The 69,673-nt window shown below is 33.3% G+C and overlaps 5 protein-coding genes across 6 annotated transcripts; 2 read left to right on the forward strand and 3 right to left on the reverse strand.

Moving 5' to 3' along the window:
- Positions 1–10,953: 10,953 nt before the first annotated feature.
- On the reverse strand, positions 10,954–12,427 carry LOC132048110 (glutathione S-transferase U10-like). Its single transcript, XM_059439040.1, has 2 exons — positions 11,990–12,427; positions 10,954–11,604 (listed from the first exon to the last, which is right to left on the reverse strand). The coding sequence occupies exons 1-2, from the start codon at positions 12,305–12,307 to the stop codon at positions 11,239–11,241; spliced, it is 684 nt and encodes a 227-aa protein (XP_059295023.1). The 5' UTR covers positions 12,308–12,427; the 3' UTR covers positions 10,954–11,238.
- An 8,600-nt stretch (positions 12,428–21,027) lies between these two features.
- LOC132039900 (uncharacterized) lies at positions 21,028–22,406 on the forward strand. The gene has a single exon (XM_059430455.1). It carries the CDS (start codon positions 21,090–21,092, stop codon positions 22,143–22,145), a length of 1,056 nt encoding a protein of 351 aa, XP_059286438.1. The 5' UTR covers positions 21,028–21,089; the 3' UTR covers positions 22,146–22,406.
- Positions 22,407–22,931: 525 nt separating this feature from the next.
- Positions 22,932–28,946, reverse strand: LOC132039909 (protein GET1). The gene is made up of 7 exons (XM_059430468.1): positions 28,739–28,946; positions 28,191–28,270; positions 27,388–27,458; positions 24,346–24,416; positions 24,188–24,269; positions 23,900–23,949; positions 22,932–23,250 (listed from the first exon to the last, which is right to left on the reverse strand). The coding sequence occupies exons 1-7, from the start codon at positions 28,844–28,846 to the stop codon at positions 23,179–23,181; spliced, it is 534 nt and encodes a 177-aa protein (XP_059286451.1). The 5' UTR covers positions 28,847–28,946; the 3' UTR covers positions 22,932–23,178.
- Positions 28,947–41,996: 13,050 nt separating this feature from the next.
- LOC132039917 (HMG1/2-like protein) lies at positions 41,997–43,904 on the forward strand. Its single transcript, XM_059430478.1, has 8 exons — positions 41,997–42,112; positions 42,299–42,344; positions 42,770–42,871; positions 42,964–43,021; positions 43,107–43,151; positions 43,250–43,330; positions 43,430–43,516; positions 43,634–43,904. Exons 2-8 carry the CDS (start codon positions 42,307–42,309, stop codon positions 43,646–43,648), a joined length of 426 nt encoding a protein of 141 aa, XP_059286461.1. The 5' UTR covers positions 41,997–42,112; positions 42,299–42,306; the 3' UTR covers positions 43,649–43,904.
- Positions 43,905–45,174: 1,270 nt separating this feature from the next.
- On the reverse strand, positions 45,175–58,760 carry LOC132039925 (uncharacterized). Of its 2 annotated transcripts, none has more exons than XM_059430492.1 (24): positions 58,716–58,760; positions 54,051–54,181; positions 53,522–53,606; positions 53,312–53,365; positions 53,021–53,112; positions 52,833–52,936; positions 52,330–52,402; positions 51,122–51,524; positions 50,422–50,745; positions 50,135–50,329; positions 49,959–50,054; positions 49,818–49,881; positions 49,447–49,568; positions 48,719–48,965; positions 48,454–48,605; positions 48,245–48,366; positions 47,677–47,800; positions 47,527–47,585; positions 47,233–47,326; positions 46,972–47,161; positions 46,516–46,617; positions 46,120–46,238; positions 45,773–45,832; positions 45,175–45,573 (listed from the first exon to the last, which is right to left on the reverse strand). In XM_059430492.1, exons 1-24 carry the CDS (start codon positions 58,755–58,757, stop codon positions 45,472–45,474), a joined length of 3,156 nt encoding a protein of 1,051 aa, XP_059286475.1. In that variant the 5' UTR covers positions 58,758–58,760; the 3' UTR covers positions 45,175–45,471. The 2 variants fall into 2 exon arrangements, with proteins under 2 accessions (XP_059286475.1, XP_059286470.1); XM_059430487.1 differs by having other exon boundaries at positions 49,447–49,571.
- Between the last annotated feature and the right edge of the window lie 10,913 nt (positions 58,761–69,673).

A 69,673-nucleotide genomic window follows, 5' to 3' on the forward strand; every position in this document is an offset into this window, starting at 1 on the left:
TAGACATGTTTCTGATAACCCTAAGCTCATGTACCATGATATACCATGTTTGTATGATTACTTCGTTCTATGTGTCCTTAATATTCCCTTTTGGTTATTGAGAATCTGTCCGTAATCCATGAAAACCTATACTTTACATTCCATGGGTTCATACGTGCAAGATATGTACTATTATGCTTATATTCATGAAAATCCTACATGTCTCCATGTTTTCGTACAAGCTATATTATATACTCTCTTCAAATACAAGCAAGAATCATTTTTACAAGCAAGTTATATAATTCATCGGCTACTAAGCCAACTATAGCCATGTTCATGTTTTGGGAGTTGCACAGATTACTGAGAAGGCTCAGACAGCCTGAAATTACGTATGTCAGTGTAGGATAAGGATCGCTCCTCCCAGTTAGGACGATACCTTCATGTTTACCCATTGTGGTTATTGGATCCATTCATGTTCATGTTCATGTCTTGTACCCCGGCAAGGTACAGGATGGCTTAGCTGGTCGGCAGAGACCAGACGTCATATTCTTACGTGGTACTTACATGTCGGTTCTACTAATGCTCTCCTACGTATATCTTTACGTGCTTAAAATATTTTACTCATGTTACACATACATATTCATGTCAAATGATATTCATGTCCATGTTCAGTTCACAGTTCAGTTGCAGTTCTATTACTTCATGCGGCATGCTTTACTTCATTCAGTTGCTTTACATACCCTTGCAATTCAAGTGTACTGACGTCCCCTTTATTTTCCTCGGGGCTTGTATTTCACGATGCAGATTTACAGGACGACGGATCAGCACGTATCAGCTTTTTGGTGAGCCCGATTCTATTCGGGGTTTTAGCTTTAGTTATGTTTATTTCAGTCGTGCAGTTAAGGTATGCCAGGGGCTTTATCCCGGTAAAAAGTTTTAGTAGACAGATTCATGTCAGAGATTTCATAGACTGGTCAGTTATGTTATGATAGATATTCAGAGTCGTCTAGCCATTTTGGCTCATTAATATATTATGTTTATTCAGAATATTTCCGCATTATGATATTATGATATTTTCAGACTTACGATTTATGGTCCCGCGCTTTACTTAAATTATGCATGTTCATAGTTTATTCCGCTTCATGCCCATGTTGAGTCAGCAAGCCATGTGGTTCACTCGGTCACATACAGTCAGACATTGAGTGTCGTGTTACGCCCAGGCCATGGTTCGGGGTGTGACAATATAGTTGTCCAAGCTGTAAGGAGTGTCTTGTTGAATGTTGAGTGACATAAAGTCCTTCATCCGTATTGGAGGTTTTTTCCCTCTAGATGACTGTCTTTGTGTGATGACATGAGTTGGCTGTAGTTGCTCCTCTTGAGTAACATGCATTTCTTGAGGAATCTGAGGCATGTATGCATTCTACAGTTGTTCAAATTCTGGTGCTAGTTGTTATGATGTAGGTAATTGTGGTTGATTTTGTGTAGCACTTCTATTGAGGTGTGTATCTGTATCAGTAACCCATCAGTCCCAAAGATCAGTGTTGCTTGTTAATGTAGAAGTATCTACAAAGACATGTGTATTGTCAGTAGGTTGTTCAGAAGAAGGAAAAATAGTTGCATTGAATGTGATATCTTTGATAACAAAGAATGACTGAGTAGCAAAATCCAACAATATATACCCCTTTTGTAACTCAAAATAACCCATATGTATAGCAGTTTTGTTCTTGACATTAGTTTATCATGCTGAGTGGTAAGGCCGACTCAAGGCCAAAGCTACTAAGGCAATGGCCTTAGGCCCCCAAATTTTTGGAGCCCCATTTTTTTATTAAGTTTATGGCTAATTTGTTTCAAAATTATTGTGACTAGTAGTATTTTTATGTAGTTTCTAAATATGTAAATTGGTTTTTTAAATAATTTAAAGGTTGTATGTGTGAATTCACGATAAAAATAAAGAAGTTTGACTCTCGAAATCTAAATTATGTACATAAATTGAGACAAACAAGGTACACAATTTGTATTTAAAAAAAAAGAAGAAGAAGTTTTAGTCACGTGATGGATTAGCTATTTGTCAGTTGAATTATTTTTAGAATAAACTGATTTAAAAAAATTGTTAACAACTTTGCATTATTCTTGACGATTATCAAACAATAATTAATGATTTTGTATCTAAAACAACTAGAAAAGTAGACTTTAAACAAAAATATAGGTAACGATCTTTTCCTTAAAAAAAAAAAAAAGTGTAATTAGGGCCCCTCTCTGAAGTTTAGCTTTAGGACCCCAATCTTGTTGAGTGGAGTCTCTAGCACGACACAAGCATCTTAATATCCTTAGATGATTTAGTGATGGTTTCCTGTTGTACAGTTTCTCATAAGGTGTATGATATTGCAGTATTGAACTAGGCAGTCTATTGATCAAGTATACAACTGCTAACACACAATGCCCCAGAACTTGATAGGAATATGTGCTTGATATCTCAATGCTCTAGTAACCTCAAGAATATGTCTATGTTTTCTTTCAGCCACTCCATAACAGTACACACATGTAGGTTAGTTATCTCAATTGTTTGAACATATTGTCACACACAGAATTTAGGAATTCAATTCCAATATCAGTTCTGATGATCTTTATTGTTTTATTAAACTGATTTCTGGTTTAATTCATGAAGTGTTGTAGGGACACACAAACATCAGACTTCTGTTTAAGTAGAAAAATCCAAGTAAGTCTTGTAAGATCATCAACTATAGTCAAGAAGAATTTATTTCCATCGAAGGTAGGTACTCTATATATCCCCAAAGATCAACATGAATTAGTTCAAACTGACTAGTACACTTTATACTACTTGATTGGAAAGGTAATCTAGTATGTTTGGCACATGGGCACACTGTACAATTTGTTATTTTCTCCTTGATAGTTTGTATACTAATAGGAAAAAATTGCTTAAGTACTAAAGAGGATGTGCGTCCCTGTCTTCTATGCCATAGAACCAGGTCCACTGAAGAATTAGAACTTTGAGTTGCTAAACTGAGATTTCTTCCTTTCTGATTCAGCAGCATGTACAATCCATTGATTTCTTTACCAATATCCTTCACCCTCCCAGTAAAGGGACCCTAAAAAATGAAAAAGTCAGGAAAGAAAGAGGCAAAACATTTCAATTCCTTAGTAAGTTTTGAGACTGATAATAAGTCGTACTTATACTGTGGTACATGAAATCTGTTCTCTCAGAAATATTACTTGACCCTGTGTGAGTTACCAGAGATACATTGCCATTTGGTAGATGTACCTTCTTAGGAACAATAGTTTTAGTTATGGTATTTTTATTTAGTAACTCAAGATTAGAAATCATATGATTAGTTGCTCCTGTATCCACAATCTATTCAGGACCATGAGGAGTCAACATAGCCATTATTTTGGGTTTGATATCAATACCTGCTACATTACTTGCCAGATTCACAAATGTGTTCTCAGTAGTGGTGGTTTGACCTTGATTTACTTGTCCTTGGTTCAGCATTTGCACTATTTGATCATACTGAGCCCTGATAAATGGAACAACACCTACTTGTACTTGACCAGTTTGTCCATAACCGCCAGTATCAGACCCTGAAGAACCAACATTCTCACCATAGATTGCATTAGAGTTCTGAGCCCCTATACTTGTGTTTTGCCCATAGTTGAAGACTGGTTGTGAACTCGCACTTTGAGTTTGAGCAATTCCATTTCCACCTTCTTCAGCTATTACGTTATATGTGGCACCTCCACTAGAACCATTTTTTTATTTTCCTGAACTTTAAGTCTGCATGGTAGCCTACAAGCTTGTAACACACATCTCTAGTGTGTCCCTTCATTTTACAGAAGTCACAGAACAAATTCCCATTATAAGTTCTTTTATTTTTCTGATTTCCATAATACCTTGCCTGCTCATAGTTTTCATTGTTTCTTGTGAACATAGCAGTATCATAATTTGCAGAGTTTGATCCTGGTACTACACCCAGAATCCTAGAATTTGCGATAATTTGTTGCAACTGACTTTTGTCCTTCATCACTTATAACCATTGAGTAGGCTTGCTTTATAGATGGTGCAGGGTTCATTAACAAGATTTGACTCCTAGCTTGACTATAAGACTCATTCAACCCCATCAAGAATTGGTGTCATTTCAGTTTTTGCAAATGAGTCCTAAAATCTTTTGATTTTTCATAGTTAAACCATGTAAAAGGTGCCAATGCATCAAACTCTTCCCATAGGTTTTTCAATCTTGAAAAATAAACTAACACAGAATTTGTTCCTTGAGTGAGGGTTGCAATTTCTCTGTGAATGTTAAATGTTCTTGAACCTTATTAAACCTCTCGTTTAGTTCAACCCATACAGATTGAGAACTAGTGGCATACATAATACCATCTAGCAAAGTTTTTGACACAACATTCATAATCCACGAAAGAATAGTAGCATCTAATAGTAGAATCTACTCTATCCCAGTGATTCCATAGAGTCTCAGGATATTACTCTTTAGTACAAGTACTGTAGACACGTGATTTTTGACCCTCGCGGGACGTTTTCGCTGTCTTATTGATTAATTTTCCTTTTTAGTCTAATCTTAGACATTTTTAACTTTCATTTCTTTTTTAGTAGGTTTTTATTAGAGAATTTGAAAACCGCAAAAAAGGAGTCTCATTTTTAGAATATAAGTTTTGTTTTCAGTTGTTACAAAAGACAGAAAATTTCCCAAAAAATACATTTTTTATCTATTTTAGTTAATTTCCAAGTTAAATATTGTAATAAAAGAGTATCGAGTAATTGAGTATTTTTAATCTTGCTTTTTTAATTAGGATTAGTATTTTTATCAATTAAATAAAAAATAGAACCAATAGTGTATTGCCACTTGGCAAAATTCCACTCTATCCACACAAAAAACACATTTCATTTTGGAAAGGAATATTTCATTTTTCCTTCCCATATATTTTTAACCACAAGGGACATTTTAGGAAAAGGAGAAAAAAGAAAACACCCTCAAACCCCACGTCTAGACACACTATAAATAGCTAAAGATAGAAACCTAAAGAGCCTGGATCTTACACATCATCATGATCAGCCGCAATTCCTAATGAGAACATACACACATCATAACAATCAGTCGTAATTTCCATTAACACAAGCAGCTAAGACCAAGAAGACGAATTATCCTTAAGATAAAAAATACATAGCAGTCGCAACTAGAGAATGCGGACCATTTTCCATGGCCAAACCACTGTGAAACTCCATTGATAACACAGCCAGAAAAAATCCAAGACACCTCCGTTCCTCCTTCAACAATCAGTCACTAACCACCACCATTAAATAGGCATGAAAATATCACCTTTATCAGGCATGGACGCCTTTATCCAAATTCCATAGAACCACCTTCAAAACTTCATTGTTGGAGCTCTAAAAACAGTTGAGTGGTCCATTCGAGGTTTGCCGTTGGGGTCTGTGGTTGTTGGATCCATTCCAGGTCACTGGTGAGTTTTCCGATCGAGTCTAGTCGTTGAGTCGTTGTAAACTAAGCCCAGGTTCATTTATACAAAGGTCCATTTCTTATCTTTGCTTTTCATTTTTTCATGTCACTGCTATTGTTTATTAAGTCAATATCTATTGTCTCTGTTTATCTTAACTAATTACCTTGATACATAGTTTAATTTGCTTGTTGAAATTCTGACGAGATTGTGCCTTACGTACCTATATATAATTACATGAAAAATTTATGTTCAGGCATAATTTCTTCACTTTCATATGGGCTAAGGTAATATTCTTATTGAATTGTGGTCAAAACATGAGTTTTTCCACTAAGTGATGATGATTATAAATGCTTAAAGTCTCATTGATGCATTCTGGACGTATTTGGTTAATTACAGCAATATTCATTTTATAAGAGCCATTGTTACTAGTAGTCTTCTTTGTTATAGACGTTTAACATTGTTTATATATATGGTGGATGCTTTCATTAAATTTCTCCCATTCAGTAAAAGCATGCTTTCAGTTCCTTTCGTTGTTTTTTTGTTAATTTTGTAGTTTGAGTTTTCTATTACAAATGTCGACTAATCCATCGTTCATAAAATCTTTTGGGTCTAGACTAATGTTTAAAGCCCGATTAATTGATTATTAATTGTGAGTTGAGCGAGCTGAGATGCGAATTTATTTCAAATCTCGTTGTCAAAGGCAAAGAAAATAGTGGAAAAACCAATTATAAGAGAGCGAGATGAGTTGCGAAGTTATTCAAAACCCGTTGTCAAAAGAGTGAAAATTAACCAAATATTAAGTCTCAGATTTTAGAGATAAATAATTGCTTTTAACGCTAGATGAGCTTTAGGCACGTTTCAAAATGTTTGTTTCGATTAAGAATGCGGTTACGCATCTTATTTCGAGGCGCTTTAAACAACTCAAGGATGCGATTACGCACCTTGGCCAATCTCGTTTTAATAATTAATTTTGTTTCGATTGAGAATGCGATTATGCATCTCATTTTGAGATAGTTAAAACATCCGGAATGCGGTTACGCACCCGGGTTAAGACTAGTAAAAGTTCAACAATAAAAAGCACGAGCAAATCAAGGCTTGTAACATAATATATCAAAAAATAGATTAAGCTAAGTATAAATTGATAAAGCGACCGTGCTAGAACCACCGGATTCAGGGAAAATGCCTAACACCTTCTCCCGACCAATGCACCTCACCCGCCTTCTCTCGTTCGCACCATAATAAAAGAGCTCATTTTTTTTGATTAGTGATTCATAAGCGTGACTTGGAACACTAAAACTCAATTTCAAGTGACGACTCTATAAAATAAAATAATCCCTTTTCAAAACCGTTACTTCAATTGGAAAAACCCTTTAATAATAAAAATCCGTGTGTGTTTATATCGGGGGTTGGAAAAAGGAGTGCGACAAGTACCATTGACTAAACCCGTTTTATTTCTTCCTAATAGAGCAAGTCACATTGACCTAAGCCAAACAGTGTAGTTTTCTATACCAATTAGTTGGAAAGATATGATTTAAATTCCACAGATGTTAGATGGATGCAAGAAAAGAGGACGATTGTAGTCAACACCAGAAGCCTGATTTGAACTGGAATTCGCTGGAGCTACAGTCTCCGGAACTGCACTATTTGACCGAGGATTTGGTTCATTGGTTATTGTTATTTTTCTTTGATTTCAACGAATTGATAATTTTGACACAGATTGAAGTGGAAGAAAACTGTGAATTTCACAAACAAGAAGAATGCGAATACTAATTGTGAGTTCTTCAGATTATGAACTCTACAACAAGCAAATCAGGAAAATTGAATCCAGACTTTAATTGAGACTCAAATCTCTGATACCATGTGAATAACAAGAAATGTATAACTGTCATTCATAAAGAAAGAAGAAGAAGAAGAAGCTTTCATTGAAGAAGATGACTTTGTAATACAAGTCTTGACCTTCACACTTAACCATGTGAGTATATATAGACTCAGCTATCTTAATAACTAACTAATGACTCTTAATAACCTAACTACTTGATAACTAGCTTGAGAAAAGACTATAATACTCTTAATGATTATATTTAGATAATAACAGCTAACGTATGAACATGTGCAAACATCAAAGAACTAGTTCTTTTTTTTTAATACTCAATTCTCACAAAGGATATACTCCCTCTGTCCCAATTTATGGGCACTTTTAGTTTTTCGAAAGTCAATTTGACTAAATTTTGAAGCTAAATCAAATTAGATTAACTCAATATTTTAACATTAAAATTTATATATTTGAAAACTAGATGAAAAGTAGTATAACGTTGCAACTTTACTCATATCAATTTGGTGAAAAAATACATCCCAAAATATTGGTTAAACTTCATGCAATTTGAATTTCGGTAAGCGAAAAGTGTCACATAAAATTGGAACAAAGGGAGTAATAAATCAGGATAACTTAGTAAACTATATGTTGCATCTACTAATTTTCTAAATGAGCTAAAATGACTGTTAAAATGGAACAAGTGGGGTATCTGTTATCTCTAAGTCTTCAAATCCCAGAATTTATTGAAACTAGTAATTTACCAAAACTTTACTAAAACCATTAACTTTCTGGTCATTTAAAAAAATTAGTTTCATTTTTCAAAACCAAAAACTTTAAAGACAGAAATTAGCTGAAATAGAAAAATTTTGAGCCCACAAGTTTCTTATATATCCTTAAGAAATCTAATCCCCTCACAGTTGCCAAGGTTAATGGATTAATTTCTCCCAGAATTGAATGAAAAACTATTCTGCAATAGCGGTAATGCAAATTACAGAACTTCAGCGAACTCAAAGGGTGGCAGCAAATCACACTGGACGCTTACGCTTTGCTTTTGAAAGAAATGCAAAATGCAAGAGTGAAGAGGGGATATTAAGTTCAATTTTTTCCAGTGATTTCAATGTATCAAAATGAAGCGAAGCATCTGAAAATTTGTAGCCATTGAAAAGGTGCAAAGGTACCTGTTCGAGGAGAAGGTGACTGTCTGGTCATTAGTTAAGACAGTTGTGAACATAATATTAATTTATTTCGCGAATTAATATTAGGAAAGGAAAAGAAAACAATGAAAATGGAAAATAAATTAGGTCCAAAAAGATTATCAATCAATCAGATCATTTGACGAAATCCGAATTCGAAGCCGAGCCGAGCGACAACGACAGCCCAAGGGGAGGTCCTCTTCTTAACTCTTTATGAGCTAGAGGATGTGCTTCTAAATATAAGCACACGCATATCACTTTCTACCACCAATGTGGGAGAATGCTCACTTCGAAAAGTTACATTTCCAAAATTTCACTTTCCCCCAATTTTGTTTCCCTCTATTTCCCAATTCACACTTCATCTTTAAAGCTCACTACTTAGTGACTTTAAATCCCAAAAATCCGCCACATGAATGGGGAATGGCTATATTATGAAAACATGCATGAAAAAACTTGTGTGATTCGCAAGCAAGGATTAATCGCATCTGGATAAGTAGGTTTCCCTTTGAACTTTCCCTAGTGAACGCAAGTCTAATATACTTGATCAATCAGTAGATTTGATATCTTTGAACCGTCAAACTTTGATGTATACCTAAACAACCACATGTCACAAAATTAACCCTTTAACCGTCTTTGGTTCTCATTGTTGTGTTCGTTTCAGCTATGAACCGTGCCTGGTCTAGGAAATGCGTAGAGAATTAGCCTTACAGAATTCTCCTTGAAGCGACTTACACTTCACACTTATATAGGTGATTCCTAAACGTGTAATTCTATAGAAACTTTATTTGATGAACCTTATAGCAAACTTAGAAACCATTAAAAAGGCTTAATGCTTTATTCGTGGTACTGAACAGTGTCTTCATCATGAGAATGAACCAAAAGTTTGTTTGACAATGTTTAACCGTTAATCATAACTTTGTTTGATCTCATTGAACCTAGATCTTGAGATCTCCAGTCTTCTAGTTAGAGTTACCACCATGTTAACTTGTCCTCGGCCATAGCCCCATTCCCTTTTGATGATATCTCAACCGTCTCTCTAGCTAGGCCTTTTGTAAGTGGATCCGACACATTATCCTTTGATCTTATATATTCAATTATGATAATTTCACTAGAGAGTAGTTATCTAACGGTATTATATCTTCGTTATATGTGACGAGATTTGCCATTATACCTAACGCTCCCAGCCCCTTGTATTGCTGCTTGACTATCGCAATGTATGCAAATAGGTGCCAAAGGTTTGGGCCAAAAATGAAATATCTTCCAAGAAATTTTGGAACCATTCAGCTTCTTCACCGGCTTTGTCTAAAGCTATGAACTCAAACTCCATTGTAGAGCCATCAATACATGTTTGTTTAGATGACTTCTAAGACACTGCTCCTCCACCAATGGTGGACTTAGTTTCTGCTGATCTGGCGATCCAATTTGCATCACAATATCCCTCTATTACTACGAGATACGAATTGTAGTGCAAAGCCAAGTCTTGTGTGTATTGTAAATACCCCAAAACTCGTTTCATTGCCATCCAATGAGTTTGGTCGGGATTACTTGTGTATCGGCTTAATTTACTCACGTGATTTTAGTTTTTGCAACAAAATAAATTACTCATGTGATTTGAGAGTTAATTAGAATGAGAAGCCATAATCACATTCTTTGGATGTGACGTATTCTTATATACTTTGTCCCTATAATTATGAGTTAATGATGTGGAAAATACGCTCATTCACTCCGGAGCATTGCCTTCTTTATTTTATTAGAATTGATACATTTCATCGTGTATGAACTTAAATGACAATGGAGGATATCATTATAATCAGAACATTGAGATATATTAGCCGATTTATGCTGTTTGATGCAATTTGTTGATTTTATACTGTTCTCTCCATAAAACTTGCAGATTGACATTTTTTCAAACATCTGAAATATGCATCAAAAATCAAAATATAACTGCAAAATTCTTCAGTGTGTGGAATCCTATATGCTTATTCTCATATCCGGTGCATAATTTTTTTAATAATGAAATAAGCTAAAAGATAAATAATAATAATAATAATAATAATAATAATAATAATAATAATAATAATATAAATTTTATTTTACTGGATAAATAATAATAATAATAATAACCATATATAAAAATTATGATAAATAATACTCATGTTATTGATTCTTTTTCTACCATTCTTAACATAACAGACACGTTAGTTATTGTTGGTTTATACATTTTTCAATTATTTCGAGTGATACTGGATCATTTGAAATAGTATGGATCGATATTGTATTTTAGACATTCTAACTTTGAATCCTAAATATAAATTTTAAATACCTAAATTACTAATTGTGTCTTAACAAATATTTTTAGAAGATGTATATCATTGTATTTTTATTTTTTATATTACTTTTTTAATAACTTACACGTGTCCAGAAACTAGTTTGTTGCAATTGATGATGAGATAGAAGTTGAAAGATGTCATGGACTCATGCTTGCACAAATTTTAAATATGATTTTTCACAGGCGATTACTACTTGATCTCAAGCATGGTCATAGACCTTATTACAAGAAGAACTCACACGGCTCTATGACGGGGATATATGAAAATTGAATTAAACCACGATGACCATCACCACTTATAACCTAGTGGTATTATGGGAGTTTTCCATACCATAAGTGTGGGTTCAATTCTCACTGTCCTCTAATAAAAAGTGAAAAAAGAAACACGATACATATGTTCGCAAACTCACAAGCATTACTTTCACAAAATCAGCAGCTCAGTTGGTGGTGGATTTCAAGGCATTTTGTCTATAGATGTTGAGTAAAGCAACCAGCATATCATGAGGAGGACAAATTTCTTTCACCACTGGCAACTCATTTAAACTTGTCACACATGAATAAAGTAGTGGTGTGTTTTCTTGAACCAAAACCTTCACACCAAGGACCTCTTCATATGCTTTAAAAGATCCAAATGTTGAAAGTAGCAAGATTTGTAAGAGCCCCAAATCATTTGCACAGATTTCAAGATTTGTGCTCTTCATTCCCTCTTCCAGAATTCTCATTTTTTCTAATACTTCCTCTTGAGCCTTCTCTTGTTCTTCCCCAGTTGACTTCCAGATCTTAGCCACGCTAAGTAAAACATGCTGTATTTGAGCAAAGTAATGTTAAACTATATTTAAAACAGGATTGATCCAAACAAATTAAAAATGCTTTAACTGTCATAGACTTGGAAATAAATATTCTCTATGTGCCAATTTGTTGTTTTAATTTGACCAGGCATCGGATTTAAGAAAGTAAAAGAAAAAAACTTTGAATTTTATGATCTTAAACTAAAGATATGTATAATGTATCAAAATGTCATTTAATCTTGTGGTCTTAGACATAATGTGTGGAATGTTGAAATTAAAGTGTTGTCAAATTATGAAAGAGACATTTTTCATTAAAGAGACTAAAAAGGAAAGTAAGTCAAGAGAAGAAAATAAAAATTCCCTCTGACAGTATGAGATGGTCACACAATTCAATACTAACTTGATCAATGAAATTGGCCCAGAAACGAACTCTGGCTCTCTCGTGTGGATCCTCCGGCAAGATTAGAGATCCGATTTTCCAGATTTCATCGATGTATTCAAGAATGACGAGTGACTCGGAAACAGGTTTACCATTGTGGACAAGTACAGGTACTTTCTTATGAATGGGATTGTATTTTAGCAGCAATGGACTTTTGTTGCTCAAATCTTCCTCAACATACTCATAAGGTATTCCTTTGACTTTGAGAGCCAGCTCTACTCTTTTAGAAAACAGGCTAGCCCATGTTCCATGTAGAATTATTTTATTTTCCTCTCCCATTTTCCTTATCACTATTGTTTTGCTCTCTGTTATTGTTAATAGTCTTCTACCAGGTCCTATGAGTAGAGTACCTAGCAAACTTTATGTTTAGACTTTTCTTGCATTAGCAGAAGTCAGAAACTGAAAATTATATAGAGTTTTCAAAACTCTCCATCCCCTACTTATGTTGTATTATTATATTAGATTAGTCAATTCGACTGTACAACTACAATGAAATTTAAATCCAAAAATGAGTAGTGGGTGGAACATTGTTTATGCCATTACTTGCGGCCCAAGATCCCTTTACTTTTTTTTAGTTCCTGTGCGCACATCAAGCCATTACAGTCAACATATTTACAAATTTTAAAGGGAAATCTACATGGTGTGACAAACTAGTGTAGATAATTATATTTAGTAGCTATAGTTTATATTAATTACTCCTCATAGCTAAAAGTTGTATGTTAATGACACTTATTAGCTACCTCCTCCTCTCTCCTTCTCCTCCTCTCTCTAACGTACTCCTCCACCCTCTCTCTCTCTCTCTAACGTCGTCTGCTCTCTCTCTAACAACAGTCTGTGTCTTCTACACAGTTTGGTCAAACAGAGATGGATTCTAAGAAGCTAACGTCAAACAAAAGGGCAATGACATCTGGTTTCGGCATGCATCAAGATGCCCCTGAATCACGATTGGGAGAGAGGCCCAATTTATCAAGCCAGTGAAAATCTGAACAGCAAGACTGGCCTACCACTGCTACTTTAAGTTGCATTTACAGTTTGATTTGAAGATCTTATTCTCGGATTTGTATGGATCTGTGTTGATTTTTTGGATCTGTGTTGATTTTTGTATCTTCAATGGCCAATCTACGCTAACTTTGTTGTTGTTGAGTTCTGTGTTGTTGCTGTTGGCCGTGGTTGTTGTTGTTGTTCGCCGTCTCTCTCTCTTCTGACGGCGACGGCGACGGCTTACAACTCCGCAGCGGTCATATCTGGATGGAAATAACCAGATCTGGCCAGAATTTGGCCGGAATTTTATTTCTTGTATTCAGTTTTGAGTGTATTCGTTAATTTTATTTTCTTGTATACAAATGAATACAATGAATTTTGAAGCGTATACAAATGAATAGAGTGAAATTTATTTCATGTATTCGATTTTTAGTGTATTACTTACTGCCTTCACTAAAAAAAATTTGTATGCAACAAGTTGAATACAATATTTTTTGTATTTATGTTGTTTGAATACCACTGATTTTTAAATACAATAAAGTGAATACAATGTAAAAGTAGCTATAGATGAATACAACTGAGTTGAATGCATTTGACATGAATACAGCTGAGTTGAATACATATGACTTGAATACAGTGAAAAGAATTTTTGAAATTTTTTTATTCGCTGTATTCATGAATACAATAGGCCGTTTTATGAATACGATAAATATTTTTTGAATACGTATGGAAGCCGTAGCTACGCAATGTAAATATTGAAACTGTAGCTATGGCATATTTTAAACCCCCAAAGTGTAGTCATTTATGTAAAATTCCCAATTTTAAAATGGAGTACAAACTCAACAACATTGGATTAGTAGATAATTGTTTAGGCTTTCTTGGAGATTAAATAAATTTTTAGTCGGTCTAACATAAGTTTTTTAGGTAGATGAATCAACTTCTAATATTCTAAATAGTTTCATTGACAAGAAGTTGGTCAGCTGTCAAGTAGCTAAAATGATAAATGCAAACTTTGGGAACTAAGATCGGAATTCGAGTTGAAGAATCATTAGGTGATTTTTTTAATCATCTAACCCTTGACGAACAAAGCTGTAGTTTATTGCTAATTTTCATCTTCTAAGCTCTTTCTGTGTTAATTGCCTTAACGAAGACTTGGTAGTTTGCAACTTCTGAGAAGTTTCTAATCATTTTCAACATTCTTTTCTTTATGCTTTCCGTAGTGTAATTAAAATATTTGGACCAACTAACAAAAGCCATAAAAGAATGAACTTATAAATGTAAAAAAAAAAAATAAATTGTGGATTGGGCTCCTCTCCATTTCTCATCTCTCCATTTTCCTCAAGTTCTACATTAGATTAGAGACATATGACATAGGTTAGAAATAATGGCTAAGATTTAATTGACTAAAGCAAGGCTATCTAACCATGGTTTATATAATTAATAAGTTATCCATAAATATATTAAAATATTTTCTCTCTCTTCCTATTTTAATATTTCATTTTTTTCAATTATGACAACTCTTTAATGGTGATATTTTTCCGAATATAAACAACTCTTTCAGAAATATACAATTACCAATTGAATAATGGGGTCTATATTATGTGAATTAGTAAGCATCATAATTGAAAAAAATGAAAAATATCATCAATTGAATAATGGGGTCTATTTCTGCGTAGGGAAAAAAATTAAGTAGGAAAAATAATTGGGTAAAGGAGAAATATATTTTACTGCGTAAAATAGGAAGAGGGAGAAAATAATTTTAATACATTTATGGACAAGTTATTAATTATGTAAACTATGGTTAGAGACACATGGCTAAGATATGTAAACTATACTATGGCTCTCTCCGTTTTCTTTCTCTCCATTTTTCCCAAGTTCGACCTTAGATTAGAGACACATGGCATAAATTAAAATTAATGGCTAAGATTTAATTGACTAAACCAAGGAGATACTAACACCGCAATATCTTATTATACCAAAAGTTTTATAAATTATACACATAAATATTTGTACCAAAAGCTATATAACTTGTACGCTTTGCCCAACTATCTTTTTTATTTCCTGTGGACATATGTCATAGTACTTAATATTTATTCCCTTCTCATGTATAGAGGCATGCATTTCAATTTTAATTCTCCGACATATTTATTTCCTCCGTGCACTTTTAATTTTTCACTTTTGACTTTTCACGTTCTTGATGAACATTTATTCTCTTCTCATATAGAGACATATGCAGTTCCATTTTAATTCTCTTACATAAATATATTTCCTCCGTGCACTTTTACTTGTTCACTTTTGACTTTTCACGTTCTTTAAGAATTGATAAATCCCACGTAGACATATGTCATCGTACTGAATATTTATTCTCTTCTCATGTATACACGTATGTACTTCAATTTTAATTCTCCGACATATATTTATTTTCTCCGTGCACTTTTACTTGTTCACTTTTGACTTTTCACGTTCTTGCTGAATATTTATTCTCTTCTCATTTATACATGTATACACTTTAATTTTAATTCGCCGACATATATTTATTTCCTCCGTGCATTTTACTTGTTCACTTTTGACTTTTCACATTCTTATTTATTCTTAATAACATTTAATTTTAATTCACCCATATATTTATTTCTCGCATTTTACTTGTTCACTTTTGACTTTTCACATTAAGAATTAATAAATGACTTTTCACGTTACTTGGACTTTAAAGAATTAATAAATGAAGTCTTTCCGTCCCATATTACGGCCACATTACTATACTTGACTTTTCACGTTCTTTAAGAATTAATAAATGAAGTACTCCTTCGTCGCATATTACTTGGCCATATTACTATATTTGACTTTTCATTCTTTAAGATAATTACTGACATTTTACTTGACTTTTCACGTTCTTTAAGAATTAATAAATGAAGTACTCCCTTCGTCCCATATTACTTGGCCACATTACTAAAAATATATGTTTATTTTTCTATTCTATATTTTTCTTATTGATTATTTATCTGTTATATATAAATGTGAAGATAGGACTAACACAGCAATACAAATTTGTACCACAAGCTATATAAATTGTACAGTTTAACTAACTACATTTTTATCCCACGTGGACATATGTCATAGTATTGAATATTTGTCTCTTCTCATGTATACAGGTATGCACTTTAATTTTAATTCTCTGACACATTTATTTCCTCTACGTACTTATACTTGTTGACTTTTGACTTTTCAAGTTCTTTAAGAATTAATAAATGAAGTACTCCATCCGTCCCATATTACTTGGCCACATTACTAAACTACCTTTTTATCCCACGTGGACATATGTCATAGTACTGAATATTTATTCTCTTATCATGTATACACGTATGCACTTCAATTTTAATTCTCCGACACATATTTATTTCCTCCGTTCTAAATAAAGTAGGGACTTCAAAGCTTGACTAAGAAGGGAGAAAGTTGACTTTGAGAAAGAAAAGGGGCGCCCTAGCTGCAATCAAAAAACGGCGCTAACGAGCAAGAAAGGGCCCTTACTATAGATAGGGCCTTAGCGCTTTACTAATAACAAACATATATAGGGCTGACTTTTTTTTCGACTTGATCGGAATCGATTCTATGATTGAATAGCAGAAGTGCTACTTAGTAGTAGAAACTCGGAGAGAACGGAGAGAGAGGGGCTGCACTTTTACTTGTTCACTTTTGACTTTTTACGTTCTTTAAGAATTAATAAATGAAGTACTCAACATTACTAAAAATATATATTCAAATTACTTGTTCATTTACAAAACCAAGATAAAATTAATTAAATCTTTCCCATTTACCGTCTCCGTCCCATAATATTTGGCCACATTACTAAAAGTGGACTTATGTCATAGTAGTGAATATTTATCTTTTCTCATGTATACACGTATCCACTTCAATTTTAATTCTCCGATACATTTATTTCCTCCGTATACTTATATTTGTTGACTTTGACTTTTCAAGTTCTTTAAGAATTAATAAATGAAGTACTCCCTCCATCCCATATTATTTGGCCATATTACTAAATTACTTTTTTATCCCACGTGAACATATGTCATAGTACTGAATATTTATTCTCTTCTCATGTATACGCATATGCACTTCAATTTTAATTTTCCGACACATATTAATTTTCTCCGTGAACTTTACTTGTTCACTTTTGACTTTTCACGTTCTTTAAGAATAAATAAATGAAGTACTCAACATTACTAAAAATATATGTCCAAATTACTTGTTCATTTACAAAACCAAGATAAAACTAATTAAATCTTTCTCATCTTACCCTTAGTAATAAATGTTCTTAAAAATAGTCAATTTTTATTAGAATGTATTTATTGGATAGAGATAGGGGTAAGATAGTAAAATAAATCTTTTATTTATGATTTCTTAAGGGGTGTGCAAAAGGGAAAGTGACAAGTAATATGGGATGGAGGGAGTACATATTTTATCATAATAGGTGTAAGTCTCAATAGCGTTGGAAAATGATCTGAAAATGAGTAATCAATGTGAAAGGTAAAATTAATAATAAGAACAAAAATTTCTTTCTCTTGATATGTTAACGTGGACAAATAAAAGTAAACGGAGGGAGTGACCTTTATCCCCATTTTCGTTCTTTGTCAATACTTTAAATGTGAAGAGAGGACGAACAATAGCAATGCAAATTTGTACCAAAAGTTATATAAATTGTACACTTTAACCAACTACTTTTTTATCCCACTTGGACAGATGTCATGGTACTGAGTATTCATTCTCTTCTCATGTATACACATATGCACTTCAATTTTAATTCTCCTACACATATTTATTCCCTCCGTGCACTTTTACTGAGTTTTGGATTAAAATTGTCCCTTATCGATGGGAGTAGGTTCATTTTGATCCCTCAAATATTACCTTGAGCATATTTGATCCCTTATCTATGGGAGTAGGTTCATTTTGTTCCCTCAAATATAACGTTAAGCATATTTGATCCCTTAACTATGCTAAACTGGGGCACTTTTGGTTCCCCTAATAGAACCCGTTTAAAAAGTAACGGTGCTAAACCCATGTGACACTCATGTGACTTGTAAAAAGCTAAACCCATCGGACAAAATATTACTTGTTAATTCTATTTGTGTTTGTCAACAGAAATGAGAAACCAAACTCCAATCTAAATATTACTGCTGCACTATAAAAATTTAGCTGCGAAACATTAATATGAAGATTGGTAGACTTAGTGATAACAAAATAGGCACAATATCATTAGGGAAAATGACTAAAAACACATCTAAAAAATATCCGAATTTACTATAACACACATAAGTGCTGATGTGGCATAAATGACCAAGCAGACATCAAAAAATATTTTACACACGCCTCTCTCTCTCTTTTTTCCTTTCTTTTATATCATTTAAAACTTTTTTTGTCCTTTCTTTCAATTTCAATGGCCTGCCTCTTCCATTCGTTTTTCTTTCTTTCTCAAGCCTATGATTCATTTACTTTTTTGCCAACTTCTTCTATTTTTGTTCTCCTTGGCTGTACCTCTCGATTGAAGATGGTTACAGTCTGCTCTTCGGTTAGCTCTTAAAGAAATGGACCACAAGAAATTGTTGTCCATACTCAATGAACTATGAGAGGATCCTCAAGGTGATTAGAATGGTGAACTTACTGCTTCGAACACAAGATCCGGTGACTACGCAAATCTTGTAAACGCATCAAAAAGTGATTACATTAGCCACCAACATTCGAAAATTAATCAAGATTAAGACTAAACTGAAATGGGTTTCGAGTATTTACCTTGCAATTTGAAATTATCAGGAAAACTAGCTTTTTTGTATCTCTTTTTACCAGATTTTGTGCCAATCTAAGGCGTATTGTAGATATTGGAACAAAAAACTACGGCGAATCCCTTATTATCTAAATTTGTGAAAGAAGAATTAGTAGTTTGAGGAAAACGTTATGGTAGCAGTGGTTGAACATAGTATGATGTGGAAGGGAATAAGAGTAAAATTAGTATTATAAAAAAGAAAGGAAATAAAGCCTTCTGTCGGTGCCGGAAATATTTCCGGCAAGGTTCTTAAATTTCTGTAATTTTGAGGTGGTCAATGGAAGGAAAGTATAAAACACAAGCAAAAAAGGAGAAACTGATGAGAAAATAAAAACTTAAGAAAATATTGTAAACTTAAAAAAATTTAACTTTTTTCTTACTTTTCATGCTCTTTAGGAAAGTGCATGCACTCTTTTAGGCAGGTGGCATTTTAAGGTTGTTTTAATTCTACTTAAAAAATGTTCGGGGGGAGGTACATGACCCATGAGCAGTAAAAGAGTGTGTTATAAAAGAAATTCGATATAGTTTAGGTGTGTTTGTAGACATTTTACCGTATAATTATCTAGAAGCCTGACAATAGTTTTGATAGACCATCTTTTGATTTTTTTGTGATATCCTATTATAATAGTGAAATTACTATTCTTTGTATCATTTGAATTTTATCGAAATCATCGAATGGACATCTTCATGAAAAATTATCAATTCCTAAAGCCAAATAAATCTTCAATTTTAATGTTCTAGTGACTTATTTCATTGTGTTAGTAAAAGATTCAATTGCAAGTTTATCAAAGTCATAAGAACGAATATTCTAATTACCTATGCGTAGGTGGTACTTTGCTTTTCTATAACAAGGAAAGTTGTAAATTTGTAATTTTTTAAAGTTCTTTAGTTATTTATTTTGAATTTTTATTAGCTCAAAATGAATCTTGTAAGGTCAACTAATTGTTAGATTTTCAAAATGGAGTTTTTTTGTTAGGTAATACATTATTGCAATTACTATTATAAAATGTTAATTATCTTAAGTACCCACTAAAAAGAATGAGAGTAGGACACCTAAAGAATAGAAATTAATCCTCTGTAGGTAAGAATATAAAACGCGCATTATCATTTTAAAATATAAATTTTCATATATTTTCTTAAAATTAGTGAAGAGAACGTATGCTTTTGCTTATCTTTTGATATTTTATTAAAAAGTTTCTCACATAAATTCTACATTATAATAATATCAAAGAACTTTATTATACTTCAAGTGCTAATCTTTTTTGGATTAAATTTTTTCAAAGTTGTTGATCAATTCTATTAAAATATAAATGAATGTTCCGGAAGATAAGTTAAAGATGTGAAGCTTGTTCACACTATAGAGTGAAGCTAGGCTCTTTTATCTTGTGAGGATTTAAGTTTGCATATATAATTATAAAAAAAAAACTAAATCTATCAAGTACATAGAGTTTTGTTTATTGTTATAGTTTAAGTAAGAAGATCATTTTTCTAGTGTTTAGATGAAATCATTTTAGGCGACCTTTTTTATTTCCAAATAAGCAATTGCAGTAATAAGTTTTACAAATTGTTTAATAAATATGTTGAATCTACTTATCTTATCAAATTAACATTCTTTGTCATGTCATGTATTTAAAATTAATCCGAGCAAATAGAGAAATTATACATTTCCAAAAGTTTTGAGCTGGATTCAAATTAAAATTAAAAGTTAACATTTATTTCCTCATCTCAATTTATGTGATACTTATAGATTCTCAAGAGTCAATGTGACTAATCTTCGATGCTAAATTGAATTAGATCAACTTATTATTTTAAATTTTGGTATTCGAAAACTATACAAAAATATTATAAGATGTGATTCTTCTCATGGTAATATGATTTTAAAAAAAATCAAAATATTGATCAAAGTTTACATAATTTAAAACTCAAAAAATAAAAAATATCTCATAAATTGAAACATGAGTACTAAAATTTTCATTTAGTATTTTACTTGAGAGTTGAAAGGGGTCCAAAATTACCCCTAATTTGCAATAGATAAACAAAGTAAACCTAAAATTGATGGAATGTGGAGGTGAAAAATCCTGTACGTGTTAGACGTTGTACTATGGCAGGACGTGGGGCCAGCATTTAAGAGGGCTGACACAACTTAAAAGTATAGCTTATTTGCCTATATAAATAAAATAATAAAACTCTAGTTAAGTAATACTCAATAGTTCTAAGGTAATTCTCATAGTCCAGAGTAGCAGTACCCTTCTTCTTGGCACCACAATGAAGAAGGGGAACATGTTGAATTACAGGAAGAAAAAAGAAACAATCAAGAAAAAAACTATGGAGCTTTCAATCCTCTGTGGCGTTAAAGCTTGCGTCGTTCTTGTTGATCCTAATGGGGAAGTTGATACATGGCCTGAAAATCCGACGGACATGAACCCCATTATTCAATCCTACAAAAAAAGTCTAATTGACGGCAAGAAAGTAGTAAAGTCAAAAAAGAATCTTGATCTGTTTTGTGATAATGATGATGATCAGTGGCTTAGTAACATGTCTAGAGAGTCGAAAGAAAGTTTGTTGGTGAAGTTGAATTCGAAATTAGCGGCTGTGGAGAAAAGGATTGAATTCTTGAAGATGGTGAATAATGGACATGGAGTTGTTGGTAATGTTACTGGTTTAAGTTCAGGAGGAAAAGAAGTAGTTGCTAATCAAGAACCCCATAATTCAGATTTTGAATTCTTGGAAAGTATTGTTGGAATTAATGGTGATCAACTGAGAAACAATAGTGCTAATTATAATCAAGGAAACGAAGTTATTATTGCTGATCAAGAATTCTGGGAAATTAGTGGTGCAATTAGTGGTGATCAATTGAGAAACAATAGTGCTTATAATCAAGAAAACGAAGTTATTATGGCTGATCAAGAATTCTGGGAAAGTGGTGGTGCAATTAGTGGTGATCAACTGAGAAACAATGGTGCTTATAATCAAGGAAACGAATTTGTTGTGGCTGATCAAGAATTATGGGGTAGTGTTGCAATTAATAATGGTGATAAACTGAGAAATTGTTCTGCTTATGATCAAGTCCAAGGAGTTGATATTTTTGGGCATGATGGACGATTAGTGGTAATACCTAATGAGATGAACATGTGGGAGACACTAAACAATCTGGAGAAGTACGATTTTGGGACTAATGATCTTTGGCCAATGGTCTCTGATCCTGAATTTGATCTATTGCCACAACAAGAGGCTACTGGTTTTGGTACATTGTTGAACAGTCTACTTGCTAATGAGCCTAATTATGATTATTCCATTCCCTTTTCCGCTAATACTTTCTAGGTTTTCTGCTAACTATTCCCCCAAGTTTTGAATTTTTTTTGGGGTGTGTGTTGAGCTTAGATATTCTTTTGTATTTTTTGGAATTTCTTTTTTAGGTAGAATACTGGTTTTACTATGTATTTGTCTGGGGGTAGTTCGGTTTGGCGTACATGCAGGTGTAGTCATTAGTTTTTGTTGGGTAAATTTACTGCTCCTTCAAAATTGTTTATTGATTGCTGTACTTAGTTGATGCAGTTTTTTTGGTAAAAATAGGTTATGTTATGACTTGCGAGTTTTTTCAATTGAAACCATTGTTCCATCTTAATTAACTTTTGCTTATTGAATATGATGATTCCAGCCATTTGACAAAGCAATTTGGTTTATTTTCCCTTCTCCTCTGTTTGCATGTTATATTGCTTGAGAACTGAGAAAATAACTCCATCAAACAAGAGCAAGATCGAAATAAACCCACACAAGAGAAGTGACACTAGAAACCAACCAAACTATAACGACTAGGTACTCCTCCAGAAGCCAAAGGTACCACCCTCACCAGCATATGCAACAAGGAAGAGGCGTTCACAACTTAACTGAGACTGTTGCAGCTGAACTAAGCCAACGTAGCTCAACCTATTGTGCAGTAGCATCAAGCACAAGGCTAATGTGATCGTGGAAATTATGTCCAGCGTTGTGACCACAAAGAATCGTCTTCACTATACCAGATGTACACGCTACAATTTCATATAAACTTCAAAAGTAGATCCAGTTCATGAACTCTAAAAAAAAATACTACAAATTTATCCCTCAAGATACCCAAGAAAACAAACTGCATTTGCTTTTCAAAGCCAAAAAGCCGTATAAAAGCACTCCTTTCAGACATGATTTCTAACTCATCGCATTTGTTCCTACTTGCGGAAGAAGAAAACGGTTACTCCTTACAAAGGGGTAGCGCATTCAATTTACAGATTCCAAATGAGTTGACAATAAAATAAATTAGATATCAAAAGGAAAAGGAAAAAATTGGTCAGTTTGTTGTTGTCGCTTTTACTTCCCGTTCCTACTTGAGTATTCTTCGACTGATAGATTTGCTGACTCTAGTAGACAGTATCAACCACGGAATAATCCCCACCTGCAAATGCATCAAACAAACTATTCAAATGTCGAGCAACTTTGGTGTTTAAGGAAAACCGCAGCTGGTGTGATATGTTGCACAAGTGCTGACTTTATGCATATCAGACTTGCCCCAGTAAGCAGGCCAAAAAGCACAAAAAGGTAGTAAATCTCTTCAAAACTTGGGATAAGATAGGGAATGTAAAGGACGGTAGATCTTAGAAGTTATATGTCATGTATGAGTTGGGTGTATGGGATAAGATTACGACGACAACATATTAAGTTAGATTTCCAAGGAAGTAAGGAATGAGAAATAGTTTGGGGGAAATAGATCCCCAAATTCTTAGGTGCAACTCTGATGAAGCACTAGCAAAATATACTTGCCCAGTCGGTTTTTGTAAAAACAAAAACATTTTCAACAGTTTTTGGCCCAAGCGCAACCAAATTTTTAAAACCCTTTTCTTTTACCCCTTTTTCTTTCAAAATTCTCAATAATAGGAAAGAATGTCACCTGCTCCCCCAACTAAATAATAAAGCAAAAAACTAAATTTTTTCTACCTTCAGAGGCAAAACCAAGACCTACCCTCACAGGGCTGCTCTATTTTCAGTCACTATTTCCCCTTAAAGAATAAATCGACAGTAAAGAAACAATTGCGACTAATCATTACCATAACATTTTCATTGGCAGGACCTCCAGCTCGCCATGACAACATCTTCCCTGCAGAAGTGGAAGAACAGCAGATCAGTATGTCACAAGCAGGAAATCTGAACAAGGATCTCCCTAAAAGCCGGTGAAATTAAAGCAATCAAATGTATATTAATCCATAAATCACAATGAAAAAACAAGTGAAATCAAATTGGTTAATGGTTAAACAATATTTTAAGCATATATCATAGTCACAAAATGTCATGTGAGTATGGCTACAGCTCAATAATTTAGGAATCAGAAGCTTTACCAAAGGGCTGTACGAGCTGCTTGGATATGGAAGCCACAGGAATACGCCAAAACCAGATAATCAATAACAAGTACGTCAAGACCTGTGTGATTAGGGTAAATAAGCATCTTACAGCTTAAACGAAGCTTGTACAAATCCCTAACAAATCCAATTCATACCTGCAAAATAGTAAGGCCTTTTGTGTATGTATCATATGACAATTTCGCCTCTTTGCTGCGAATTTCTTGATCTGCATCAGAGGATGAGAACTAATTAAATTTATCGATAAATTTCATCCAAATAGAATATGCTATGAAGAGAACACCACCAACAACAAGAAGTGCTATGTCTCAACCCCAGCTGGTTGAGGATAGTATATGATCTATCCTCACCACCAATTTCACTTGTACCCGTTTCATTCCACTTCAATACATTAAGTTTTCTAACGCTAGAAATTCTCTATGTTTTCTCCTGACACACAGTTTCTAACAAGATTAAAAGTACTTCTAGCAAAAATCGAGTAAGCTTACCAACATACCTAAGCCTCAATCTCTACTACTTCGTATTACTTATATATGCTATAAAGACGGGAGTGAAATTCAGTTAATAAGACAAAATAAATAAAGAGAAAGAGATATCAACATAAATGAGAGAAAGACGTAGCTGGAGACATCGTTTTGTCTTACAGACCACAAGATAGGGACATGATATACTTTGGAGCATAGCTCGTCGAATTACCAGCTTGAAGCCACCTTCCAGTTAGCAAAGCATGTCTGTTATATAACTGTCCTCAATTTGGCAAACCCACTCTAGTGATGTAGATCCATGCTTAACCCACACTACCAAATTTACTTTTGTGTTGCCTTCTGGTTTTCACTCTTTTGGATGTAATTTTTGGTTTCCAGCACTTTTGTGCTGATGATTTATATACAGAGTCTGTTACCTTGTCAAAAAAAAAATTACTTGCCTCTAGATTTCAAGACCACTAATATTACTATCTCAGCATTCCTATCACTGATTCCCTTCCTTGTTTGAGTTCACCATAAGACATCCCTAAAAGTTCTTTTTTTATTTATTTTTAAACAAAGAAAGAATATTCTTTTAATTTCAGTAACAAGTTATGGATATTTTCTCTCCTTTGGATCAATCCCTTTGGTAGCATTGTAGTTTCCATTGTACAACTTCCACTATGAAGGATCGCAAATTGACAGACATTTTTTCTCCTAGAAGATTCAGACTCCAAAACACAACTCCTCTCCAAGAGTTCTATCCAAATAATTTACTTCTCTGCAGGAGCTGTTTCTGCTAACTTGATGCTGGATTCAAGTATCCAGAAAGTCTGTGCTTCTTAACTTGATACTTCAGTACCTACTTTCAGTACTACAAGAATACTTACTTAAGGAGGCCCAAGCTCTCCTTAATTATATAAGCTGGTCATGGAGACTTTTTTTAGTGGAAAACAATCAGATAGCAGCTCATGTTTCTTCATCCAAGGTGCCAAACCTTGAATACCACTAACATTAGATTTGCAGAGGTTATTTATTCAGCTAGAGCTCAATAGAGACAATACCAGAAGAATGAACACAGATATAATTGATAAATTTTCAAAACTGCCTTTAGTTCATCCAATCTTGTGAAAGAGATCACCTTCCTAACATGATTGACTCAGATAAAGCACAGACTGCTTTGCTGGTAAATCAGGTCAGCATATCTACTTGGAAGGCTCTTGAAAAGAATTTGGGGTTCCTCGGATCTCTAGCAGGCAGCAAGCAGTTATACTTGACTATTGATTCAGGATTGAAAGGTGAAGTATAACCAAATGTTGAGTTAGTAGGAAGTTTCCCTAACAAGGAGAGTCAACATATTTATCTGTATTTGGTATGTGTTTCTGCTTGAACATATATGGTACTTCAACAGCCACTGATTTGCAAAAAGACAAGTACTAAACAGAACTTCGCATCAGTCTTTAACTATAAGGAGGAGACAGACTTGGTTTATATAGTCCACTTCAGGAAGAAAACTTCAACAATCAGAAAATCGTAGAAACTTGCTGCTAAAGGCGACTTTAAAGGCTAAACGGTTTAAGTTCCTCATCATAGGCATGCCCATTTGGTCCGTGATTACTCCGACATTCACAGGTACTACATTAGTCCTTTCAAAGGACTACAGCAGCCACTGAGACCTTGTCACTGAAGTTTCCACGAAATTTATCAAGTAATTTACTATCTATATCAAAACTAAATGCCTTCATGTGCTTGAAGAGGACAGGACATGGCAATACTAAGAAGAAATCATGTTGAGGTAAAAGAGTTAGTATGCTGCACCTTGTTCCTTTACAATTAAACCTCAAAAGGCATATGTTTTACTCTCACATTCAACTCAATCTAGACATTTCAATAGATAAAGTACTAAAGAAAAATTGAAAAGTTCAGAACTAGTAATACTGGTACAGCCTAATGTGCTTCCACCTAAGTTACTCGGACTCTTCAAAAGTGTTGCCGCACCCGTGTCGGATCCGACACGCACCCGACGACAATTTAGGAGAGTCCGAGTAACTTAGGCTTCCACTATTTCCAAGTCTTCATTCATCTCGTGGTTTTTTGGAAACGATAGGCTGAGTATACTGAAGAAAATTTACATTCATTTTGGAACTCCGTTGCAGAATGCTTGTCCTATGCTTTCTAATTCTATTGATAATAAGGATCATCGGCTCTTTCAAAGGTGATTTTTTCCATTATAATGTAATTTGGTGAGGTATAATGAATGTATCTTTTGTCTATATCAGAGCAGCATATATCTGGGCGCAATCTGCTAAGTTGGCCATATAATTCACAGAAGAAGAACCACTTCATTAAGTGGTGAAGAAATTGTCCCAGGCAGCAAGTTAGTAGATAGATTGTCTAGCAGATAACTATTCTCTATGGCAGGAAAGCAGATGAACGTCCATATCAGAAAACATAGAAGACAGGTCCAATATTCTTTTAAAAAATTACTATATCAAGCCATGGCAGCACAGCCAGGTTCCTATTTGAATAGTCATTAAAACCTTCAAACCTCTACTCATTTTGAGTTGAGGTTCAAACGAAAAGGTGAAAGCAGGGATCATGAATAACGTATTGCACTATGAGCCACAAGGCTATCAACTATAGTTTTAGTCACTCTAGATATGGATTACGAATATAGCAGTAACTATCCTAAAGAAGATAGAATATAAGCCATACTTTTTGCAAGTTCCTTCTCCTTGGCAGTAGCTAACCTCCTCAGTTTTGCAGCTTGTGCAAATGTTGAAGGCCTGAAATATATGTGAAGGCATAATCAATTTTTCCGTATCATACAACTTAACTAATGACATTATCAATTTTATTTACCATATGAAAAGAGAAAACCATCACGTGTCCTCTTAAAGACTCCACTTTCTATTTTAATTACTTGTTATTAACTACAGACAGACACTTATCCATCATGTATAACTACAGTAAGTAACTACAAACAAGGATAGTTTTGAAAAATCACAACAAAGAAATCAAAACAAAATCTTGATTACGATACTCTGAATAAACAAAATCTTGATTGGTAGACAAAGTTACATACGTACTTGTGCTAGTGGGAGACGAGATAGTGGGTACCTAGTCAATTAATTGAAGTGTGAGCGCAAGATGGCCCGAACACCATGTGCATCATTGTCGAAAAATCAATAAATAAATAATAAAGGAAAAGAAAACATGTTTAGAGCCCGTTTGGATTGGCTTATAAGTTGACTTATAAGCTGTTTTTAGCTTTTTTGAGTGTTTGGCTGGCCAGCTTAAAGTCATTTTGTGCTTAAAATAAGCTCAAAAAAATAATTAGGCCCATTTAACTTAGCTTATCTAAAGCAGCTTATAAGTTGAAAACAGCTTATAAGCCAAAAAAAATAAGTTAGACTACCCCAACTTATTTTTTTTAGCTTATAAGCTGCAAACAGCTTATAGACATAAGCCCATCCAAACAGGCTCTTAGTCTTATTACCAAACAAGACATCACTTACTGTGACAAGGCACTTGCCTCCTTTAACAGCTGCTTGATTTCTGCTCGTAACTGCATATCTTCAGAACTTGTAGAACCTTTCTGCAAAATTTTAAACATTTTTCATATCATAGGACGATAGGAGTAACAAAATCAATGGCAAAATAAGCTGAGTATTTAATAAAATACTATTAAGATATCCCTAATTGACGAGCCAATTTCCTCCAGCCTCGACATTGAACAAATCAATCATCGAAACAACAATAGAGATATAATTATCACAACAACTTATTCAAAGCTACTATTTTACCAAATCAAAATATAAGGCACAACCAATCCATTTTAACTGAAAAAATTTCATCAAAATCAAAGCAAAGAACGGTTTTTCTAATATTTTTATAAGGGATTAATTGAATGAACTAGAACGAATACACTGATTGATGGTCTATATCTTTGACTATAGTTAATGGATATTACTAAGAATAAAACACCTAAGCTGAAAATTATTAAATATAAGTTTAAAAGGAAGATGAGGGGATATAATAAAGAAAAGAAGAAAAGAAAAGTAACCTTTTGATTGATTTCGAAATAGCGAGAAAGGAACTGCAAAGCTATGACAATAATGAATATAATGGGTGCGGCTATCGAGCTCTCTAATTTCGCCGTTGATTCTTCCATTTTCGGTTAGAACCCCTATTTTGGATTTCTGGATCCGTATCAGTTTTCGTGTCCTCGTCACCAATATGAGCTTCGCCTTTCCAGCTTCTCTTTTTTTTTTTTTCATCCCCCTCTCCTGGTTTATCTACTCTGTTTTTTTAAAAAAAGATAAAAAATACTCGAATTATGTATACTCTTCATTTGGGTTTTGGTACAGAAGTACACTTATAACTGTCACTTTAACAAAAAGAAATTTGTCCCATATTAAATGTTGCTTTAGGAATTTTTTTTTAAAAATATATATTTTTAACTATGTCTTATGTTAAAAAAACAATTCATAATAGTGTTCAATTCTCAAGAAAATAATAAATAAGGTGACTTGGTAAATAATACCTTGTATTTGTTATTTTTCTTAATGGTGTGAAATGAGCTAAAGCACACTTATTTTAGGAAAAAGGCGGCATATCCCTCAATTATTATAAATAAAGCAATATGTCATTTATTTGTTTTTCGGCATAAAAGTACTCTTGAATCTTGACAGCCAAGTAAAGTAGATATGCCCCTTTCCACTAATAGATTTAACGTCATATGGTAAATCACTTAGGACTTGTTTGGTTTGAGGTATAAGTCAAGTTAGATTTAACGTCATATGGTAAATCACTTAGGACTTGTTTGGTTTGAGGTATAAGTCAAGTTGATTTTAATATAAAAATGAGTACGGAAAAGGGTTAAATATACCCCTGTACTATTGGAAAAGGGCCAAATATACCCCTCGTTATACATTGGGTTCAAATATACCCCTGTCGCTATACTATTGGATCAAATATACCCCTCCTGCATTAAAGTTGTCCAAGGTGGACATCATATCTTACGTGATAGTGATATTTGATGAGATGAATGCCACGTGGCATTGTCACCTCATCACCCCTAACCCATTTTACTCCTTCCCACTTCGACTACTAAAATTTCACCATCGTTCCCACCATTACCACCGTATTATCCAAAGAATGGTGACTAAATCTCAGAGAAAGCAATAATGGACTTAAAATGAACTTCAAATTTTGGGTTAATTTGTTCTTTGTTGTGAAGTGTTGGTAGTGGAGAAGCAGAGAACAAACATATGAATACAGAATGTTGTGTATACAGAGAGCGAAGAGGAAAGGAGCATTAGTAGCTGATGAGTCTACTAAAACCCTTTTTTTTCTCTCTTCTTGGAAGAAAAAAGAAAGGCTCTTTAGCTCGGTGCCATGGACATTTGATCTGTGTTGTCGTCTCGTGTTTTACCCATACTTTTTATGGCGGTTTAGTTCAAATGCAAAATTAATTATGCGAAAATTAATACTCTTTTTGTTAAATTTTTAAATTGATGTATAATTTTTAGAACACATTAAACATTTCATCAAAATTTCAAGGGACAGTTTGGTTACTGGAATTAGGGGACTATCCAAAGATAAAATGTAGGATTAAATTTTTTTACTAGTAATTAATTGTACGCATTAGCTAAGATCGAACAAAATTATTTATACCATTTGTTAGTAATTATGTTAATCCCAAAATTTGAAGTTCATTTTAAGTTCATTATTGCTCTCTCACAGATTTAGTCACCATTGATGGATAATACGGTGGTAATGGTGGCAGCGATGATGAAATTTTAGTGGTGGAAGTGGGAAGGAATAAAATGGGTTAGGGGTGATGAGGTGGTAATGCCACGTGGCATTCACCTCATCAAATATCACTGCCACGTAAGATATGATGTCCACCTTGGACAACTTTAACGGAAGAGGGGTATATTTGATCCAATAATATAACGGCAAGGGTATATTTGAATCCAAAGTATAACGAGGGGTATATTTAGCCCTTTTCCAATAGTATAAGGGTATATTAGGCCCTTTTCCGAAATGAGTATTATCTTATACCATGTTTGATTTTCGGTATAAAATTCACATAATTTATATGAATTTTAATGCCAGAAGCAAAATATTATACAATTAATACATGTATAAACTATATGAAAATTGATGTATTATTTTATAAGGGATAGAAGGTGCAATGAGTAATATGTGTATTAGCAATACGTGGATAAGAGTTAAAGACAAAAATGCTCTTACAACAGTTAATACGCTAAAAAATCTCATATTGTTTATTCACAATATAACCATCCTTGTATTATTTATTTTACGCATATCAACTCAGGTACAAATAATTTGTATAATACAATCCCCAAATCACTAATACATCAAACCAAACGACCCCTTAATGTACATTTTTTTCTTTAAAATCACTCAGTTATAGTAAATTGCATTAACTTTGTATAAATTTCGGTATGGATAAATATTTACTCATCATAACCTCATGTGATGTATGTCAATCGCTAACAATTTTGTATTAACCGATGAAACTTGTGATGATGTCGAGCTAAAAGCTTGAGTTTTAAAGTACTATAAAGTGTCCTAAGGTTATTTTTAAAAGTGATTGTCATAAAAATATTTTTGTCATAAACATTTGTGTTTGATAATCAATTCCAAAAGCACTCTTGAACGATAATTAGTGTTTGGTTAGACTTTTACAAAGTGATTTTAAGTATGTTTTCTCAAAAGTACCTTGCAAGCTACTTTTTTCAGTTTCTCAAAAACAACTTCTACTTCTATTAAGAAAAATACTTTTTCTTATCCTAAAAGCTTGGTCAAACACGTCAACTTTGAAAAAAAAAATTAAGCAAAAAAAAATACGTTTGACGCTGAACAACTTGGTCAACACAGGCTATTAATAATAAATAACTAGATGAGTAAAGTTAACACTAAATATACTTATTGCTCTAGCTTAGCCAACGTAAGAATGGTAAAGTTGAGGTAGTGTTAAATGTGATTATGATGCGTAAAGACAAATAATTTGAATATATAGATAAGATATTCTAAGAGAATGATAATGATAAACAAAAATGTCAACACATTGGAATGGATAAGTACAACCAATAGAAATTCTATTAATCTGGGTGGTTAGACTACGAAGAAATATATAACCCAAGATACACATCTCAAGCAATAATTGATACATGAACACATTGAAAGAATGACTAAACAAAGCCCAGGGTACAAAGAATAAAAAGAAAATTATCCTCGAGAATTCCAATTCTTGAAAATATGTAATACAAAGCCCAGGATACAAAGAATAAAAAGAAAATTATCCTCGAGAATTCCAATTCTTGAAAATATGTAATTTGAAATTGAACACTTTAGGCATAAATAACACTTTGAAATAATGATCAAAGTTTTGAACCTATCCTTTAGAATTGTCTTATGAAAATTATATTATGATTGAATGTGACCTGATAATGGATCTAAAATTCTTTAAGCAACAATTATTTGATAGTGCTTATGAAATTTTCAATGAAATTGTTAAGTAAAACTTTTATACCAAATTATTTTGATAAGCTTTTCAAAAGAAAAAAAAATCTCAGTTAATGCAACGTGGCAAAGTAACAGTGGTGAAAATTTAGTTAAAATGTTAAAATCTTGTTTATTTATTTCAAGGTGTATTCAATTTAACAGAAGGTAACTACGAAGTAGCACTTAGTAAAAGATAACACCATTAATTAACCCAATTTCAATAAGTTGCTAAAATTCTTTAAGGGCCTATTAAAATAGGGCTTCACTATGCAAGTGCGGAACATTCGCGTTTGCAACTCAAATTCTCGTTGCAATTAAAACATTCCTCACAGGATGTCGAATATTGACTCTTGTTCCAAACAATCTTCAAGTTTTCAAACATAATATTCCTTGCATGAATTATCAAATAGCTCTCCGAAAACCTCATAACCAATTCTTAAAGATTATGCAACTTCGTAGAATGCATTATTAAGCACTCTTGATATTAGAACGAGTCTATGATCCTGTAGACATTTTGGAACCAGCCGTAATAGGCTTCGATTATGTTGGCTATCCAAGATCATATCAAAAGGTAACTTCAATAGAATACTTGTAAGACCAATCTATATATATGCTACAGTAAATGTATGAACTCCCTAACCTGAAATTAAAGTTGAATTATATAATACCTTTAAATATTTAAAATTAACTTATTTATAAAAAGACAAAACCTTGCGCCTTGGCAGCCGTCCCAAATGAAACGACACATAACTTAGACAAAGAAGCCGACCCTTCATATTCAGACTTGCTCTTGTGAAGAGCTGTCACCTGTTAGACAAAAAAGCCAACTCTTCGTTTCATTCAGTACTTCAAAAATCAAATTCTCCAATAGTACTTTAATGCCTCCTTGCTTTTAATCTTTCTAGACTTATAAAAGTACTTGATGCTTGATTGATGCATGGAGTCCGCATAAGAATCTGATCACCTGAATCTTTATAGTGTATACATTGACAACGGTGATGATCCTGATAAATATTTATCACTGTTAGTCTTTATTAATTGTCATGGTTTTCCACACACTTTATCTTTTCTTTTAATTTTAATATTATTTAAGTCTTTTCTTTTTCCTATATACTTGGTGTGGGATACTTAAAGTTTAAGCATGTAAATTTACTTATCATCATGCATAATGTTTACCCCGAATTTCGGTAACAATTAAATTTGTAAGTGAGGTATAGAATATGTGGATGAATTCTAACCTATTTTGGTTGGTATGAAATGTATATGGATTTGCTTGTTGTAATATTTTATATATATATATATTATGAGTAAGTGTATTGAGATCGATGATTTAAGCTAAATATATATATACTAGGCAACATATTATGTTGAATGGATAAGTAAAACTAAAGAACACCACAAATCCGGACCAATATCAGAGAGAGAGAGAGCTTTTATATATTTGGCTATTACAATGTTCTAGATCTGAAGAAGCTAATCCCAAAAAGAGGGAGAATGTCCTCTATTTATAGGTTTGTCTTATGGGCCTTTAATGCAACACAAAAGCCCTTATGAATAAAGAAACTCTAAAAAAGATAAGGTAGGACCGACGTTCCCGACACCCGCACGGCCGTTTGTATAAAATAAAGCAGAACGGTTTTCGACGCGTGTCAACACCGCAACCGGTCAACCGGACCAACGGACATGATGATCTTGGACCGGCTAACCGGACCAACGGACACGATGATCTCGGACCAGCGTATTCGGACAAACGGACACGCTTTTCCTGTCTCGGGTCAATTGCTTCGGGCACGATACCTTGGTGTGAAGAAAAGACCGAACATGCTCGTGCTCATTTGGACTTACCCTTGGCTCTGGACTCACCGATCATACATTGACCCGGTTTTTACCGTATACACATAACTTAGTTAATTTTGAATCTGTGTCGGAAAAGTAAAAAAAAATTAATCAATGAAACAAAGTAGAGAGAAAAAGAAAGTAAAAATGGATGGTGGGGATTAAAATCATACCATTAGCGAAAAGACATCTGATGCAAGTTTTTCCATATATAAATCCATTTATTATTTCTATCCTAGGGTAATTAAAGAACAAAACAAATTATGTTAGACAATGCCTCTGAGTTGGTGATTAGCTGCCAAAACAAGTTATATTGGAAACCTATAAAAGTATTGTCTTTTTATTATTTTTTCTTCTCTTTTTTGGAAGAAACAAAGGAGAGCATGATGTCTGATGAGATGATGTTCAATTTGTTTGATTATAATTATAAAATGCATGAATTAATAGTTTTAAATGAATTTCAATTTCCCGCAATTTTTGTATGATTATGATTTGAGAGTTCTTAATCAAAAGAATGTATATACATACTAGGGGGGTCCCAACACAATATCATTGTTACAGACAATTGCACGAAGGAATCATTAAGCTATCCACGACCTCAGCTAAGAACACGACTTCGAGATATCTAGACAACAATATTGCAAGGCAAGTTTAGTTTTCTATTGTGGCAAAATATTTATGCTTGTTCAAATGTTATAAAAGGGAGGACTGGGTTACTATAAATGGTATTCTCTGTTCAGCCAAAAATGCTGCCGCATTGCGAACTTTTTTACAAAATTTTAAAACAACCTCTCAATAGCATAAGTATGGAATCACCGCAAGTCGTAACATACAGATGATATAGTGCAAATCAAACTATTAAACTTCAAAACAAGAAGCATATATGGTGAAAAAAAAAAAAAAAAAAAGAAGCATATATGGTGTTTAAAATATCTCCAGTCTCATGGCGCCTTTGCCCCTGCTTGATGTTTGTCCTCACGGCAAGAGTAGCAGATCCTCTAATAACTCTGATCGGTACCATGAGACACATTCCAAAACTTCAAGAATTGACATAATAATGATAATGATAATAAAAATATAAATACAACCATTGCCCTAACAATCATGATGAGTGAATGATCACATGAGTAAAATTCTTTCGCGATTAGAAATCAACTATGTTATTTTATTATTCATTACATTATACATATGCGATTGTGCTCTGTGTTCTTCTATCTAGGGCTGGGCATAAAATACCGAAAACCGAATCACCGAATCGAACCAGCTATTTCGGTATTCAGTATTTCCGTTTTTGGGAATAAAAGTAAAAAAATCGATATTTGATATTTATAAATATACTGTTCAATAATTCGGTAAATACCGAATACCGAAATAAATACCAATATAAGCCCATTGTATTAAATTACATAATTACTAGTCCAGCCCAATAGCCAATAGGCCTACCCATCAGTTCACTTCACACGAATCACACCTAAAAAAAAATCCCTAATCGTCCTAAACTCACTTCACACCTAATCCTCCAGTTTGTATTTTTGGGTCACTTTTGATTCAACTGTAAACGGGGTCTCTAAGTTTAACACTTAGTTGAAGGAATGGCTTGTATTGAAAAATTATGTCTTGTTATTTTTTTTACTTTTCAGGTTCTCTTCACTGTTATGACTAAATCTTGATGGATGTTGGTGAGAAATAAGCCTTGAATTTCTAGAGCAATGAAGAACTCACTCGAGAATGAGAATGAAGTGACTCGGCTGTCCTAAGCTTTTAATGTTAGCTTGGTTGTAAACATTAACTTATTTTTCTGTTTAAGACTGAATGTTGAATGTGGATGTTGTTGCATATTCTTTCTTCTCTTTGTTTGCTGCTTATCTTGAGGTGGTGTAATTATAATTGTGTATTCACAATGGATGTTGGACGGTTTTATGGAGTTATTGTAACTGGAAAGTTCTGTGTGCAACTTCAGTAATTATGGAAGTGCATCATGAAGACATGAACCAGTGCACCGGTTTCTTTGATAATTATAGAATTGCATCAGCAATGACGGATCTAAATATGACTGGTATCTGAGGAAAAAAGAAATTGTTGATTACAGGCCTTCTAACCTAAAGCAGAAAGCTGGTTTAGAATGTAGAGACTTGAATTTTGTGCTTGATCAGTCATCTGGTTCGATTAGTCCTTGCATAAGTCTGGTGCTTGAAAGCATTTTTGCATTTAGCTAGGTACAATGAAGTGCATTTTTGCATCAACTGTTTGGGGTATTGCTGTGGATTTCGACTTTAATATGGCATTACTGAATACCATACCCAACCGAAGTGTTGATTTACCAATTACCGAATAACCGAACCGAAGTTTAAAAGTTCGATATTTGATATCTACTTTCAATTACCGATTATCGAACCCGAACTTTGAAAATACCAAACGCCCACCCCTACTTCTATCTTACAAAAGAGTCAAAAGGTTACCAAGCTACTCAGGTGTCTAACACACGTAACGACATTAAGATTAGACAAACTAAATATCGTAAAAAGCTACTGATAAATATGCTCTATTTAAGATGTAGTGATTCTAGATAACAAGGCAACATTGCCATAAGCTGTAGGTACCATAATTGAAAAATAAAGCATTACATGCTGAAACGAGCGGTTATCAACTTTGAACTTTGATTTTTGCAAAATACTAACCTACAATCTGCTTAAAGAGAATACTTAAAACAAAGTCAAGTCAATACCTGTGGGATTCCAGATGCATGAATAATAAATCTTTGTGAGCCAGCTTTAGTTTTTGGATTGGGAGAACATTTGGACGTCAGCAGGAGGTGATGTTCCAATGCGGTCTTCTTGAACCAATCACCATAGCAAAATTCAGAATGGAAGTAATTGTTTCTTATGTAGGCCCATGTTTTTAGGTCGAAGTCTGGCACTTCTGTTGTACTGCTTTCAAACTACTACCACTACTCTTTCACTACAGTGGCATTTGCCAGAATATATTATAACTTGCCACCATGGTTAATCAGCATTCTTCCCGACTGCAACTGCAAGAACATTATATTCAATACAGCAAAGGTAAGAAGAAGCAAGAACATTATATTCTCTGAAATATTTATGCTGTTTAGAACATAACAATAAGAAATTCTCTAATCCAGAATAAAGGCTGATTCCGGGCTAATGAAAGAACCCTTACCGGAGGTGTGCCTACTGATACATCATAGAGTCGGGAGCCAAAATGGGTTATTTTTACAAAGAAAGAGCCCAAAATGGGCTGCTCTTTTTTTTTTATACCACAATGGGTATTTCGTTACTGTTCATGGAGGAATAATTTCAACCAATTTTTTTTTTTTTTTTTTTTTTTTTTTATTTCGTGATGCTATTCACGAAATAGCATTAAATTTTTTTTTTTTAATTTGGTTCATACAAAAGACCGAATTAAGAAAAAATTAAAAATTTTGTCCTATTTCGTTGGACTACCAACGAAATAGGATAAAAAATTTATATATTTCGTTTTTTGTATGAGCCAAATAAAAAAAAATATTTAATGCTATTTCGTGAATAGTATCACGAAATACAAAAAAAATAAAAAAATTATTATATTTTCCTATTTCATTTTTGTATAAACGAAATAAAAAAAAATTATTTCGTTTATACAAAAAACGAAATAATTTTTTTTTGTCCTATTTCGTTGGACTACCAACGAAATAGGACAATTTTTTTTTTTTAATTTCATTTTTTGTATGATCCAAATTAAAAAAAAAAAAATTTAATGCTATTTCGTGAATAGTATCACGAAATACAAAAAAAAAAAAAATTATTATATTTTCCTATTTCATTTTTGTATAAACGAAATAAAAAAAAATTTACAACGAAATAGGACAATTTTTTTTTTTTTTAATTTCGTTTTTTGTATGAAACAAATTAAAAATAAAAATAAAATTTAATGCTATTTCGTGAATAGCATCACGAAATACAAAAAAAAAAAAAAAAAATTGGTTGAAATTATTCCGCCATGAACAAGAATGCTGGGTATTTCGTTGGATAACCAACGAAATACCCATTGTGGTAGAGCAGCCCATTTTGGGCTCTTTGCTGTAAAAATAACCCATTTTGGCTCCGGACTCATACATCATACATGTCAAAGTCTCCGGTTTGCAAGACGTCTCTTTCCATTGGCTCCATCTATGAAAGAAAAGAGGAAAAAGGAAACACCATAAAGCTCTTAAAAATTGCAACTCTACAAAGCATTGAGATGAGAAAATTAACCACTTCAAAAGTGGTGACTTATTCCTCTAATCAATTCGTCAAAACACACTAAAATCTATCAATGGAGGGCTCATAGGGAAATGATGAACATACAACTCAAACTTCAATGTGTCAAACAATTAGGTTCCCTTTTTTCCTTCTTAAGCAAATAAATTTAAGAAGCGTCACGACAAAACCAAAAACATATACCAATTTGAATATCGTCTATAAAAAGTATTATCTGAGATGCGATTCACAATGTATAAATTTGTACCTGATAAATTAAAATAAGTCAAAAAATCAAATATATCCAACTAAACTTTAATTTGATTGTTCATCGTAGGTTCGAATCATATCTAATCAGCTTTATATCGACAAACAAGTCACTATACAACGATCCACATTGATCATTTACAGAAACTTGTACTTTATTTTTTCATGTATACTTATATACTAAGGGGTCGTTTGGTTGGAAACAAGTTATCCCAGAAAAACTTAGCTTGGGATTAGTTATTCCAGCCTCCCACAGAGATAAAGTAACACTACAATCCCGAGATAACTAATCCCGGGGTTAGTTATACCACCATTTTATCCCAACCAAACATGGGATAAATTCATCTCAAATATAATCCCGAGATTATTTATCCTTATCCCTTGTACCAACGAGCCCTAAAACTATTTTAATAACATTATTTTTATTTTATAAAATCATATATTATTAAAATCATATATTATTTAACTTAGTATACACGTGCAACACACGCGACGAGAAACTAGTACTATTGTATGCAAGTGAATGTCGAGTCTCTAAAACCAATATATTCATAAGGCGATCGTCGCGAAGAATATAAATGATTAAATGAATGTATAATCATATAATGATAAGATAAGATTAAAAAAATGATCAAATACAACACAAGGTGCATGATGAGATGCTCATGGAGATCCCAAGGCAGACCATATACCAAATAAACTGTTTACATGGTCCCAAATCAATTAGTTGCATGATCTCTAAGACAAATAAAAAAGGCAACATAATGGAGTTTTACTTAGTAGGACTAGCATTAAAATTACGCTATAATTATTGTTTTTTTGTTGACTACTATTGTTTTAATGAAAGTTAGGAGGAATTATCATACAGAACACCAAGAGAATCATACACTAAGCAAAGAGTGCTTAATCTCACAATAATATTAATGACAATGATGGTAATAATGATAATAATAGATTAGGCAGAAAATTGATGCATCTTAATTTCTATCACTAGCTAAGTTGTAAAGACATGATTCAAGCCAATGAGTTGTTAGTTGATAGTGTTTCTCACTCTAGATTCAGGGCCTTATGTTCAAACCTTGCTGTTTTCTGTTTGTTCATATCATACTTTGGTAAATAATATTTTTTTACTTACCGAAAAAATATTATTATTGTTATCTTTTCATATTTAAGAAGCCTAATTTGATTATAAAAACCATTTAACTCAAATATTAGTTATAGAAAAAGTAGTAGAAAAAACATTTTGGAAAATGTTAAGACATGTTTCTTTTAATTTTGTGGGTAAATGAGGGTCCGGCCTGGAACATGGTAAGCAAAAGTTTTTTACTTTGTTTGTAAACGTAAATAGAGGTGAGTGATTTGGTAAATTAAAATTCTAACTTTCCACTTACAAGATACAACCTGGTATTAGTTTTATATGTGAGTTAAAGCACGATATTTGTATTGCATATTTTATTAGTTCCAGCAGTTGACTGCATTTCGAGTTAGTTGACTTCAAACATTAAAAATAACTCAAAACTCATAACTTGATCATGATATTTTCAACTTGATCATATGGATAAGAAAGGTGAATTACTAGTCTTACCATTACCAATGGTAAATTCAGAACGCATTATCATGCTAATTAAAATATTAAAGTATTTGTTTTAAGAAATGTAGTATATTGGTAGCAAAAACAAGAACAACCTGGAGGAAAATAAGATCTCTTGTCCTTTTTATGTGTAAAAAATAAAAATTTCTTGTAAAAAGATCATATAACTAAATTTCATTTTATATCAGGGTAAAAATCCGTTTCTCCAAAAAACTATTAAATAAAGAGGAAATTAGTTAAAAGAAATCTTTACAAAATGAATAGAAGTATATGACCCTCGTATGACCTTCTGTATACATAAATGATTTTGAAATAATACAAAGGCAATCCGTTATATTTTATAGAAGGTCATTTAATCAATTCTATGAAAATGAGAAAAAATATCTTGACTTTTTTTTTTGGGATAAGGCACCATTACCCCCCTGAACTATACCCGAATTTGCTACGACACACCTTACCTTTCCCTGGCTATTACCCCCCTAAACTTATTTAAAACGGAATAATTACCCCTAAACGCTCGATGTAAAGAGAGTGTGTTTACCTCTCTTTGAGAGAGTGAGAAACATAAAAAAGGGAAAACTTAATTTTTTTTTCCTTAAAAATCGCATTTTCTTAAAAATTTGAAAATAAATCTAGTCTTCCACATTTAGTTTTAAAAAACGGATTTTCCACATGTTAAGAAAATAATTAATTTTTTCAAAATTTTATAAAAATTCAGTTTTTTTTCACATTTTGGCAAGAAAAACATTTTTCCGATTTTATTTGAAAAATAAAAGTGTCATAAGAAAATGAAATCAAGATTTTTTAAGACATTTTAAAAAAATAATCAAGTTTTCCATATTTTTAACAAATCCATTTTTCCATATTTAAAAAAAAATCATTTTTCAGTTTTTTTTTTCTTTTTCAAAAACGGGTTTTAAAAAAAAAAAAAACAAATTTTCAATTTTTTTTTTTTTAAAAAGGGTTTTAAAAATCCTTTTTTTTTAAAAGAAAATTCAGTTTTTTAATCCATGTTTTTAGTTTTTATTTTTTTTATTATTTTTTTTAAATGGGTTTAAAAAAAAATCAAATTTTCAAATTAAAAAAAAAAGACGGGTTTTAAAACTCATTTTTTTTTTAATGAAAATTCAGTTTTTTATTTTTATTTTTATTTTAAAAAAAATTGACACGTAAAAATTTGAAAAAATTAAAAAAAAAAAAAGAAAACAAATAAATACACATGTGGCAAGGAGAGTGTATGTCACTCTCCCATATGAGAGTGCACGTCCACGTTTGGGGGGTAATTATTCTGTTTTAAATAAGTTTAGGAGGGTAATAGGACCCTGAAAGATAAGGTGTGTCGTAAAAGAAGAATTCGAGATAGATGGAAACGGCTTTATCCCTTTTTTTTTTTTTTTCTAAAAGTTGCTAGAAGGAAAATGGATGGAAAGAAGTAGGAAGAGATTCTTTCAACTAGTGAAATGACATAACTAACCCTCCCACTCGCAATCTACGCATCACGATTCCATTTGTCCAGATTAGTTTAATAAGGCCACACCGCCCCTTAAAAGAACCGTCATAACACAAAAGGTTAACTTCGTCATTACACTCCTAAACCACCACACGTGTATATCAAATTACTAAAACCCCCAAACCCCCAGGATCCCTCCACGTGTCCAATAATTTCCCCATCAACGGCCAGAATCTTCCCATTGAGAAACACAGAGAAAACACAACTTCCATAAGCCAAAACAACACGAAAGAGAAGAGCACTATATCCAGTAAAACAATAGCACAAGGATCGATGACGTGGCAAAAGAATTTTCGAAATCCCGCCCAAACCACTAGGATTCGATTTTTAGAGAGGCAAAATTCTTTTAGAGTCCTTCAACACGAAGCCCTTCTTATAGAGCCTTCTACACACACATAACTCTTAACACAACGCACTAAAATCACAATAGTAATATCTCTCTGTGTTTTCTTCTCTCTAAAGGTAATATGTAACCCTAAAACGCTGACTCGGCCGTTTTTTCACTTTTTTCACCGGTTTGGTACCGATTTTTACCGATTCTCGGTGTTTTGTAGTACTGTTTCTCAAAAAACCGGTTCAGTACCGATTTATTGTACGTTTTCGCCTGTTCAGGACGGATTCTTACTGGTTTTTGGTGTTTTGTTGCAGGTTTCGACATGAAAGGAGGTAGATCAAAGGCTAAAGCTGATACTAAGTGAGTTTTCATCTCTTTTAATTAATATTTTTGATTTGGTTAGTTATACAGTTTCAGATCTAGGTTTTTTTCGGTGTTTCTATCTGAGATTTTGTTGAGTTCGTGTTGTTAAAATTTGTTGCTATTTGATAAATTCGTGTTGTTAAGTTTTGTTGCTATTTGTTGAGTTGGCGTTGTTAAGTTTTTTTGCTATTTGTTGAGTTCGCGTTGTTGAAATTTGTTGCTATTTGTTGAGTTGTTGAAATTTGTTGCTATTTGTTGAGTTCGTGTTGTTAAGTTTTGTTGCTATCAGTTGAATTCGTGTGGTTACTATATGTTGAATTCGTGTTGTTTTGTTGCTGTTTGTTAAATTTGTGCTGTTAAAATTTGTTGCTATTTGTTGAATTCGTGACGTTAATTTATTGCTATTTGATGAATTCTTACAGGCTTGGAGTCAGGAAGAAGGCTACTGAGAGTAAGAAAGCGAAGAACGCTGCAAAGGATCCTAACAAACCTAAGAGGCCTCCAAGTGCTTTCTTCGTTTTCATGTATGCATCTATTTGTTGTGTTTATTGTTATTTTGTGTTTGAAAAAAAAGGCTATATTTAATGGTGCTAATTGTGTATTTTGATAAATAAAGGGAGGAGTTCAGGAAAACTTACAAGGAAAAACATCCAGGAAACAAATCTGTTGCTGTTGTAAGTAGTTTGCCCTAAGCAGATTCTTAATTAGTTTTTGTGTTTGAACTTTATGTTAATCAGTATTTGTGACACTAAATTATAGGTTGGTAAAGCTGGTGGAGACAAGTGGAAACAATTAACAGATGCTGTGAGTATTCTGCACTGAAAATCTCTCTTCAAATTGCCTTAAATTGAAGTATGTAGTAAACTGATTTTTTTTTTTATTTAATTGTTAAATTGATTTAGGAGAAAGCACCTTACCAAGCTAAGGCTGAGAAAAGAAAGGCTGAATACCAAAAGAACATGGATGCCTATAACAAAAAGCTGGTAAATACTTTGTTCTTACTAATTTTAACTTTTATGTGTATATGTTTATGCTATGTTTATTTGTTTTGCAAGTTTTAATTATTTTCTGGTGCAACACAGGCTGGTGGTGATGCGGATGATGACGAATCTGATAAGTCAAAGTCTGAGGTACATGATGATGACGAGGATGATGATGGAAGCGAAGAGGTTTACATTTGTGAATCTTTGCATTTATGAATCTAATAACTGATCAACTATTACTTTGATGAATTTTTTGTGATTTGTGGGAGTTTTATTGATGATCGTTATTTATGTTTTTCACAGGAGGATGATGATTAAACAATTAATAGCTGTTGAAATGCAGAAAATGATGACTGAAGTTCATGTAGGAAATGCTATCAGTCCTTCCCTTGATAAATAGATGCCCTCTTTTATGTTCTTTTGTTTTTGTTTTTTGTTTTTGGGGGTTTAGTTTGGGACAGGAAAAGGAAAATCAGATTAGCTGCCTTGAACACTCTTAAGTGGGTTTATGTAATTTGTAGTTTGGTGCTATTTAATGAAAATTCAGCCTAGGGATTTCCCTTTGTTTCTAGTATACATTTGATCTGATCCGTTTCCTGATAATGCAATGTTGGGTGCCAAATATCTTTGTTTGCGTTTGTTATTGTATCAATGATAGCTTTCTGATCGATCATTTTCTTTATGGTGTTGGGGCCCGGTCTCATTTTTTACTTGCACATATAACAATTGTGCAGAAGCATCTTTTCCTTTCTGCTGCTTTTTTGCTTTGAACTTGGTCATTGTATCTTTGTTCAGTTGGTTAATCCTTGTGGTGGACTGTGACTATTCTTGCGCGACTTGTCTGAAATCTGATAATATAATCCTAATCTTTTAGCTGCTTTTCTCGAGTCTCTCCCCTTTCCATGTGAGGACAAATTTTTGTAGAATAGAGAAATGACTTGCACGTATTGGTTATTATTTTAATTCTCTATATATAGGATCCTAAGCGTGAAGTTATCTGGTTGTGAATTAACGCGGGACAGATAGAATAATGTATAGATTATAATTCCTGTAGAGCTCAAGATTTGTCTTTGTCGCGGAGTGGTTCAAGGGTCAATTATTGCTTGTATCGTCCCCTTGTTATAACTCATAACGGTCCATTACCTAGCGTTTCTTCTCAGTTGACCAAATTCTTCATATTTGTCTTTTCTTTAACAGGGCAGTCTGTAACTAGTTGTGTATTAATTTGATTGTTATATCCTTCCAAAATATTGTTATCTATAAGACAAGAACATCTCTCCTCTATGGTGCGATGATATAACGATCATTGCGTCATGGAAATTAGATTTACTCATATATTTACGCTAACTCAACGATTAAGAAATTTATTAGATATCACGCAGTAACACGAAAGGTAGTCTCATAGGTTGATCATGGAATAAGAAAATGACAATCCACAACTACGCTTCAGTCTACCAAGTGGGGTTCAGTGAAATGCTTCCTTGTGAGTTGACTGGTTCTCTATGCGCACGTTAAACTGTCAAAACAGAACTTGCTTGTCAGGTTGGAGGTAGGACTACGTGACAGTGTTTAAGAAGCTATTTTTGACTTATTCAGTTTACCGTCAGTAATAGAATTATTTCTTCTGTTCATGTGCAAACTTAGAAAGATAAAATCAAGAGGCACTCCACTTGCTGTAAACCTGAGAATTGATGAGAGGGAGATAATGATTCTGCTTTCTTATTGTTTCATCTTTCACTATGCCGGTGAATACAATCGATTAAGGCCATTTAAACATGAAACCTGACGCAAATTTGTCTAAATGCACAAATGCCTTTGTTAACATGAATATTATATTGTATTGGGCTGGACATCTGAATACGTCAACATGTAATTTACATCAATGCGAACCTTCTATAGAGAAATATATCCACCTCCCAACAACCATGCCTCTTTGAAAGAATCATATCAAACGTTGTATTTATGAACCCAAGAGTCGTGAAAACTATTTACATAATAAGTACAAGGAAGAAGAAAAGAAAATCTCAAACTCCAAGTCCCATAAAAAGGAAAAAAATAGAAAATATCCGGCAAAATACTCGGAATGTTAATCTAATATACATTTCCAGCAAAACACTTTTAAGCGTGGAGTGAAGTAATCACTAATTTGTCTTGTCGTTTCCGGCAAATCTCAACACCTCTTTAGCCATGGAAGAAAATGACTTGGCTGTGTCCTGCATCTCAGCACTTTTAATGTTGATGCCCTGCACATACACATTTACAAACAATCAGTACTTTCTCGGTTATGCTTTCCTCTATCTTTAATTGGAGGTACTATCAATAAGTTTAGATAAGCCTAAACATTTCAGACATATAGAGACAAACAGTCTTTGTAAATTACTAGGGTATATATAGTTCTGAGAAGATGTCCACAATGAAAGCCACAAAGCCACACTATGGTACCTGCAACTTCTTCTGATTTTCACTGAGCTTTGACTTTGCTGCCTCTGCAGCACTTGGTTCCTGCAATTATAGTAGGAAATTTACTTATATCGCAAGGTTACCACCGAGCTAGTTGCACTCAGTTAAATTACTAAAATAATTGAGATAACTAATAAGGATGGAGGTTAAGGGTTACTTCCCAAACTGTTAGGAAGTAAAAAAGGACACCAAGTGATAAAAGCTGTTTATTTCCCAACAACTATATCTTTTTCACTTCCCTTTCTACTAGACAATATAGTTTTAATGCCCTTGCTTACCCTTACCCTTTTCTCGAGCCAAAAAGACTGAATGCAGGAAAGAATACTTACAGCAGACGCAGTGTACCCATATCTTTTCTTAATTTGACCAACATTATCTGCCTTGTCATCTTTCGGTCCATCATTTATCGGGGCTTTATCGTTTTTGACCTTCATGTGCATAAACTTTCCTGTAAAAACAAGAACAATGATTTCTAAATGAATAATGTGAAATTGGTATGGAAGTACTAGTTATTCAGCACCACAATATTAAGCGTAATATAAAAGACTGACGGGAATTCCTAATAACTGGTGAATGGAGATATGTGTGACAGAATTAACATTACTCGGTTGAAAGCTTTTCTAATACTTCTGTGCTATATGTGTATACATTGACAGACGTGTTCTGTGCAGCTATTGATCCAAGTGCACCATGTGGAATATTATCACTTTCTTGACTATTCTTACCTTTCAGAGCCTGAAATGTATTTGTAAGGTTCTGCTTGTTTAGTGCTCCTACCATTGGATTTCCCTTCTGTTTCTCTTCTGGATCTTCAATTTCAATGTCATCTTTAGAGGAAAAAGAAAAAAAAGTTATGTACCGTTTGAAAAGCAACTAATATCTTCTGAGAGGGACAAACTGTGAGCAACTCCTTTAAGTAATACACTCGATCAGACTTTCATCAACCAGAACGTTTAGGTTTCATGAAAATACAAAAAAGTTCAGCAGGTAAAATTAGTAATTGTTTTAGGTTCTTATTTATTACTGCCCCACTTTCACTTTTTTCTCATCAGATTTCAGTTCAGTCTGAGAAGAGCATTATGCAGGCTCTTGCCCTTATCAGGTCATGCGAGGTACCTCAGTCCACTGGAAGAAGTGAACGACGAAAAAAATGGACAACCGTTATAAGAGACAAAAAGTACCTATATCCAAATCATCATCCTTTTTGTTCCTGCCTAACTTCTCTTCGCTCTGTGTGTGTGATGGAAAGTTGTCAGCTGAAAATATTGCCGACATCTCTTCAATACTTACTCTTGCATTTTCAACTCCGGTGTCAGGCACATTGCTTGCCTTATTTCCCTTGGCATCTTTGAAAACAGATCCAAAAATTCCCTAGAGTCAAGAAAGTAAAAGAAATTAGTATTTAACAATGAACTGAAGGTATAGTTAAAATTTCAGGATACCTTTTTCTTTTCTTTTTGGATGATGGGTGCAGAGATCTGCCCTGGTTCAACCACTAGATCTCTATCATAAACTTGGGAAGCAAAGTCCAGGAACCTATCATGCAGCAATACTGTGAATGCAGGCGATACTGTATTTCTTATAAAATAATTGAATTCTCACCGGGGATGGGAAGTGAAGGAGGTGGGGAATGCGAGTATGTTCGGTTATTCATCCTTAGGAATGCATATGAATAATCAAGAAAAGAGCAGGGGAGTCAAATGAAAAAAAGATGTGGTTGCTGGAATATTTGTCACCTGAAGGTGTCATTTTGCAAGGAAACTGAGACGAAGAACATTTCTTGATCCCTGTCAACCTAGTCATAAATAATTTTTGGAGTTCAAGTCAGAATTAAAAGGTAAAAAACTTATCAAAAGTACAAAATGCCTAAAGTATCTGAACTATACCACTATGAGATCACCATTTTTTGATGCGCATATTGAATGGTCAGCAATGGAGTTTGCCTTCGGAGGCGAAAGTATGAGGCCACTAACTGAAGTTTCCTTTAAAAGGGACAACTCCGGAAGAGACCTGAAGTTTGACAGACTAAAGTCAGCAGATAGTTTCCCCCTTGTTTCACTGAAAACATATAGCTAAGGTACTGAAGGAGAAAATCAAGTGCACTTTATATGCACAAGCTTCTAGTGGGCACTCAGCAGCTTATATTACGTGAACTTCATAGCGTACCCTAGAGGAATTTAGAAAAGGAAATAGAGAAGCACTGGTAAGCTCTGTTTGAAGAGGCAAAATCTAGATGTTTTAAAGCATTATATTCTTGTGCGCTAGATGAATCTGATGGTTTGGAGATCTAGAATGCGTATATGCTTTTGAACTAGAACAAAAAGAAAAAATTCTAAGCCAAGTAAACACCATGTATGATCCATGACAGAATTAAACAACAAAGAGCAGTTTTGATAATATTACGGAGCACAATAATTCTCATATATCTGGTCACATCAATAGAAGAAACATTACCTAATCTCAATTTTTCCGTTGGAGAAGAGAAGCACAACGCCGGCCTCAGGCGTGTCAAATGTTGATGCCCAGCAACACAAAGAAGAATGGAACTTCTTTTTGTAGTATACTTTCTTAATACCCTGAATATATTGCAAGCAAAGAGAACATGCACTGAGATGGATAGTGTGCTAGTTTTATATATGCCCACAAGACAAATAGACACCCACCTGAACAATATGCAATAAAGAATAGACATATACAGCTTTTTCAGAACAGAGCAATACTAGTGGTTGCTTTGATGAAATATTATTTGAATTCCCCTTAATCATGTCTATACCATCTGAAATGCTTAATCCTCGACCAGACAGTTCTTGTTCATCTGCACCAAATGTAGAAAAAAGGAAAATACATGAATCTTTGCTAATTTTAAGCGTTCATGAGAAAGCTTTGTCATGAATATGAACAACAGATTCTATAAAGATGGTTAAATACCCAAAATCTGCATAAATAAAGCTCTGGATGGTTTCTTTGGATGAACCAATGAAGGGCTTAGTATGTTTCCTGTTTCTGTCTCAAGGGCCAAGACTGATGAATCCTTGGTCGCTACCACTAAGATATTCTTGTCGAATCCATGCAAGCTACACGTGTTGAACTGCATAGAGATGACACCAGTGCAGAGTTCACTAGCAATGTGTGTTTGATACAGTATGGTTTTGCTGTCGGAATCAATTAATACCACCTGCATACCACAAATTATGGGACTTCAAACACTCAATCTTTTCATATGAACAGTCGACTTGAAAAGCATCTTCACTATGTCACATACGCCCCACTGTACAATCCAAGGAAAACCGGTCACTGGGAACTTTTTCTTACAAGGGGCCGAACAAAATTCAGTTAGGGTACTTATCAGAAACTGAGAATTACTAGAGCCTTCCAAAATGAAAGTGTAAAACCAAGCTGCTTTCCAGTTAAAAGCTTTGAAGCCATCCATACTAGACAACCTCCATCTTACACCGAATTAACAATCCTAAAATACTGAGATATACAGTTCGTGTTCTGCACATATCCTACAAACTTACTATAGTGGCACTATTATCAAATGATTGATACCAACATTTGCGTTGGAAGGAGAAAGGTGCAGTATTAAAGTGCTAGAAAACCTAAAGGAATACAATGAATGATATATAGCTGGAAGAAAGATAGAAGCAGAAGCTTACATATCCTTGGTCAGACCCAACAGCAAAATACTTAGAATCCTGGCTGGTACTTATAGAAAGTACAGCTCCATTAACCTTAACAAGCTTGACGCTCTGGATTGGGTTGCTTCCTTTCTTTGAACCTACTGGAATAGTGTGAATAAGTCAAAAATTCCTTCTTTTTGCTGATTCTGGAAACATGCGTACATAGAGTAAAGGCAAACGGGCATGTTTATGTTTTAAGAGATCAAAACAGTTTAAGACAAAATAAAATGAAAACAATGCAGAAACATCCACTGTAATTTTGAAAGTTACGAGATAACGGATACCCCTAACTAATCTGTGATGTATCATAACATTCTCAATATTTTTTTGAAATTCATGTGTCATACCTTGAAAGGACAGGAAACTGGTATCTGGGGCAAAAAAATCAGGTTTGAACTTATAGATTCGTACCTGCACGACAAGTATACAGAGACCCTCAGAATGCAGAAAAATCCTTTATTTTGGTAAATCCATAACAGAGACTTTACCGTTCCACCTTGATCACCGGATATGAGGATATGTAAGTCAGAGGTAAGACACAATGCCGTTAGGGGTACACCACTTAAGGAAAGGTTGTCCTCACTCTGCAGAGTTGAAGTTACGTGAATTCGAAGGGCAATAAACAGAAGAAGCTAATCGTTGACAAGATGGATAGGTTCATTACCTGCTGAGTTAGGGACGCAATAGGAAGTGGATTTGGGCATGAGACATCCCATAAGTTTATGGTTCCATCACTGTGACCACTTAAGAATACATTTTTGGCCTTAGAAAATTGAGTTGAATTTGACGCAGTTCCATCTTTTTGTGCCCTCTCAAATGGGAAAAGAGGCATGCTATCTTTAATCAGGCTACTATAGTCCTGCATAACCAAAAAAGTATGTCGTTAATTATAGCCTCGAAAAAAACAATTGTAGAAGTAAAATGTATCAGATTGAGAAAAATTATGTTCACCTGATCCATGGAAAACAACATGTAAGGATTGTTTACGACGAATTTTGCAATGGTGATGCTTGAATCAACAAGTGGGAGCTTCACCTTCACTTCCCTTGGAAGTGATGGTGGTGACCTGGACTGGTACTGTAATAGGTACCTTTCAATTAAAGAATCATCATATGTGTAAATTTGGCCAGACTTTGCTACCAAAAGTAACGAATTGTTAATGTTCTTTCTCAATGCAGGGAAGCTTGATATAATCTCCATGTCCAGACAAGACTCAGGAGGGTTGAGTCCCAATTTAATTGTGCGAGATTCAGTGTGCTCATTTAGTAGAACTACCTGCCAAATGACAAATCATATGACTTCAATTGAATGCAGGCTAATGCATGAAAATAGGAGAGTAATCCAACACAAAAAACCCTACTTAATGTTCTAATAAATGATGGGATGAGTGTGCAACCATCACCATTGGATTAGCCTTATTCAGCAACTACTCTTGAAAGTAAAGTGAGATAAACCTAGACTAATGAATAATTAAATGGCAACAGATTCGAAAAAGGAAACTATGTGGTGATAAGTTGCAACAATAACAAATTAACATTACCTAAATTAAAGTGACAATTATACATGAGGACTAGAGTCCAAACTCTGAATTCACCAAGAAAAGCAAAGTGAGAATAAAATAAACACATATAAGTAGCCAAGACAAAGTAACCTGTAGCAAGTTTGCCGCTTGACTATCTGGGGAGCCCATAACATATAATCGACCGGCCTTTCCTTCTGCATAGGACCAAATTAATTTTGCTATAGGGATTTTGTCTAACTTATATCCAAGATTCAGTTTACAAATTGGGGCACTTTGAGTTCCACTAGGCACTTCCTCAAGTTCTTGATCTATGCTTGAATTTGAAGTAGCTGGAATACTCCAGATGAATATCTCTCCATTGCTGTATCCAACAACTAGTTTACTTCCATAAGGACAGCACCAACATGCTGTGGTTGCTTTTTTTGTCTCGTGACCCATAGATTGCAGAGGACTCCCTCCAGTTATAAAGATTGCTTTGCTTTCTCGAATCGACCATAGTGTTATAACACCATCTTTGTAAACAATTGCCACCCTGCATCAAATAAAGATTTTCCGCAATGGTATAGTAATGTAGTTATCACCATACAATCATCAAAAAAATAATAAACCTTTGCTCCGTAAAAGCATATTCAGTTGCAGCATGATATAGTCTGAGGACAAATTCAACAGATAAAGTTATTAGTAGTGCCTTTATGTCTGGTAAGTATAACTTTTAATAAGCTCAGATAACCCCTATGTTACACAAAATGAACTTCTGATAAAGTTACCGGCCTACTTTTGGAACATTGAGATATCTATGGTCAGTAACCTCTAAAAATTAGAGTTTCTAACAATGTTAATCAGATTTTGTGTATTATTAACTTTCTTCACATCAGCAGAAATTCTCTTAAAATGGAAGAACGAGTTCTTTTGCTCGCCCCTATCTCTAAAGGGGCGAAAGCGACTGAACCAGCCACCCAGATGAGACTCCCGCTGAAAAACATTCTTTTTCCGACAAAACCTGTGCCCCGGAGACACGGTCGAAGCACGCCCGTCCAGTGTGCTGTCGGTAGGGACCCAGAGAGCTGCCTTCGCTTTTGGCGAATCCACTTCTAAGCAGGCGAAAGGTCCAAACCGTAGCCGGGAGCGAGGGGGCTTCAAGTTCTTAGGAAGAGCCGTACGAGACAGCTCACATACAGTTCGGGAAATTCTCTTACAATAAGAGTTAAGAAAAAAATCTCCAGCAAAGAAGAGAGAGAACTACTAATGGAAGCACTAAGCTTGTGCCGCAAAACGTACGAGCTGGAGTTCCTTGATCTGGGTCCTTAGAAACTCAGAAAATTTAGTATAAAAGTTACCTCTTACTTTCTGCAGCAGGTTGAGGCAGTATATGTGCTACAGCAGTGTCCCCGGCAACTTCATTTGATAGGCCTGAATGAGGATCATTTTGTCAGGCCAACATGGGGTGGTATGTATTGAGGACCTATGCATAGAATAATGACTGAACCATCTGTTTAACAGTTCTCTTATACTTTTTTTCTATTATTGGGGGACAACCTTCAAACTGTCTATAAAATGTTTTCTGTTGTTCCTAATGCCACTTTCAATCCACAGTTAATGTTCCGGAATACAAAAACTTCGGTACACTAGAAGTTGCTTATAGTTGAAACAAATGGATTTTAACTTAAATATGTATATTTTCATCTATGAGCCCCTTAACCAAGTTATAAGCATTAATGATCACAAACAAGTACGAGAATTTCTCAAGCAACTTTGCTTCATGAGTAAACTGCAGTTGAATTTTAGCAACAAAAATGGAACAACAAATAAGCAACAGGTGTAAAAGAGGAACGGGTCTCACCATGAGATGCTGAAAGAGGGATACAATATTTCATTCTCTCTATCTTACAGGGTTCTTTAACAACCTTCATAAGTGAAACATGTCCTGATGAGTCTCCAAGATACCTGAGGACAGCACAATGAATCACAGGTTCATGTCTTCTTCGCATACAAATCAGCTGAACTTAGTTGTACCTTAGACGCACTTACAGGTAGGGAGTGTGCTGTATGAGTGTAACAGAGGTGATTTCCCTGTCGAAGTCATGGAAATTACACAAATACTTCTGCTCTACATCCCAGACCTAATGAGACCACCAAATAATCAAATTATTAGTTTCACAACACAGTTATTGCCACACTCATGCAGGGATATATAGCCGAGAAAGTTAAACTTTTAAGTCACAGCAATGGAAAGAAAACTCCTACTTAAAAAAATAAAGAGAGGAAAGACAATGGTACTGCTTGTAGAGTATGCTAAAAGAGTTTCATCGAATAACTTGCCTCTATTCGGTTATTCGAGTTTATGTTAATGAGGAGACCTTGGTTCTCCATAAACTGCAAGACGGAAAAAATCAGTTAGCATAAACTTGCAAATAAACATTTTCATCAGAGATCAGTTTTTTTTTATTTTATAAGATGCTTGCTTATGGTATTAGCATCTATTTCAACGTCAATGAAGAAATTTCTTTGCGGGGTTCAGAAGATCCATACCTGCAAAAATTTACTTGACACTGTATCTGATGATACCAACAGAGCTTGTGTGCTATCTTTTCCAAATAATTTGATCCGTCCATCTCTGCATATTAAACACAAAATATTTCAACACCTCGAGTCACGGGCCTAAAGGATTGATTTTTCCTACTGCTACTGAAATGCTGTATAACATTTTCTCATGAGCATTAATCTCCCCTTTAACAGCCCAGTGCATAAAGCATCTCGCCTTAACAGGGTTTGGGGAAGGGCCGCACCGAAAGGGGTGTGATGTAGACAGCCTATCCTAATGCATTATTGCATGCTTCTATAGGTCACAAGAAATGCTCCAAGGCTCCGGTAATATCATATCTACCATAAAGCCGTATCTTTCGTTTTTTCAATCCCTCCCTTTCTTGTTAAGTAGTCTTGCTTTCGTGACTTGCTGTTTTAGCTAGAGATTATGGCTTGACGTTAAGTACAAGAATCACATAAACTTCAAATGCTAGTGTGAATGGATTATTCTATATATATGAGGAACAACACTTACTTGGTTGCAAGAGCAACAATTTTTTGAATGGAGTCATAAGCGGATAGCACAGATCCTGATGGGATACCATAATGAAAAACACAGCGGGGATTTACGTCATGAGGTTTCAGACCATCTGAATCTCCACTAGGCTGCAACAACAAGATTTAACATTGTGAAAAAACTAAAATGCAACTGTCTTTCACTTAATTTGCTCCAAGTTCCTAACTTTACCTCGAGATTTCACATGATCATCTGTTACTTAATTCATTAGTAAAGTAAAAGTATCTTCATTTTATACATTTAATTTCACAGAACCATAGTTCATAAAAAAGGACAGCCTTAAAACTTAGTCAAAAAAATCTGACTGTGCTCCCTGCAACCGGTGCAAATGTCATGGCCACCAATCATATCAACATTTTCTTCTTAGGACTATCTGTTAAATTAGCAAACCTTTCTTTTTTTGATATCGTTATATCTATGGAACCAAAACCGCATACTCCCCGTCCCCCTTCGACACTTCATTTTTTTCCAAAAAGTATGTTAACTTTCTATAATAAAAAATGATTAAACTTTTTTTTTTTTTACACTTAATAAAATAATTTATAGTCATATAAATGTCTAAGGTTTGTTTTAGATTACAAATTTCAAAGTCCTTCCATTGTTTCTTAACCTTTGTAGCTAGTCAAATGATGTCAAATAAAATGGGACAGAAAGAGTCATAAAAAATAATTTCGTCAGTTGTAACAGTTCGGTTCTTTTTTGTTCTAATATTTTTCCCTTTCCCACAAGAAACTTAACAATCTGCTCAAAAAGACATTAGCCCTTAGATTTTAAATTCGGAAGCACACTGCAGATCTATTGCTTTGCACGTTCATCCACATGGATGAAACAACATCATTTCCTTTTTTTTCTTTTTTTTTTTTTCTGAATTATTCTTTTACATAATATATAAGTCAAAGTACTAAGCAAAGTCAACTTTATTAGATAGTGAACTGATGTTCGGCTCATGGACCTCGGAATGGAATAATGGGCCTAGGGCCCACGGCCCACTTCATCTTTAAACATTTCATTTATCATTTTTTTGCGCAGAGTGCCCTTCTTTTGGGGTTTTTAAATTTTTTCATATTTATGGCCTTTAAATTATGCCCTCATATCATTAGTTTTTAATTTTTGCCCTTCGCATTGCAACTTTGAGCTTTCCCCGAAATCATGAGGTTAGAGTTCGAACCCCCGCCGCATAAATTAAAAAAAAATTGCAAGACAAGGTTTGGGTCGCGTATTACGGGACCCGCGTACTTTTGTTAAGGAATTACAAATTTATGCGGACCGGCGTACCCATGCCTTACGGGCGCACTTATAAGTATCGGAGTCGAGACAACTTTCGATAATTAAGCCGCAAGCTTATCTTGGGGTAGGCATCTTTTAATGAACTTTTATGCCGACCCGACATAACTTTGTGAAGGAATTATCAAAGTTATGCGGATACAACATACTTCTCGCTAAGTCCGCCCATAAGGCATAAGATGCCGGCACGCATAACTTTGTAATTCCTTCCTGTTACTGCAGGGTGATACTTTTTTAATGGACAAACTTTTATCTGGGACCGGATAAACTTATGAAAGAAATTATCAAAGAGATTTATACGCCTTTAATCTCGCATACTTATCACAAGAAATACGCCCATACATAAGTATGTAGAATCCCAGATAACTTTGGTAATTCCTTCAATAAATGTATCTTAGGAGACAAAGAAATTTAAATTTAACCCCAATTTTTTTAAATTTTTGACTGCCAGTGTGGATTCGAACCCTTTAAGCATGTAGGTTTTAAGCGACAAAATTTAAATATTTCAAATATGAAAAAGAAATTTAAAGCCTTTTAAAAAAAGAAGGGCAATTCGCAATTGCCCTGCATTTATTGAAGATCCATATTTGCGTGTAGACTGTGTCACTCGCTTTGTGATTGCGTGCTAAAGTGTGCATAAGCAAAAATCAGATTTAGACAAAGGAATTAATTTCCTTTTTCTCCGACAGATATTATGTCCACCAACACGTGTCTTAAATTCATATGTTTTCGTAAAATCCCAAATGACGATAGAAAGTAGGGGAGGTTTGGTAAGTCTTAAAAGTGTCTTAACTAATCCATGTCATGGCCCACAGGCAAAAGCAGAGTAGCGTCACTCTAAGCCTGAGTAGCTGTAGACTAGTTTATACTTAAGCAAGATTACGTGCTTCTTTTTCCGTCATTATTGTTAGGGAAAAAGGTCAAAAATACCCTTCTACTTTGAAAAAAGGGCTAAAAATATCCTCCAAACTTATTTTAAAATCAAAAATATCCTCTCATCTTTTTAAAGTTTTTGAATATCTGTTTTCTGACGGAATATCCCCAAAATAACCCGAAATCATTATTTAAACCCGTCAATAAACCCGACCCAACTAAATAATAACCCATAAGATCCCTTTGTTCTCCCAACTCCCTCAAACTTCAAAGTTCAAACCTTCGTATTGGGGGAATAAGGAGATTTTATGGGTTATTATTTAGTTGGGTCGGGTTTAAATAATGGAGCGGTTTCAAAAATGATTTCTGTTATTTTTGGGGATAATTTCCGCCAAGACAGATATTTGAAAACTTTAAGGATGGGAGGGTATTTTTGACCCAAAATAAGTTTGGAGACATTTTTTAAATTTTTTCAAAGTAGGGTATTTTTGACCCTTTTCCTTATTGTTATGCTCACCAATTGCTACCAAAACCACAAGCTTATAAGTTGATGAAATTGATTTATAAGCGCTTTTTTAAGTGTTCGGTAAAAAGTCATAAGTTAATCCTCCTAACTTACAAGTAGGTATGTTCATGGATCGGTTTTGAGTTAAAATCAAAATTAAACCAATCTAGTCAGTTTTTAAAATTATTAAAACTAAACCAAATCAAATGTAATACATATTCATCGATTTGGTTCGGTTTGGGTCGATTTTTCATTTTTTAAGAACACTAAAGGTATTTCTCTCTTTCATGTTTACTTCCTACAATTAATAGAGAATTTTCTATCATTTTCTACCTTATAAATCGTTATTACCCTTTTTATTGCGGTAGCTATAGTTTTCTTGGATTATGGAGAAATGTCTTAGGATTACAAGTTTTAATTAAGTGAATAAAGTTTATAGGAAATACAAAAAATAAATCCAGGTAAATCTCGTAGTTGTTTCTTTGAATAAATGGGCTTAAGGTATAAACTTCATTAGCCTATTAGAGATAAATTAAAAACTCCTAAAAAGTAAATTATTTAAACGTATTTATAAAAATTAAGATATTGTGTATATGTAATTATAAAAATTATGTATAAATTTGCCAGTTTGGTTCGGTTTGCTTTTAGTAAAACCAAAATCAAACCAAATATTATCGATTTCTAAAAATTTAAAACCAAACCAAACCCAACCTAAGTAAATGTCGATTTATTTAATCGGTTTGGTTTGAATTTCAGTTTGGATCGATTTTTAACCAAACTGTGAACACCCCTATTTACAAGTAGTTTTATATTGACTGACTATTTTACAATTATTTCCTAAATATTTTTTCCAATTCTCAAAATATCTTTTTTAAAATAAAATTCCTAGCTTCCTCTTCACGCAGCATCTGTCCTTCCTTCTATTCTTTTCACAAATACTATTAAATCTATAATTTTTTAACAATTTTTTTAAAGGATCTTCTAGTCATTCTAAAAAAAAAAAAAAACTTATCAATATTTTTTTACCTAACACATCATCTATTTATTAACAGTTTCCGCACTTTTATCCAAATACATAACTGCTTATTTATAAAATCAATTTCAGCACTTCAAACTGCTTTTGAGCACTTAAAGCTTATCCAATCAGCTGACCCAAACACTCTTAATTCATATCTTCTTTTTTTAGGTATAACTTGTAAGTGTTTGTTACAGTATTGCTCTTGCAGATCCTACTATCTTTATCAATAATGCAACTTCTAAAAGACCTTGTATTTGACCACATTTTGAGCCAAATAGGTAATACTGATTACCAAAAACAGCATAATTAAATGCACCGGATCACTAAAGAAACGGTTTTTATTCACCCGTTTTTAATCAGATTCCTAAAACTCACTAAATAAATGATTCTTGCTCATCTTTTTATAGAAATCCCAGATACAGAGGATATTGTTACTATATATGGATACTAATATCAATTCAGAAAGTTCATAAACTAGCAGTTTCACAGTAGCTCTCCAAACTCCAGCTTCCTATTTCCTAATTATACTTTTGCTATATGGAGACTACAAGGTGTAACCGAAAAGATAATATTCTTATTCTTATGTTAATTACCGCTTAAAATCAAAAGTAAAGCTTAGCAATTATTGCTTAATCGCGTCATGTTTCACGACTATCGAGATCAATCAAGTACAACTTGAAGAGCTTCTCCATGACAATTTCAAATTTCAAAATATCACTCAGTATTGAAAATCAGTGAAGAAACAGAAAACAAGAAGAAAGTAGTACTAAAATTAACATGAACTGAAAATGCAAATTCTTAGTGATGAAACAACACTTGACAAATGAAACCCACGGATTTTAATTTCTGAGACTCTTCAAATTTGAATTTGAATTTTCACTTAACCCAATCAACAAAGTCCGGAAATGAAGTTAAAAAGGTAAAAGTAAAACAGATCACTGACCTTCTTAACAAAAGAAGCCTTCTCGACAAGCTTCTTCAACATACTCATAAATATATATATGTACACACCCACGTGTGCTGCTCGAAGAACCTTAAAGATCGAAGCTTTGAATCGAAGAACAAAAAAAGGAATAAAATTTGGGGGAGTGCTTAGTTAGACTTTATTTAGGAAGAAAAACAAGAGAGAGAGAGAGAGAAACAAAAGAAAGGGTGGGGGAGAAGGCAGTTGAGTTTTACCGTTTTGATTTTGTGATTGGACAAGGATAGGCCGGAGTTTTATTTGTGTTCTTTTGTATTGTTTCTTCTTTTTTCAAATGAGGGACACGTGGCGGCTGATGAGGTTGATCCGAAGATTGCGAGAGAGAAACGGGTTTGGACGGTGCCATCGGGTACCAACTGTCTCAAAAACGACAAAACAATATCCATTTCCATATCATATGCATTTTCAAATTATCAGATGTTTGTATTGTTGTTTTTTTAGATATTCACACTCTGATAATGGGTGGTGTTTTTTGATCTTGGGCACACCAAACTACTGGTTTTCAGAAAGTATGAAGTGTTAGTTTAATTTACCTTTAATCAAATGTCTTAAAAAGAAGTAGAGATTTAATCAAGGGTGTAGGTAGCACTTTGACCGTGGGTTCGGCTAAACTCAGTAATTTTTGTCCGAATTATATATTTGTATTAAATTTTTTGTTAAATATGTACAAATTATCAATTAAGAATCTATTAACTTTAAATATTAGAATCCCGAATCTACAAACTTCGAATCCTGGCTCCGCCTCTGAATTTAATAAATTCTTAGTCATGTGAAACTATATTTATTTAAATAAGAGTAAAATTGCAAGAAAAATTTGCAAAACATCGCTTATTTTAAAATAAAATGAAAAGCTAAAATAAAATATCATTTATTTTTTTTGAAAAGACGAGAGTATTAAGCAAGGATAAATAACGATTAGTCGATGATTTTGAGAATACGGAAATTTGTGATATTTATGGTTCTTTTCAGATATATATACGTACATTTTTTCCGAATTTACATAATCAGGTGGCTTTGAAAAGTTGGAATTTGTGATATTTGGTCATGGCAGTTGGATGTACTAGATGGGCTTTGGACCACTTGACAGACATGTGTTACACTTTGGTTTTGACTTTGAACAAGTTGGATAATACCACGTGGATCCTCGATTTTGTGTCTCTCATTTTCTCGCTTTCTCTTTGACAGATAAGTAATTAAACAAAGCAGATGCTTAAGTAGGAATAGTACTTAATTTTGATTTTTTTTCTCTATTGATATTTTAGTTCCATGTTAGATTAAAAAACAAAAAAAAGCATTGTAGCGGAAATATATATAAAAAAATTTACCAAAATTACAGTAAGACCTTAAAGAGTGTTTACATCAAAGGCGTTCTTTAACTCATTTAAACTTTATTTCTGCTCTTTTGAATACAAACAAGCATAACTCATATGCTAATTTCATATTGAATCGCTTAGGATGGGAGAACTAGAAATCCTCTGTGAGAACAAGTGAGTTTATATGTTTATAAAGGAAAAATGAAAAGATTGCCTTGTTTTGAAATTAATACAAGCAGAGATATCTTTTCGTTGATCGGTTGAGTTTTGCGACTTTAAGATTGAAATTGCTAGGAACCGTCCCGTCCTGCCCAATTGCTATACCTATTTTTCGTGTACATCGACTCGCTAGTAATAAACTTGGTGAGTTTACTGTTTCTCACGATCCACCTTCTCTTTTCTGTAGTGGTCACCCTATTTAATAGAAAAATATTTAAAGAAAACTAATGAGTCATTCAACCTGTTTCTGGAAATTGAGTCTTTGGATCCAAACTACAAAATAATTAAATAAGCCTCTACTTTATCATCTGATACTGATGTTTCCTTAATTCACGCAAAACTCCATATCTAAGGATAGTGATGCGCAAATTAAATTTACTTTTCGAGATAGTAATTTTAGAATGTTGCAAGTAGGTTATTAACCAACTAGTAACCATTTTCAACTTTAAGGTGACGTCAGAGAACCGAAAGTGAAGCTTTGAAAAGGAAGAAAAAAAAAAAAAAAAAGCAAAAACTATTAACTCGAAAAAGTTTATCATGACTGAGTGCTAGTGCCTCACAAAAGAATCAACAGGATAAACCAATTAAGACAAATCAAAAAGAGGTTCTCCTATTTTCCTTTAAAAAAGATAGCATATAACGAAATTGCAAGAAAGTTGAATAATAAGTAGGAAAATACTAACTTTAGTAAGTAACTTATATAGTAAGTTTCTCAAATGATCACAGAGATTAGTGAAATTGTGTAATAAAATCACTAATTTTATTTTTGTATCAATAAAATCACACAACTTGAACTTTATCTCCTATTAAGGTAACTCCAATTGAAAAAACCACAATTTGGCACCAGAAATCTGATATAGATAGGGCCCATAGATTCTTTTTTTTTTTTTTTTAAATTTTTTTGAAATGTTTTTTATAAACACGTGCACTATATCTAAAACAAGATAAATGACTTTATTATACAATTTCACAAACCTAAGTGCGTATTTGAGAAATTCACTCCTAATTTAGACAAGGATCAATTGGAGTGCTGACAGAAAGGCAAGAAAATGTTCAAGAAATATTCAGAAGTGAAGGGACTTAAGCAAGTCATAAGGGGAGTAGTAGTTTATTCATTAGTTTCTTTTTAGATAATGATAAGGGGCAATTCGCCTATCTTGGGCCGGGGCTTTTTTGTGTGTGTGTGTGGGGGGGTGGGGGGGGGGTGGGGTGTGTGTGTTAATTTTTGCTCCTCAAATTGATAGCCTTTAATTTTTGTCCTTCGCCACTCTAAGTAATAAAAAAGTGGTCAAAAATATCTCTGGCAACGAAAAAATAAAAAAAGAAGTTCGGATTTATGACCTAATTTCACAAGGTAAAATTTCATAGAAAATATGCCTTGTCGGACAAAGTTACATAGAATATATTCCTTGTCCGGCATAGTTCTGTAAAAATTTAAGTTATCCCGCATAACTTCATTTCTACAGAATTTATGCCGGACAAGGCAAAATTTCTATAAATTTATGATGAGGGAATCAGTTACTACACAACTTATACCGCATAGCTTAATTTCTACAGAACTATGGCGGACGAGGCATAGTTTCTATGAAAAGGCCTTGCGATTTTATTTTTTTTTTAACTCTGCTGGGGATCAAATCCCAGAGTCTCTGGTTTCTTAGACTAGCGAATAAGGATATTTTGACCCACAAATTTTCATTAAATGAGAAGCAGAGACAAAAATTAAAGACCAACGATTTGAGGACAAAACTTAAAGACCAGTACGTATGAAGGTTAATCCACGCAAAAAGAAAGTAAAGATAACCTTTCAATTGAAGGCGTTAGACATGGGCCTTAAGTACGTACACTACAGAAGTTTTGGACCTAAACATTTCATAGGCCTATTTGGATAGAGCCCGTCTTGCATCATTTGGACTGAAAAGAAGATGGAAAAGAATAGTCTAATTATTGTAGATATGGTCCATATGAAACTCTGGAAGACTGGAATCAGCTATACACGTAAGTGGTGGCCGTGAACATGTATAAGGTTGTCCAATAATATAACCCGAATAAGTTAATGTGATTCTTTTATTGCTTTCTCATAATGAATCTCACTGAAATCTCATGGCTTTAAAGCTTTGCATGCACATGACACTTGCCTTTGAACCACCATTATTTGATAAGGATTCCTTGTTCTAACTTTTGTTGTAAGAAAAAAATTAAGCCCCACATAAAGCTATCATCCTCTTCTACATGAGTTGTAAGTGATAGACTTTGCCCCCTTCCCCACACCACTGTAGTTCATATTTTGGGGTCATATAGCAATAGCACCGTAACTTCTTATATGTTTTGTCTAATATTGCAATCATGTAACCCTAACTTTTGAAACTCATTGGGACCTAATTCAAGCTTGTATATTCTTTTCACCTTGCTTTTTGTGCATCATGTAGTTTTTATTTCAGAAACATACTTATAATGTACTCCCTCCGTCCCATAATAAGTGTTACTTTCGCCAAAAACATGCATATTAAGAAACCAATAATGCAATGTGAAGCTTACCAAATTACCCCTATATAATAAAAATAAACTACTTTTACCTTCGATTGCAAAGCGTACGTAGAACCTTTTGACATTGAATCCTTTTACTACGCGCTTTTCCAATCATCATTTAGATGTTACTTTATTGTCTAAGGGTAAAATTGAAAAAAACTAGCCATTTTATATCTTGGTTTCACTGGGTGACACTTATTATGGGACGGAGGGAGTAAAAATTTCTTTCTTTTGTCTTTTATAGTTTATAGTGTTGAAACTTGTCGAGAGTTTGGTCAAGTAAATTGGCGAATAGCCAATTTGCAAGAAGATCGTCTATGTTCAAGTTTTACTATGATTTTCTTAGTTATTTATAGTAGTGATTAGTTTGGAATTTTGAGGCATTGTTGTTGTTAACTTAATATATAGTTGAATTAGTGAGAGTGAATTGTTAGTTGTATTAAATATTTTATAAATAGATGAACGAGAAAATTTAAAGGTTTTTACCTTTTCAATTTTGAAACTCAACCTGAACAATAATTAACAAATTCTAAGTTAATTCACATTTTCTTGTTCATTCTAGTGCGTTAAAACTCAAATTCGATATTAACTGATCATGCCATTGTACTTATAGTTCAATGTCTTATTCTCTGAATGTTAATTTTGTTAGATTTCATTTTCAAACTTTATTGATTTGATATTACACAAATGAACAGATTAAATAAGAAGTTTATCAACATGAGGGATTCTGTTAGGTTCAATAATGTCCATATGTATAAAATTTCAATAATTTGTATATAGTGGTCACAAATGTGTCCAATTATCACGAACATTATTGACATGATTAAAAGAAAATATGATAAACGTTCATTCCTGTGTGTCAATCATAGTAGTACCATTAAGCGAACATTTTGTAGCGAATCGAGACAATGAGCGCTCAATCTACTGATGAACGGATGTGAAACAAAATAAAAATAAAAATCATAATAGTACTATTAAGCAAACATCCAAAATTTGTGTCATCCAGCCTAGCTAGTCATTGTGCTACAAATATAAACATGAAAGGGATTTACTCGCACCCAATATTATTTAAATGTAAATAAATAGTCTTACAGCTTTAAGAGTCACAAATTAAAACTAAGAATACATATTACTTGTTCATGTATTGCATAATTTCCAGCATGTTTTTTTTTTTTTTGACGAAGGGGGACAGTACAAACAACTTCCTTCAAGCAAGACGCTACTCATTTTTCGTCAATTCCTTTGTTCCAATAAGATGATATAGTCTTTCAATCCCAGATTAATATTTGGCTTTTAATTTAAATTTAACGAAATCCATTCTGTTCGGATATATATTTCATTCTTATACTGCATTCCTCATTTTTTTTTTTCACTATTGCATTCCTCGTTGACTTTAACGTTATATGAGCGTGATCAGCCTAAAAAGAATATGTGGCCAAGTCCACGATGAGGACCATCTTACATTGACCATTAGCAATTACATTTGGAATTAAGAGTAAGAATAATAATTTCAGAATAAAATATTAGATATTTTATTTTTTGTTTGGTTTAAAAAAATTATTCCGATGATAATCTCGGGATTACTTATACTACCATTTTGGTTTTAATTTTATACGCATCCGATTAGGAATAATAATTTCGAAATAAAACAACTAAGTGACAAATGATGTCCTTCTTCAGAACTCTTCTACCAAAGTCCTCTATAAAGGTGGATGTTAAAATTAGAAGTAAAAGCTTATCCAGATTTATTTAGTGTAAAACCAAACCCGTATTTTACATTATGTCACCTATTATGCCATTTTCTATCTATGAATCAAATATCTATCAGAAAAGGTAATTTCACTAAATAATTTCTTATAATTTAAATCTTATATCATATTATAATCATAATATAACTTGGTAGCCGACCAAACGACCCTAATAGTTGAAAAATGAGAAAGAAGAATATTTCATCATCTCATTAGGAATGATGCTAATGCTTTCAAACAATTAAAACCTTTAAATGGTGTAACTCTGATAATGACTATACATACAAGGTATATAGTGGAAGAAATATCTTGTGGTGGGGGGAAGGGAATTGCAAGTAGAATAATTATCTTGTGCTTGTTTTTTTAGATTGGATAGAAATTGGGGAGATGCATGAGGTTTGGTAAAGATGATATTTTGATATAAATCCATATATATTACTTTCAATCAATTTATGTATTATGCTTTTGTTATTAATAATGATATATTTGTCATGATGAATCCACGTTCGGCTAATTTGACCACGGAAGGGGAATTTAATTAGTCAAACTACGTGGCCAAGGGGCCAGCTAATTAAGTTACACTTTGTTTATTTCCCTTTGTTCTTCTGTGGGCAATTGGGCATCATCATCCCACAACTGATTATTCATTAGTAGTATATATTTGTTTCTCTGCGATAGCCGTTCAATGTTTGATATTTATATTGAGGCCTGATTATGTGAATTCGAGCTTGCTGAAAGTTTTATTTTGGAGATAAAATTTTCCAGTTAAAAGCGAATTCATTCTTAAAGCTCAAAATTTTTGATAAAAAATATAATAAATACTTATCATCCTACTGTAACTTTTGCAGGTCACAATTGATTATTCATTAGTATTTGTTTCGCTACTTCATCTCTTTATTGACATCATAGCATTGAATTGTAATAAATATTTGGCCAAACCCATCGACAGACATCTGTGGTCGTCCACTTCTTTCACTTGAGCACCTAAAGTGGCCCTTTTATTAATTTTTTTGAACCGGGTGAGTATTTCCTATTCCACTTAGACACTTTTTTGCAATTATCGGAAAACCAACACCAAGCCGCTCTACGTGGATTAAGTTGCCAATTAAATTGTGCCGGCTCATTTAAATTGTGCAACTCAATCAAATTGTGCCAACTCATTTTAATTGTAAATTCACTAATTTGTAAATTCGTGGAGTTTTGACCATTAAAAATTGGGGCTTTTGAAATTTGGTTGGATGTGCAATGAGGTGGCGCTCACTTTGGTGTTGGTTTTGCTCCGATAACGGTGTAAAAAGTGTCCAAGTGGAATAAGAATGACCCACACGAAGTGTTTAAATAGAACGAAGCCGTCACTTTAGGTGCTCAAATGAAAGAAGTAGGAATCCTGTCGTGAGTTTAGTTGGCCTAAATATTTTAATGAAAAACTTAAGTTCGTGAGATAATTAGTGATTTTAGAATAATTGTTGATTTTAGAAGTTAAGTGTTCTAGGCTCCAGAAGTGACTGCAAAAATGTTGTTAAAGGTGATTATTACGATGTTAGATAAGTTCTTGGACTTGATTTGACATGCAAGGAAAAATTATCTCATCCTTCTATAAATCTCTGCGTTGCTAATATAACCCTTATTCATACAGTGTTTGGTTTTTAGTATAAAACACCATATATACCTCATACATCAATAATATGAAATAACACAATAGAATGTAAAATAAGAATGGTATTAATGAATATACAATAAAAATAATTCTTCGCATTAATTCGTATTGCTATTTTCGCATCATAATTCTCGTATTGTTGATATTCAACCCTATAAGAATCTACATGTTATATTATTCGTGGCAATAACAATCCTTTATATTCCATGCATAACTATTCCGGAAACCAAACGAACACCTAACAATAACATACTCTAGGTAAATCTGCGCTTAGATGGGAGGAGAGATGTATGCTTTAATCTTATCCCTACCTTATATGTAGAGAAATTGTTTCTGGTAGGCCCTCGACACAAAAACAAGCATTGAGAACCAGTATAAAAAATCATGGCAAAATACTATGGAAAGCATGATAAAGCTGACTGGATTTTTTTTTTTTTTACTCTATTGCGTAGACCTATCTCAAAGCTGGTAATTTAAACAAAATGAGAGAAAAAGTAGAATAATTTCTCTAACCAAAGAGAAGACAATGAGTAGTATGTACATAAGGTAGTAAAGTCAAGAGAGATGGGGTAGAGAATTAAGGGAGTGGGCGCCAAATGGAGGGCATCGTGCACAAAAGTATGTGCCAATTGTGAGCTGTTTATGTTTGTTTGGAGATTAGGGGGGTTCTCGCATTAAAGTAATAATATAAGGAGAATAAAGTATTTTTAGAACTTAAAAGTAGAATCAATTCTGTTATAATGACAGTTTGGCATTAGAATTTAAGAGTAGTATGTTAAAACTTGCACAGACAGAGACAACGTAGCTAACTTGGTCTCTCCTTACCCTCCATCATCTAAACTGTCTCTTTCACTTACTATGGTTAACTTATATATATTGATAATATTAATTTTTTTAAAAGTAAATAGTGTATTTAATATGGTGTATTGTGTAATTATTTTAATTTTCAGGTGACTAATTTCACTTATTATGAATAATTCCGCGTGATTAAATTATTTCATATTCTCATTTAAGAACTATTTCTATTACACGAAAAGATTGGTTATCAATTTTGATTGGTTTATCTTCTCACACGGTAGCCTTGTACTGCATCAGTATGAAAAGAATTTGCCAAACATATCCAAATTGAAAGAGCTTGTCCAGTCTAAATATCTTTTACTCGTTCCGTGTTTTAGTTCGGAGTATATATTTTGTTCAACTATTATATTCACATTACAAAATAGTTACTTTCTAGTTACATGTAAACCGATGACTAAATTTTAATTGCTTACTCAAAAACAAACTGGTCATCGCATCTACTATTTTTTCAAAATTTAAAAAAAAAGGCCGTCTAAATATGTCATACTGTTTCCTAATGAATTTAGGTTGATCTAAATGCATGGACTTTTTAAAACACTGAATTGAAATATACGCAATTTAGCGTCCTAATGTCTATTTAAATCAATTCCCTTGCGACTTTTCTATTTGTTGGCAAATTCCTAAAGAGCATCTTGAGTTTTATTGCACCCAAATGCATGTTGTTGCGTGACCTAGTTAACAATTGGTTCATTAATAAGTTAACACTGAGAATGGAAGTATCTAACCACCAGATAATCCCACTTATATTTGCAAGTAAAAAAGATCAAATTTCATTTAAAAAGCCATTTCAGACACAACTTTTTTTCCCCTTCAAAATTATTTTCTGAATACATTCTTACAAATTAGACGAAAATAGAATCCAAATGTCACCTTAGAGCATGAAGTTTACTTCCAAGTGGTTACTACTCCCTCCGTCCCATATTACTTGTCCACTTTTTTTTTAAAAAAGTCAAACTATATAAACTTTGACTAATATTTTGAGATTTTTTTTACCATATTACTATGAGAAGAATTGCAACTTATAGCACTTTTCGTGTAGTTTTTGAATATCTAAATTATAATTTTAAAACATTGAATTGATCTAATCCAATTTAATTCCGAAGACTAGTTAACTTGACTCTCAAAAAGCAAAACAAGATAACTAATATGAGACATGGGAGTACTTACTAATTGGCATATCTAGGATTTATCACCATTACTATATTTTATGTCTCAAATTTGGATTTATTGATGGTTCGAATTTTATAATACTCCGTAGACCGTAGTACTTATGCTTTCTCTAAGAAATTGATAGTTCTCTTGTATTGGTGCTCAACAAACTGTGAAGAAATTAACAACTATCTCACATGGCCACTAAAACATTTATTTCTTAAAAAATAGGTTGCCGTCTTGAGCATCAAATATTATAATAGTTTAATGTCCATCAGAATCATTCTGTCAGGCATATTTATTGAGCAAGGGTGGATCGATCAACTACCCCTAACCGCATTATAAACAGGGATCTATTATGATTTTATGAAAACATGTCTCGTGGTCAAACCAAAAGTTAAATCTTATTAAAATATACTCCCTCCGGTTCAAAAAGAATATTTACTTAGTCTTTAGGTGAAAAAAGAGTGTCTACTTTTCAAATCAAGAAAGAATTGACTTTACGTTTTTAGATTTACATTTATCAAGTGTTAAGTGTCCAAATCCCAATACCTATTTAATTATGGCATTTTAGTCAAATTACCTATTTTAGCCAATGAGTTAGTATTTTTTTAAGGGGTATGCAAATGACTAAGTGGATACTTTTTTGAGCCGGAGGGGGTACATCTTTATGAATTTTAGTTGGCTAATTCGAATTTAACAAAAAAACTCCCTTGGTTTGCGCTGCTCATCATAAAGAGAAAAATTGTAGTGAAAGAAATGTTTTCTTAAGTCACATAAAATAAAATATAAAGAAAAGTCACAATTTCCCAATTTTCATTTTCTAATTATCTATTTGGAAAATATCATTAACGCGAATTTAGGTGTTACTCATGATATTTTTTGGTGGTGATGTAGTAGTGGGGGTGTTGGGTGGTTGAATCTCTTGAGGACGTGCCACTTGATTCAAAATAAAGAAATTGGCGTAAAAAATGAGTTATTTTTGAAATTTAATCAAAAAATAAATGCATTTTTTTTTTATACCAAAATGAGTATTTCGTTGGTTATCAACAATACCCATCACTATGTCGGTTCAAACTGTATGCATTGCTACACTTCAGAAATAAACGTAACAAATAATATATATATATATATTTTGGTATTTCGTTGGTAGTTCAACGAAATAGGATAAAATATATATATTTTTTTTTTGTATTTCGTTGGACTACCAACGAAATAGGATAATTTTTTTTATTTTTTTTGTATTTCGTTTATATAAAAACGAAATAGGAATATATATATATATATATATATATATATATATATATTGTATTTCATTCATATACCAATGAAATAGGATAAATATATATATATATATATATTTTTATATTTCATTTATATAAAAACGTAATAGGAAAATAATTTTTTAGTCAACTTTATATGTTGAGAAAATTAATCACCTTTATTTTC

The sequence above is a fragment of the Lycium ferocissimum genome, chromosome 2, assembly GCF_029784015.1.
Source record: "Lycium ferocissimum isolate CSIRO_LF1 chromosome 2, AGI_CSIRO_Lferr_CH_V1, whole genome shotgun sequence".
NCBI lineage: Eukaryota > Viridiplantae > Streptophyta > Magnoliopsida > Solanales > Solanaceae > Lycium > Lycium ferocissimum.

Bases quoted from the DNA above. Each gene is read 5' to 3' on its own strand.
- LOC132048110 (XM_059439040.1), bottom strand. From the start codon at position 12,307: ATGGGAGAGGAAAATAAAATAATTCTACATGGAACATGGGCTAGCCTG. The intron at 11,605-11,989 runs GTTAGTATTGAA...GCTCAAATACAG, and splicing joins GGGCCAATTTCATTGATCAA to CATGTTTTACTTAGCGTGGC.
- LOC132039900 (XM_059430455.1), top strand. From the start codon at position 21,090: ATGAAGAAGGGGAACATGTTGAATTACAGGAAGAAAAAAGAAACAATC.
- LOC132039909 (XM_059430468.1), bottom strand. From the start codon at position 28,846: ATGGAAGAATCAACGGCGAAATTAGAGAGCTCGATAGCCGCACCCATT. The intron at 28,271-28,738 runs GTTACTTTTCTT...AAAATTTTGCAG, and splicing joins ATTTCGAAATCAATCAAAAG to AAAGGTTCTACAAGTTCTGA. The intron at 24,417-27,387 runs GTATGGCTTATA...CCTCTGATGCAG, and splicing joins GGAGAAGGAACTTGCAAAAA to ATCAAGAAATTCGCAGCAAA.
- LOC132039917 (XM_059430478.1), top strand. From the start codon at position 42,307: ATGAAAGGAGGTAGATCAAAGGCTAAAGCTGATACTAA. The intron at 42,872-42,963 runs GTATGCATCTAT...TGATAAATAAAG, and splicing joins AGTGCTTTCTTCGTTTTCAT to GGAGGAGTTCAGGAAAACTT. The intron at 43,152-43,249 runs GTGAGTATTCTG...AAATTGATTTAG, and splicing joins GGAAACAATTAACAGATGCT to GAGAAAGCACCTTACCAAGC.
- LOC132039925 (XM_059430487.1), bottom strand. From the start codon at position 58,757: ATGTTGAAGAAGCTTGTCGAGAAGGCTTCTTTTGTTAAGAAG. The intron at 50,055-50,134 runs GTAATGAACCTA...TCAACTCTGCAG, and splicing joins TTGCGTCCCTAACTCAGCAG to AGTGAGGACAACCTTTCCTT. The intron at 46,239-46,515 runs GTAAGAATAGTC...TTGTTTTTACAG, and splicing joins TACATTTCAGGCTCTGAAAG to GAAAGTTTATGCACATGAAG.